The sequence below is a fragment of the Notechis scutatus genome, chromosome 6 (assembly GCF_049901735.1).
Source record: "Notechis scutatus isolate UNSWTSFEM ecotype Mainland chromosome 6, rNotScu1.2, whole genome shotgun sequence".
NCBI lineage: Eukaryota > Metazoa > Chordata > Lepidosauria > Squamata > Elapidae > Notechis > Notechis scutatus.
In genome coordinates, this window is record NC_142014.1 from 82,951,596 (window position 1) to 83,021,126 (window position 69,531).

The 69,531-nt window shown below is 47.2% G+C and overlaps 4 protein-coding genes across 4 annotated transcripts in view; 1 reads left to right on the forward strand and 3 right to left on the reverse strand.

Moving 5' to 3' along the window:
* Window positions 1-18,249: 18,249 nt before the first annotated feature.
* On the reverse strand, window positions 18,250-28,449 carry NME6 (NME/NM23 nucleoside diphosphate kinase 6). Its single transcript, XM_087968999.1, has 5 exons — window positions 28,205-28,449; window positions 25,454-25,556; window positions 24,699-24,738; window positions 21,768-21,928; window positions 18,250-21,563 (listed from the first exon to the last, which is right to left on the reverse strand). Exons 1-5 carry the CDS (start codon window positions 28,295-28,297, stop codon window positions 21,412-21,414), a joined length of 549 nt encoding a protein of 182 aa, XP_087825125.1. The 5' UTR covers window positions 28,298-28,449; the 3' UTR covers window positions 18,250-21,411.
* Window positions 28,230-41,140, forward strand: RABL2B (RAB, member of RAS oncogene family like 2B). Its single transcript, XM_087968998.1, has 8 exons — window positions 28,230-29,472; window positions 31,289-31,318; window positions 32,854-32,933; window positions 34,722-34,801; window positions 35,736-35,847; window positions 39,391-39,488; window positions 39,612-39,695; window positions 40,726-41,140. The coding sequence occupies exons 2-8, from the start codon at window positions 31,293-31,295 to the stop codon at window positions 40,819-40,821; spliced, it is 576 nt and encodes a 191-aa protein (XP_087825124.1). The 5' UTR covers window positions 28,230-29,472; window positions 31,289-31,292; the 3' UTR covers window positions 40,822-41,140.
* Window positions 41,141-45,572: 4,432 nt separating this feature from the next.
* LOC113427777 (transmembrane protease serine 9-like) lies at window positions 45,573-63,135 on the reverse strand. The gene is made up of 9 exons (XM_087969168.1): window positions 63,059-63,135; window positions 58,819-59,090; window positions 58,155-58,312; window positions 55,386-55,863; window positions 50,686-50,854; window positions 47,984-48,195; window positions 46,730-46,878; window positions 45,992-46,192; window positions 45,573-45,671 (listed from the first exon to the last, which is right to left on the reverse strand). Exons 1-9 carry the CDS (start codon window positions 63,133-63,135, stop codon window positions 45,573-45,575), a joined length of 1,815 nt encoding a protein of 604 aa, XP_087825294.1.
* A 2,198-nt stretch (window positions 63,136-65,333) lies between these two features.
* LOC113427776 (acrosin-like) overlaps window positions 65,334-69,531 on the reverse strand; it is a 10,904-nt gene continuing 6,706 nt past the window's right edge. Inside the window, exons 4-6 of the mRNA XM_087969169.1 lie at window positions 66,965-67,110; window positions 65,954-66,034; window positions 65,334-65,525 (exon numbers count right to left, since the gene is read on the reverse strand). Of these exons, the coding sequence (XP_087825295.1) occupies window positions 65,334-65,525; window positions 65,954-66,034; window positions 66,965-67,110 (419 nt within the window). The remainder of the gene's footprint in view (window positions 65,526-65,953; window positions 66,035-66,964; window positions 67,111-69,531) is intronic.

Consider the following 69,531-nt stretch of genomic DNA (forward strand, 5'->3'; position numbering starts at 1 on the left):
TGGATTAGAAGACCTCCACGGTCCCTTCCAGCTCTATTCTGATTGAAGCGGGGGTGGGCTGCTACTGGTTCGCACCGGTTCAGCTGAACTGGATGTTAATTTTACATCCGGTTTGCTAAACCGGTAGTTTCAATGACTGGCTGGCCCAGCCCAGCCCACCCCTCCCAGGAATCTCCATGCAGCCCATTTTGGATCCCGGGTAAGTGCGGGGCCTCCTGGAGGCTCCGGAAGGCTGGAAATGGGCCCATTTCTGACCTCCACAGAGCCTCCAGAGCCCAGGAGGCTGTTTTCATCCTCCTGGAGGCTCAAGGAAAGCCTTGAAAAGATGACACCCCTCCCCCGCCAGGGCCACATCCACCCAGCCACTGGGCAGAGAACTGGTCGCTAAATTTTTTGAAGGCCACACCTGGATTGAAGTATTGAGCTCCATGTACAAGATACCCACTCCGTGTCAATGTCAAAGGAAGTCCAGGAAACCAAAGATTTGCAAAGAGTGAAATTTCAACCTAAAACATATGGTTGTTTCTATTCTACTTTTTGGGAGTTTGAGTAGCATTTCTCCTTCCCTTCTCCCCCTCCTCCCCCCCAAAAAAACCTCATGCAGGCATCTTCTTTGCACAATTATCTGTCTGTGGAGTTCTTGGCACTCACGGAACTTGGTGATTGGATGCAGCATTGATGATGTTGGAGCAACAGGGTGGCCTAGTGGTGAAGATGCTCGCCTCCCCCTCGAAAGGTTGAGAGTCCTATCCTAGCAGTGACAGAAGTTTCTTTCTCAAGAGAAAATATCTGCTGCCAACTCCATGTAGGTGACAGGAAGGGCATCCGGCCAGTAAATGCTCAGTTCCATTCAGACTGCTGCTTGCTGCCCTGGAAATGGGGGCAGGGTGGGCTCAAGGGAGAATTTTTCTTTGCAGCTTTGCAACTCTGGTCTCTCCGATCTCCCCCAGGTCGTCTCTTCTAACTTTGGTATGCAGCAGCCTAATGTTTGCCCTCTGGTTGCCTAGCTACCAAAGGAGTTGAGCTCTATGGTTTGTTTCAATTTGCTGTTGGTGTGCTTTTGCCTCAGATCTTGCCTGAAACTTGTTGCATTGAGGACTCTCCTAGTAAAAAATATCCTTTCTCCTGACACAGATTCTACCCTGAATTGAGAGATGACAGGGTTGTAAAAAGAAAAGAAAAAATACATTGATGATGTTTCCCAGCTGGGCGATGAAACGTCTGCAAGCCAACAACCAAGCTCAGGGAGTATCAAGAAGTCCACAGTTCAACCCTGAGCTACTGAAATGAGCTATCTCCTGGATTGACAAGTCAGCCCTCAGCCGATGGGTTTGGAGCTCACAGGGAACCGTTCACCAGCCACGCTGAGTGGCCTTCACCTCTCGGTTTCTCCACAATGGGACATAAAATCCCAAAAGCCAACAAGTAGACTTAATGGGCCTCTGCCTTCTCACATGCTCCTTGCACTGGGAAGAGGGACCCTTGGGGATTTCCTTTGGACCTTGGCCTCTGATCCAAGAGCCCTGGCAGCTGATCTGTCTCCAGTGAGTAGAGGGAAAGTAGCACCCCTGCTCTGCGTCTCAAATGCCCTGGAAGAGACACTCATGGCTTTCCCTCCTTTGGAAGAGCTTTAGAGCTCCCGCTGCCTTAAGAAAGTTCAAAACATCCTCCAAGATCCATCCCATCCTGGGAACCCATTTTTTTTTAAAACTATTATCATCTGACAGACGGTACAGGAGAATAGAAACAAGGACAAATAGGCTGAAAAAAACAGCTTCTATCCCAGGGCAGGAGCTCTGTCGAATTCTACTGCATGGTGCAAAATTAAGGCAATATCAGGGGTTTTCCATTCAACTGCATGGAACGTGAAGGATGCGTGTTTGTGTTTATTTTCATAGCCATAAATTGTACACTGAAGGTGGTATTTAATTTTGTTGCACAAGGTGCAATGACAATAAAGTTTAAATAAATTTCTTTCTTCCAGCTTTTGCTGGTTAATGTTTGTGGTCTGGTTGGGTTCAGCGATTCTCCAGCTACCCACCCTGCATGGATTCTTTTCTCTCGCGGGGGGCGGGGTGTGTGTCATTATTTCCACTAATCCATATTTCTCCTCTCATTAATCTCATGTTTCCCCTCTGAGAGAAAAGGTGGGAGCAGGGCTGGGCTGCTGGGGGTTCGCAGGGGTTTGGAAGAGCCCCTAGCTAAGATTCTGCGCAATTCAGAGAACCCCCAAATCCCATTCCTGGCTGGCCATGTCCACCCCTTCCCTCCCAGGAGTCCCCACCTGGCCTGTTTTGGATGCAGGTAAGTGCAAGGTGTGCGCAGAGGCTCGGGGAGGGCAAAAAAACCGGGCCTTCGGGAAGTTCAGGAAGACTGAAACGGGCCCGTTTCTGGCTTCCAGAGAGGCTCCGGAGCCCGCGAGCCCGTTTTCACCCTCTCGGAGGCTCAAGGAAAGCCTCCGGAGCCCCGGGAGGGCGAAAACTCCCACACACACACACACTGCAGTGCAGGAGGCTGACTAGGCCATTCCCAGCATGGCTACGCTCACTCAGCAACCAGGCAGAGAACCCGTTGCTATAATTTTTGAAGCCCACGCCTGGGTGGGAGAGAAGGACCCCAGGAGAGGAGCCGATAAGGTTGCATTGGGTGTTTTGTGACCAGAAAGTCAACTGCAAACACAACCCCCTCTTCCCCCTGAGACTTATTCAGGAGGAGCCCTGGGCCTCCTGGGAGAGAAACGCCAAACTCAAGACAAAGGCAGAGCAATAGACTTTATTATCAAGGGAGGGCCACGTTCTTCAGAAAGAGAGGAAGAGAAGCAAGGAACCAACTGCTTGGCATTCAATTGGCCTTTGTGGAAAAGAGGTTTTGCACACAGAGAAGGTGGAACCAAAAGATCTCAGCTCAGGTTTCCAATCCACGGGGAGCCCCTCTAACTCCATCTTCAGACTCGGCTTAAGCGGGAGTCCATTTGCAGAGAAAAGGAAGATTCTGATTACAGGGTGTGTCAACCCAATTCAAGTACGCTGAAAAGAAGGAACATGGGAGGGTTATCGCCGTTAGACTGGGCTCCTTGCCTCACTTTCCAAGAACAACTGCCTACCCCATGTGCTCTTCTCCCATGGGTAGTGTCAGGTGCAAATAATCAGGCACATTCACTGAGTTTGCAGCACAGAACAGTTGATTATCAACACCCATACACAAGAATCTAATCATGATTCTTGCATCCAGTTCTGGTCACCCCAATATAAAAAGACGTTGAGGCTCTAGAAAGAGAACAGAGAAGAGCAACCAAGAGGATTAATGGACTGGAGGCTAAAACATATGAAGAACGGTTACAGGAATTGGGTACATCTAGTTTAATGAAAAGAATGATTAGGGGAGACATGATAGCAGTCTTCCAGCATCTCAGGGGCTGCCCCAAAGAAGAGGGAGTCAAGCTATTCACCAAAGCACCAAAAGACAAGACAAGAAACTAACCAAGCAGAGAAGCAGCCTAGACCTGACGAGAAATTTCCTAATGCTGACAGCAATCAACCAGTAGAATAAATTGCCTTCAGAAGTTGTGGGTGCAGCATCACTGGAGGCTTTCAAAAAGAGATTGGACAACCATTTGTCTGAAATGTTACAGGGTCTCCTGCAGGGGGTTGGATTAGAATCTGGTCCTTTCCAACTCTACCATTCTATATTCTAACTAACGGTCAAAGCCCAAATGACATTAAGTAAGGCTCAACAGAATTCAAGGGGACTGGAGTTGCGTCTCTGGTGGCAACGCAAAGACTTCAAACAGATGACAAGTTTAACTCCGCCTTCCAGCTCAGCCTGCTGCTCTCCTACAGGTGGGGTGTCATACTGCAGCTCCCCTCATCTACGCATTGCCTTCTGGTGGGATCTAGGAAAGGTCCATGTTCGGTGGCTGCCTCCCTGTTCTAGAACAATCTTCCTGCTGAGCTACAACAGACTCGATTCTTTCATAAAGGCAGTTAAGACTTGGCCCTTCCCTCCAGCATTTGGGTCTCTGCTTGAGGGGTTCTGGGAGCTGAGGACCAGATATTATAAGCTGAGCCATCTCTTTCGCAAAGGAGTTAAGATTTGGGTCTCCACTTGGGGGGTTCTGGGAACTGAAAGCCACACTTCTTAAAGTTGCCCATCTTGAAAAACACTGCATTAATCTATTCTATTCAGATTGCTGTTTTGCACACCTGGCTTACTTTTTAAAATGAAATACAGTCCATGTTTTAGGTTGTATGTTTATTTTTGGTGCTGTGTGCCACCCAGAGTCCCCTTGATTGAGCTGGGTGGCCATGGAAATATCCATGTCTGAAATGAAATCAGGCATCCACAAACCTCTCCAGCTTTGACAGTGAATGAGGAATAGCAGAAAGAAGCAGTTAGACAAGCTTGCCGCTGCAACAAATGCTGAGATGATGAACTACCATTTTCTGAGCTCAATCTTATACCCAGTAATCTCTTGTAACCAATTTTTAATTTGGATCCAGTATGTCCTGGCCTCAGGGCATAGCCACCACATGTGGTAAAATGTACCGTCAACTTTTTTACATTTCCAACATTTGGGACTCATGTTGGGATAAATTTTTGCCAATCTTGTTGGAGCTAAATACCATTTATAAAACATTTTGTACATATTTTCTTTGTACGCTGCAGATACTGTTAATTTAAAATTTACGTTCCATATTTTCTCCCATTCCTCTAATTCTATAGTGTATCCAAAATACTCTGCCCATGCAATCCCTGTACCTTTAACTATTTCCTCTTCCATTTTGAAATCTAATAAATATTTATATATTTTAGTTATAAATTTTGGGATGAACTACCACTTTGTGAAACTCTAGAAATGTCTAACTTTTTGCCTGTTAAGGTTCTCCAATAAATACTTTAAATCCGCCACTTCCAAAAAAAAAGAATCCTTCAATTTGAGCATTATTTCCACAATCTGTATGGATATCTCCCTCCCCTTCCCTCCCTCCCCTTCCCTTCCCTTCCCTTTTTTCCCTTCCCTTCCTGTCTTCCCTTCCCATCTTCCCTTCCCCTACCCTTCCCTGCTTTTCTGGAATTACAGATGCAAACTCCAACCACACTAAGAAATGACAGATGTTCATACTGACCAGTTTGAGGAGAGAGAACAACGCAAAACTCATTTTTAAATTTATTGTTGGGTTCTCCAGAGTTCCACCTGGTATACCTGGATAGTGACCCATAGTTCCAGCGCCATCCAGTATTCTGTGCAATACATAATAAAGTACATTGCGGTGGGTGAGTGGGAGTTGGGTTATTATTGATCCCATTTTTTTCTGAAAATAAAATACTTTCTGGTCCTTCAGCCACTCTTCCCAGCCCTCTAATCCTCCTTATTGCTCTTCTCTGCAACCATCAAATCTCTCTTGAGGTGTGATGCCTCAAATGGGCACTGAATTTTAGGGGAGGGGGCTCTAATGACAACAATATAAAGCAGAACAATTAGTGATAGGAGAGGATATTTGTAGCTCATATTGAGTCCTTGGTGCTCTCTGAGCTTGGTGGTTTTCTTGCAGATGTTTCATGACCCAACTAGGTAACATCATCAGTGCTAGAAAGGAGTGGGGTGTGCAGAGAGGAGGAGGAAGAGGGGGAGGAGGAGGAGGAGGAGGAGGAGGAGGAGGAGGAGGAGGAGGAGGAGGAGGAGGAGGAGGAGGAGGAGGAGGAGGAGGAGGAGGAGGAGGAGGAGGAGGAGGAGGAAAAACTCAAGGCTCCTTGAGCTCTCTGAGCTTGGCAGTTTTCTAGCAGAGATTTCATGACCCAACTAGGTAACATCATCAGTGCTAGAAGGAAGAGACATTAGTGGAGAGGAGGAAGAGGAGGCGGGGGAGGAGAACTGGGGGCTCCGTGGAGCTTGGTTGTTTTCTTGCAGACATTTTATAACCCAACTAGGGAACATCATCAATGCTAGAAGGAAGTGGAGTTTGCAGAGAGAAGGAGAAAAAGGAAGGAGGACTGTGGAATCCTAGCGCTCTCTAAGCTTGGCTGTTTTCTTGCAGATGTTTCATTACCTAACTAGAGAACATCATCAATGCTAGATGCTAAGTTCATTGGGAGAGCTTTGGGTTGCAAACACAACATGGGTTTGTCTCGGAGAAGAGAAAGTTTTGGTGAGAGATGGTATCTTCAAAGAGCAGGAGACCAAAATAAAGGATCTCCAGATCTCTTCCAATTGCACATGATTGGGAATCTCATTGTCAAGATAAGGATGAGTTTCCCTTAATTCTCAAGATGCCATGAGACACAATGAGCTTGGGGATTGGCCGTCTACTGGAGTCCTGTCTGCTTTCAAAGGCTGTGCTGAAATCAGGACATATGACGCCTGCTGCATGACCATAATCGACTAAACTATCTGAGGAAACAGTAGGATGGAGATCATTGGGCAGGATTTATACCTGACAGTTATGACATTGTGATCGATCTCTTTATCCTCCCCTCAAGAATCTCCCCAGGTATCAATGTCAGACTGTCTACAGCTGCATTTTTGCCTCCCCCCTTGAAGACAGGGACGTATTTTCTCCTCCTCCAAGCCAACTGGCACTTCCACCCGTCTCCAGGATTTCTCAAGGACGATTCACAAAAGTTCATCCCAACCATCAACTAAAACCTGAGGACTTGAAGGTGTTTCCTGACCATGTTTCTATCCATTTCAGCTTCCAGCCCTGCCCCTCCCTCCTACTCTTCGTACTTCCCTGGTAGAAAACGTGGTTTTCATATCGAAAAACACTGAGCCGATTTAGATCAACTTGGAATAAATCCTATTAGCTATTAAAAGGGATCCTGCAGGGAGAAATCCCTCCCTGACTATAGATCTGCTTCTTTGTGATCTGAAGGGGAATTGGGCTGCTGGCTTTGGGGTCCTTTGTCCTTGCGTCCCCTTGGGTCAGGAGCAGCAATGGGCTGGTGTTGTATCTGAACTGACATCAGGGAATGGAGATGGAAGATGGTTGATGGGCTGTTCAAGGACGACATCAATCACTACTCTAGAAATATCCGTATGGAAACATCTGCTACTTGCTCAGAGACAGGAGGACCGAGTACTCACCAGACTGGACCTTTCATCCCGATGGAGCCCAATCCAGACGTAGTTATTCTCAATGTTTTCTTGATTGACATAGGCACCAATTAATTCTGACTCCTTGTTCGATTGGAGAGATGCTAAATGACCTCTCCAGTTGCCCTGACACTCTCTCTGCAAAGAGTAAAGAACCAAAAATATCTTAGTGCCAACAAACCATGTTGTCCATTGCAGGTCTGTTACAATCCAAATGTCAAGTCATAAAATATTTCTATTGTCTTTTTTTGAGTTGCCAACAGAATGGGAGGGGGGAGCAGTGCGGCAGCTTGCAAAATCGAAAGTGCATTCCATACATAGTTTTTCAAAGATAGTAACTAGGTGACTGAAGTTCCTGCCGTGCAAAATTCTAACTGGAGAGCCTGATTGATGACTCTGGGCTATGGAGGTGTCCCATTGGAGGATATGAATTACGATACACCCAGGGGGTGGAGGAAAACCAGGGTCAAGGGTGACAGTGAATGATGCGACTCGGAGTCAGCTACACCCAGGCAGTGCCGGACATGATAACTCCCAATAAATCCTTTTGAAGTTTTGGAAGTTTGGCTTGAGACTCATGATTTAAATGGGGTAACTGCCAGAATCCTGACACCATACCTACCAACCCGGGAATTCTGCAGTTTAGTCAGACAAGGTCCTCTCAGCTGTGTCCTGCAGTAGAAGTTCTTCTAAGAGGAGCTGCAAATGTGAGCATGACTTTCTTCCCCAACAAGGAAAAATGAAGAAAAAATATATATTGGGGAAGATGACTCTCGTGCTTATGAGTGAGGCGTGAAAATGGTGTCAGAAGTGGGATATCCGTAAAAAAGTGGGACATGCAAACAAGGTGGGGGGGAGAGAGAAGAGGGAAGGAGGTGTGTGTTTGTGTGTGGAAACACAACACTCTGAGAGACAAGGGGTCACTTTGAAGCAACATGGCTTCAATTTTTGAAGGCCCTCATTTAAGAACCACAATTGGGGCTGGCAATTCAGTCATTTAGCCAAACAATTGCTAAGTAAATGGCAACTGTCATAAATGTGAGGATTGGCCCTAAAGATACCTTTCCATCACTGTCATAACTGTGAATGGTTGCTAAGGGGGGGACACCTGTTAACCCTGTGATTGTTGGCCTTGTTCCCACAACATGGACAAGGCAATAGCCGAGTTGCAATTTTCAAAGTACTAAATTGAAGGGAATTCAACATAATTATTAAAATATTTTATTTTACTCTTCCCTGTAGACTTTTATCTTTTTTTTTAAAAAAAGAAAATCATACAGCAGATGCTCTTCATTTAAAAAAAAATGACACAAACTTTTGGGCCTTGTGAAGTTTGGGAAAACTCTGGGCCAGATTAAGGGAATTCTTCCTGCTCAGGTGAGGTAGCTCAGGTTAGTTACCTCAGCTTCTTGAAAGGTGAGCCCATTTTCATAGAACTTGTAGCAATACCACTGGCTTCCTTGTTTACTGGCCAAGGTGCCAGAAGGACAGACACGCCGACCATGTGGACCTGCTTGGAAAAGATAATAAATAAAAATGGACTTTTTCCTCACAAGAAGGTTGAGAAATCCTTGAGCCAAAGAGACGTTTATAATTCGAGAGAAGAAAAAGGTTTTATTCCATGAAGGTAAACTGGAAGGAGGGACTTAAACTGAATGAGTCCATTGGAATTAGGATGGATTTTTATCGGTCTGATATTTGTAATTGAAAAAGCCATAATATACAGTAGGTTTGAACATATGTTACTTTCCTTGTATTATGGCTCTTGGGTTCAATGGGCAATTAATTTTCCCAAGGGGCCACATAAGAAACTGGGACTGTTGTGGAGGACCAAACCAACAGGGCTATAAAGGTCTCCAGGCACAAAGGCACCCACAATTTCCGACTGACCTCACGTGGGCCAGACAGAGAGAACCAAAAGGCCAGATGTGACCCAGGGGGTGTAAAATGGCCCAGGTCCTGTTTAGTGGAGGTATGTCAACCTCATCCAGTGTCCATATAATGAGACCTGGAGGCCTTCTGGAACTCCAAGCCTTTCTGGATTCATCTAAATGGATCAGAGCTAGAAGCATTAAGCATCAATCCCCCATTAAGAATAAAACATTAAAATAAGCCAAGGACTAGATAAATGGTGACCCATGGGATGTATCAACTTTGCTGGCAACAGCTCACCTGCCCAGGCAAGGCTGCCCAAGAGGCCAAAGATGAAGCAAGTGATGAGAAGCATCTCCAAACCTGAGGAGGGAAACAGAAGTTGAGAAGAACCTTGAATGTCCTCCAACCACACCAGGTCACCCCCTTTTTTGGGTGTCCCTCCCCCAGAAGGAAGAACCCAGCACTCGTCTCAACCGTGAATCCCACTTGTTCGTCTCTGGATTGCAGCCCCCTCCCCAAATACTACCCTGAGCAATGGGTAGAGACCCCGGTCTGCCAGGAATCACAGCCTTTAATTCTCCAAATGTGGATTCTGAGCTTCTGGCTCTGGTGGTTGGTTCCTCCCTCTGTGACCATTAAGATCTGAGCCACAGCAGATGTGATCCAGGATGTAAGGAGGGTGTAAAGTCGGAGCAGGCCACCTCAGAGAAGAATTTGGAGAAGGGACCCTTAGCTAATCCTCAAGCCCAATGAACGCAACGCCTAAATGGAAGGGATTGAAGTTTTAAGCCCACCCACCCCACAATCTTGATTTTCCTCTTCCGTATCTCTTCATCTCTTCTATGGACAAGAAAAGCAATTCCCTCCCCGCTTCCTTTTAATCCTGTGAACTGGCTGCCAAAAATGGACAAAGAAATATCAGAAACACAGACAATGCCAACCATCCATCTCTTATGAGAGGCACGGGACTTTCCTGGGCTTTATAACACAAGGTGCTCTGATGCCTCATCAGTCAAATAAAAAGTCTCTTGTATCTTTTTGTCCTGGAATTCTTGCAAAGGAGGTTGAAAGATTTCAAGCTGTGGGCACTTTTTTAAAGGTGGTGAAGGTTTTGCATCTAGATACCTCCCTGATTTTGTGGAAACCCCTCTTGATCAGAGCAAGAGACCTACAGACATGGCTGTGGGGTCCGAAGTATCCCTGAAGCCATTGCTATTAGTATTAAAACTTTTAAACAGGAACATTGAAAACTAATATAAACGAATACAAAGAAAGAAAAGAAAGAGGATGGGGAAAGACTAAACAAAAATAGAAAAGAAAAAAAGGTAGGAAGACGTAGCTTCTGATATTTTTCACAGCAGTTATAAGTACAAATATGCTGTAATCTCTCTATCTCTATCTCTTTCTCTCTTTCTCTCTTTTCTTTCTTTCTCTCTTTGTCTCTCTCTCTTTCTCTCTCTTTCTCTCTCTTTCTGTCTCTTTCTGATATTTTTCACAGCAGTTATAAGTACAAATATGCTGTAATCTCTCTTTCTCTCTCCCTCTTTCTCTCTCTCTCTTTCTTTTTCTTTCTCTGTCTCTCTCTCTTTCTCTCTCTTTCTCTCTCTTTCTCTCTATCTGTCTCTTTCTGATATTTTTCACAGCAGTTATAAGTACAAATATGCTGTAATCTCTCTTTCTCTCTGTGTGTCTTTATCTATCTGTCTCTGTCTCTTTCTCTCTATCTGTCTCACTCTCTTTCTCTCTGTCTCTCTTTCTCTCTCTCTTTCTCTCTGTCTCTCTCTCTCTCATTACATCACTCACTCTTCTTTCTATAATCTATGGCTCTCACCTTCAAAGAGGGATCCAATCTGAAGGCGAAATCCTCTAAATCACCAAGGTCTCTTTTCCAGCTTATATACCCGAGCTCACAGGATCACACCCTGCCCACCAACATAAGGGGATGCAAACCAGGATGGAAATTTCTGGAAAGTAGGTGTCATCCACTTCCTGCGAAGGACAGACAAACCTATCACTCAGCTTTTTTCTTGGGAAATCTCAACCTCATATTATTTTATTATTAGGACTCCATCAAATATGTTTGATCCTGGATAGATCAAAGATAATGATTGCAATGGTTTGTGGTAGATTAGAAGCCGTTGTGGACTGTCTGTGTGTGTAAATTACAAGAACAGGTTGTAAACAGAGAGCTTTAAAGTTTAATTTTGCTGTTGACTTTACTTGTTAATGTGTGTGTGTGTTTTTTAAGAAAGTAAATAGAGGTTAGGTCAAATTAGCTGGCCAAAGAGGGCTGTAGAAGTTTATAAACTGTAGGCCTGTTTTGCAAGGGAGCGGAATTATTATTGTGGAGGTGTATTTATCAGTATTTAACTAAGCGAGACAATGAATGTGTATGTTTGGGTTTTTAATTATTATTTATTTTTCATGCATATTTATTTTATCTTGTCCAGGAAATTGCAAAGTCTTAGGTTTTCTGGACTGAATTTATCCTAGAATTTCCTCCTTTGATATGACCCCTCATAATATGACCATGATATGACCTCCTCTCATAATTATTATGATTATGACTTATGACTTCCTCTTTATATGTACACTGTGAGCTTATGCACCAGAGACAAGTTCATTGTGTGTCCAATTACATTTGGCCAATAAAGAATTCTACTCTATAATATTAATAATATCTTGATTTGGGGACAAATGACCAAGAACAGCATATCGTAAAATAATAAAACCATATAATCATCTTGGTATTAATAGTCTCTAAGATAGTAAATCCAACCAGGATGTGGTTTTTATATATATTTTTTATGACTGTGTTTTATGTCTGTGCCTCTTTCTCTGTGTATACATGTGTGTATGCATGCACTGACATTCTGTTTTATCCCATTAAGACATCTGGTTGGCCATGGTGAGCATAAGTGGACTGCAGAAATATTTGGCCTCACCTGGCATCGGGGTCTTCTTGGGTACCACTTTATAAAGTCTTGGAAAGGCCACACTTGGAATATTGCATCTAGTTTTGGTTGCCACAATATAAAAAAGATGTCGAGACTCCGGAAAGAGGGCAGAGAAGAGGAACAAAGATGGTTAGGGGACTAAAACATACAAAGAACAGTTGCAGTATTTGGGTATGGCTAGTCTAGTGAAAAAAAAGGACATGAGAGAAGTCTTCCAATATTTGAGGGGCTCAGATACAGATAATCAGAGTTGGAAGGGACCTTGTAGGCCATCTAGTCCAACCCCCCGCCCAAGTGGGAGACCCTACACCATTTCTGACAAATGACAGTCCAAACTCTTCTTGAAAGTCTCAACTGATGGTGCTGTCAGAGAGAAGAGGGGATCCAAAGCCCCTGAAGGTAGAAGAAGCAATGGATGGACACTAATCAAGGAGAGAAGCAACCTAGAACTAAAGAGAAATCTCCTCCCAGTGAGGAGAGTTGATCAATGGAATAGCTCCCCTCCAGAAGTTGTGGGTGCTCCGTCACTGGAGGTTTTAAGAAGAGATGGGACAGCCATTGGTCTGGAATGGTAGAGGGTCTCCTTCTTGAGCAGGGGATTGGACTAGAAGACCTCCAAGGTCCCTTCCAATTCTGTTATTCTGTTATCTACCAAGAAATATTTAGTTCCAGCACAGGGCCTGAACTTGACTGGGGAAAAGGTTCCAATTCACCTTCCCTGCCAGTTTAATCCTCTTCCACCCTCCATGCAGATCAACTCTAAGGAGACATGACTTTTAGAGAGATTTAGGGTTGATGGGAGGACACCTTTTTGCATAGGATTATCAGGGGTCATGTTCTTAACAGTTAAAAATATACACGCGGGTTCCTGGATCCAAAGCGAAGGGCTTGAAATGTCAGCTGCTGGGAAACAACAGTAGATCTTGTCTTCCAGTCCAAACTTGAGATTCCCAAGGGACCCACTTCAGAAGGAGGAGGAGGAGGAGGAAGAGGAAGAGAGAAGAGGAGGAAGAGAAGCAGGAGGAGGAAGAGGAGGAGGAGGAGGAGAAGTAGTAGTAGTAGAAGAAGAATGGATGAGAAATGTTTTCAAAGAAAACAAATCAAGAAAGTCCAGTTGCCTTTTGGAAAAGCACCTTTGGGTCAACCATGACTTGGATCCTTGGGTATCTCCATAGATGATACTGTGGGAAGAATTTTAATAATTATGGAAAGAATTTTAACTCAAAATTAGATTTATTCCTATACTGTCTTCAACCCTCTTTTGGATCATTAGATGGTAAAATGAGGACCCAGATTGTTGGGGGCAACAGGGTGAGTCTGTAAACTCCTTAGAGGGGGCTGTAAAACATGTAAAAGACAAAGGTAAATGTTCCCCTCGCACATACATGCTAGTCATTTCCGGCTCTAGGGGGCGCTGCTCATCTCCGTTTCAAAGCTGAAGAAGGGCCAGCGCTATCCGAAGGCGCCTGTGCTGTCCCAGCCAGTCTATGGGAATTGGATAGTTACTTAGGAATTGTGAGCTGTCCCCTTAAGGGAATGAATCATGGTAAATGTAGTTAAAGGTATCCTGGGAAATGTAGTTCATGTCACGTGTCCACATCTGTAATCCTGATTGGCCACTAAATTGACCCTCGATGGGTTGGGGGAGTTTTCCTCACTTTTGCCTGAACTCTCTAACTCATGGCAGCTTCTTTCTATCGCTACGAGATGGGTTAGGAGATAACCATCTTTTACTACAAGGCAGATATGCAAAGGATTGGTCATTAAAGAAGAACTTCATCACAAATGTGAGTTATGAGGATACCCGATGAACCAATAAATGTACAATACTTTGTTATGGATGTCTTGTTGACTTATCTTTTTTTTTAAAACAAATTTTATTGATTTTAAAGACAAACAAACCATCATTAACCATTAAATACATAAAACCTCTTTCCATTATTAATTTTACAAGTCAAGTAAAATATTATTTTATACAACATAATTCTGTTTCCATTTCAATATGGACATATAGATATCTCTTAACAAATTTCTCATTATTTCTCTTTTTGTATTCAATTTCATTATTATTATTATTTTCTATATTTATCCAGTTTATAATCATCATCTACATTTCTCTCGACTTGATTATCATTATTCTCATCAACATTCCTCCGAGGTTTTATTAATTCTCAAACAAAACATGAACACACAAAACACAAAAATATAAAACTTCTTTTAAGAAAGTAGTTTGGCCCCAGATTACCTCTCTTTGTATGGACTTCAATTAAATTCGTGCTCTTGTTGTTATCTATCTGCATCTGTACAGTTTACAAATCCACCTCTGTACAGAATACAGAAAAATGTATCTGTGGTCATGTGGCCGGCAGGACTAAACGCCTTTGAAGGCGCATGGAACGCTGTTCCCTTCCTACCAAAGGGGGAAGATATTACCTCCATAGGATTTGGCTTTGTGGAAGACAAAACTAAGTCCTTCAAAAATATGGTGGACACATCTTAAAGTTGAGTATAAACTGGAATTTTTCCTGCTGGGAATCATTACAGAGAGATACAATAAGGAACTGATGTACCTGTGATTGCGGCAACAAGGTTAGCTTATGCTCAAAAGTGGAAAGATAAATTCCCAATGAAAGCGAAATAATTAAAAAGATATGGATATGTGCTGAAATGGACAAAATAACTTTGGAAATAAAAAACAAGGATGAGACTGAATATTACAAAGTATGGGATACATTCATGGTGGGGAAAAAGAAAGGAACTCAGAATTTAAATAAGACAAGGTTGTTAGAAGACTAGAAATATGGACATTTGTTGAATGTACAAATGTATATGTTATGTAAATATGTATTATATGTTATATATACAATAGATATGTATGACAAACTGGATTGTCAGGACAATCACACACGTTCATTGTTTTTATGCTTTATTCAATAAAAAATGTTTTAAAAAAGAGGGTGGACACACATGGTGGACATTAACTGTGGGTTGAAGGGGAGGGTACAACTGCCTTCCCTCTTTTACCTGCTCCAATCTCTACAACAGGGGTGGCCCCTTAGCATCCTGTGAACTTCAACTCCCAGAATTCCCGAGCCATGCTGGAATGGAATGGCTTAGGAATGCTGGGAATTGAAGTCCACAGGTCATAAAAGGGCTGTAGTTGTCCATCCCTGCTCTTTGCTGTTGGCTTTCATTAAGTTCTTACATTGCTCAACAAGATCTTAGTTGTCACAGCTCAACTGAATTGGCGTCATCTTCAGGGAATGCTTTTTACTAATTAGCCGGTTAGTGTCGAGAACACTTAATTGGCAAAGTTGGATCAGGAAGTTTTCCAACTCTGTGCCTTCATATGAGAGTTTATTTGAACCTTGAAAGGGCCTCCTGGGGAGTTTCTTAATGGGGGTGGAATTACCACCGGGGAGATGGTGTTGTCAACCAGTTTTGTTTTTCTGGAAGGATTAAACGAGGTGAAAAGGGAGTTATTAACTTTCTTGTCACAATCACAGCCCTCAAGTCTCCTGGGCTTCTTCCTCAGGGAGATGCCATCAACTTCATTGTTCTCTTCTTTGGGCATGAAAAGGAGGGATAAACTTAGGCATTCTCCTGACCAACTTCTTCACCTGGCCCCCAGGTGGGTTTGCTTTCTGAGGTCAACGCGAAAGTACAAAGTTGTAGGGATTTTTAACACCGCAGTTTAAGTTTGCTTTTTTGATGTTTTGACCATATAGATTATGGTTGTTCTTTGGAACTGAAAGTCTTCCTTCCTTCCTTCCTTCCTTCCTTCCTTCCTTCCTTCCTTCCTTCCTTCCTTCCTTCCTTCCTTCCTGGCATAACACAACTGCCTTTTCATCTGCGCATTTGATCATAAACCGAGGTACTTTTTGTTAAGATTGATGGGCAAAACTTTGGGGAAACTGCAAGGCAACAAGACTTCTATTATATGCTCATTGCTGGAAAAATGTGACATGATGGAAGTGTGGTTGTTAAAGCTGGTGGAGCTGGCTGGGATGGCGAAACGTTCAGCTCCAATTAGAAAAAAGAGACAGGCCAAATTTAATACCAGTTAGAAGCTCCATTTGAAGCTCTTTCAGGAAACAGAAACCATGACATACGGATTTCATGTCCAGTAACATTTACAGGTTGTAGAGACAAATGGGAGTTTCCATTGCACCTGAAGAGAAAACTTTGAGTTTTATCTGTAACTGCTATAAAGGGAATTCAAAGTCATTATTCTTTGTGTATCTATGTTTATTGCACCTATCATTTCTTTGCTTATTCTATCTTGTAGTCTCCTTGACTATTTTTAGTTTTTTTTTTAATGTGCCCTTTTAATAAGCTAATAAAGATAAGACTCTGCATGGGATATGCCCATCCACAGATAGCTGAGGATTGGTGCCCTCTGGGCTTGGTGGTTTTCTTGCAAATGTTTCACTACTCAAAGTAGGTAACATCATCAGTGTAAATGATGAGATTGCAAGAGAGGTAGGAAGAGAGAGAGAGAGAGAGAGAGAGATTGAGGGCCAGACTGAGAGGGAGGGAGAGAGGAAGAGAGAAAAGAAAGATGAGAGATTGGGAGGGAAGGAGAGAGGGAGGAAAAGAGAGGAGGGGTGGAGGGAGGGGGAGAGATTGAGGAGGAGGAAGAGAGAGGAGAGAGGGGGAGGGAGACAAAGACTTCAGAGAAAAAACAAGAAAGTCCAGTTGCCTCCTGAAAAAGCATCTTTCGGACAACCAGAATCTACATGATGGTGAACCTATGGCACGCGTGCCGGGAGTGGCACACAGAGCCATCTCTCCAGGCACGCCAGCCATTGCCCGTTGCTCTTCCGGGTTCAGCTGGTCTTCACACGCGCAGGAGCACCGGAAACTGGAAGACCAGCTCCCTGTGTGCAAGTGGTCTTTGTCCGCACATGTGCACCAGAAACCGGAAGCTCAGCTGTCCAGCGCACTCTTCTGGTTCCCAGCGCTCCTGTGCATGCGCCCTGGGGAAGCTGCTCTTCCAGTTATGGGAAGTTTCTTCCCCTGACCCCAGACCCAGTGGATTTCAGGTGTATTGCTGTGCCAGAGTTTGTCCTTACGCTTTGTGGCAGAAACTGTGGTGGTCTGGTTTGCCCAGGATGTTCAACCCTGAGATTTTAGCTCTGGAGGCAGGCTTTATTTCAGCTCTAGAACGGGTCTACCCCCAAACGTGGGTCGAGTGTTCCTTGCTTTCATGCGCTTGGCTTCCCACGTCCTTTCTCTCCAATTTGCTTCAACCTCCTCCCACCTCCACCTCAGCTGCAAATTAACTGCAATTTATCATAGAAATCACATGGTATAATGATGGGAAGTTGCCATCTTACAATTAAACATGGTAAAATGGTAGTTATAGGAGTTCCCAACTCTGCTACTTACCTTCAATAACACTTCCCCAATGAAGTGCTGAGAAAAATTGGTATCTCAATTAGGAACTTTGTGTGAAATTGCATCAAAATCTAACGCAGGGATGTCATTTCCCCTTCTTTCAACTTGGAAAGGGCTTTTATCCTCAAGAACCTTTCTTCGCACTTGGTTTTCAAAAAAATAATAATAATCAAGATGGAGGATTCGAACACACGGCTGGGAGTTAAGGCACCAAGCTAGAAAGCAAGATTTCAAATCCCGCCACGGCCATGAAATAGCCAAGTGGCTATTTGGACCAATCACTAGGAGACGGCGAGTTCTACTCCCGCCTTAGGCAGGAAAGCCAGCTGAGTGACTTTGGGCCAGCCACTCCCTCTCAGCCAAAACCGACCTCACAGGGTTGTTGTTGTTGTGAGGAAAATTGGAAGTGTCGGAAAATTGTGTCAGAAAAATGTTCGACACCTTGAGTTATTGGTAAAAATAGTAAAGGCAGGAAAATAATAAAATTAAAACAATAAAATAAAAAAATAAAAAAATGAAATAAAAATAACAAAATATAACACAATAAAATGGAGTAGAATTAGAATAAAATAATCACAGCCCAATTCCCATGCACGATTTTTAAAAAAAGAAAGTCAAATAGGGGATTTGATTGCGCAGTTTTCATGGCTACCTGGGCACTTAATTCCTCCTGCAGATCCTGTTGGAGTCTTTTACTTTTCCCTTGACAATTTGTTAATGCTTGGCCACTCGCTCCGATTCGGTACCACTTTTTCTCTTATCTAGTAATTTATTTATTTTTATTCCATTAAGAAAATTGATAAGGCCACCCAACTGACCCATCCCGAGCGGCTTACAGAAATAAAACCCCAATACAAAACCCAATAAATCCTGAACCCCTGGCAGGAATAATTTACCAGTAAGATAAATACGTTTGGAGATTAGGGATTAACGTAATTAATATTTTTTTTAAAAAAATCCTTGATGATTGTTCCATAATACAAACTCTGGGCAAATATATCCATTTCTTGGGAAAGTCCACAGCTGGGTTGGAGCTGGGGTCACCCTTCCATTGAAGAAGCATGTATTTGACCATCGGGTCTAAAAAGCAGCAGAGTCCATTTGGTTGGCAGAAGAGAGACTCACAAATGGTCTAATTTATGTGTTGGTTTTCAGGGTGAAAACCCTTTACTGCCTCTCCATCTGGTAATAAATATTTGCTGTATTCCTGGAGGGAATGCCAAGGCGGAGCAGGTGGAGCCTTTCCTTGAGGCTTGCTCGCTTTTGGGAAGAATTAGAAAGCAACTTTCTTGGGTTCAACACTTTAGAAAGGAAGATATAAAATAAGGAGGTCAAAGTGCAAACTCTCCTTGGAGGTTCACAAGGAAGGGGCTTTCTTTGGGGTCCTTTGCTGGACACCCCAGAGTCTAAGGCAGGGGTGTCCAACCTTGACAACTTCAAAGGACTCCCCAGAATTCCCCAGCCAGTTATGCTCCAACCTTGACAACTTGTGGACTTCAACTCCCAGAATTCCCCAGTTATGATCCAACCTTGACAACTTTTAAGATTTGTGGACTTCAACTCCCAGAATTCCTTAGCCAGCTGGTAGAAGAGCTCTGGGAGTTGAAGTCCACAAGAGTTAAAGTTGCACAGGGTTGGACATCCTGGTCTGGGGCATCAGAATGAGATCCAAATATAACGAATGTTTGGTAGCATCTATTTTCCATGGACCAGTTGCACAAAGTATGATGAGAAACAGGATGCTCAGAGACGGGGACATACGGGTGGTGAGGAGCCCCATCAACGTCCAGCTGGCCACAGAATTGGGAACGATGCTGAAGGATTCACACAACAAAGTTGGCCATTAGGAGGAAGAACCTGTTTTCCGACAGTCTATGAGTCCTACACTGTCCAACCAGGTTGAGTTTGGCCAACACCCAAGCCAAGATAAAATTATGTCAGTGTTGTGTGTCCTACAAATATGGGGGCTCGATTTTTTAACCTTGCTGGGGCACCACCGAATGAGACTGGGAGGAGAGAATAGAGATGGGACAGGTTTGACCCCTTTCATTCTTAAATCTGGCTCCTGTTTTGTCTTGTGTTCAGAGATGGTGACTCCATGGCCAGTGGTAGGGTTCGAAATTGCGCACTACCGGTTCTGCGGGCACTTCACGTGCATATGCAGCACTCAAAGATCGCCTGAGTTGTTTTTTTAGCTCAGCTGAGGCACGGCAATCTCTCTGCCATGTCGATCAGCTAAGCTAAGAATCAATGGAATCAAGGATGGGAAAAAGCAGGGGGCGGGGTGTCAAGCCCAAAATTGACACATGCATAGCCACTTTATTTAGCCTTCTTATCTATTCCTTTTCATTCTCTCTCTTTGCTGGTCGTGGGGGGAAGGGTTTCGGGCTTGCCACATTCCTAAGGTGGGAGGAGTGGAGATAGTTGTTTAGGCTAGGTGGTTCTCCTTCCTGTGGGAATGAAACCATGCTGAGACCTGGAGGTGGAGACTGATGAAAACCAGGCAAACGTTGATTTACTTCTATTGGGGAATGTGATTGTTTGGGGGGCTGTTTCTAACTTAACAATATTATGTGGGGTAATTCCGGGTTGGGTCAGATCTGGAATTACAACAGACTTTGCCAATTGGATGCTTTCCTAAATAAAAGAAATTGTTTTGGAAGACAGACTTTGCTCTTTTCTTTTTAAACGGGTTTCATCACTTGGAAACCTGACAGGGGGCCAGCCAGAGGTGGTATTTGCCGGCTCTCCGAACTACCCAAAATTTCTGCTGCCGGTACGCCAGAACCGGCCTGACCCAGCTGAATACTACCTTTGCTTATGGCTCTTGAAATGAGACTTGGCTACAACTCCCAAACACCCGTCACAGCCACGGCAATAGCGGTGAAGAGTGCGAAGTGCAGTCCAGCCAACCCGAAGTACCTGGTCCTCCATCTGCCAAGGAGCATTGCAAGCAGGGAGGTCTTAAAAAACCCAAATATTGAAGAGGTGACAAAAGAAGGCACCCAGGAGATTTCGTCTTTTCAATTCTCTTTGCAGCCCAAAATCTGGGGAGAGGTTGGAGAACACGTAAGGATCTCCAGGTCTGTTTGAAAAGGCTGAAAAGGGAGACCTCTCAATGGGGTTTAGGCATTTAAGAAATCTTGGCGAGGATGAAAAAGCATTCGAGCTGAACGCTTCCAGTCATGTTTGGAGTGGGCTCCGTTCCACTTCCATGTCGCCAGCCAGAGGCCAGAGGTCTTAAGCACAAGATGGGGAGCATGTCCATCTTACAGCTGCCTGGGGTAGGACTGTGCTCCCCCAAAAAAGGGGGTTCAGTGTGTAAATCCACAAGTAGAAAGGTTCATTGGCACATAGGCAAAATCTGTCTCAGAAACCAGTAACCTAAGAGTCAATTATAATTCTCAGTCATCCACATAAAGTTTTCTGGAAGTTGAGTCCTGGCAACTGGACTTGCAGTTCTTCTTAGAAGTCCAATCCAGTTCAAGTCCAGTTCTTAGAAGTTCTTCCAGTTCTTCTTAGACTTACATGTTCTTCAAATTCTTCTTAGAAGTCCAGTTCCCCTGATAAGACCTTCAATTTCTTCTTGGAAGTCCAGCCCAGTTCAAGCCCAGTTCTTAGATGTTCTTCAAATTCTTCTTAGAAGTCCAGTTCTCCCGATAAGACCATCCAATTTTTCTTAGAAGTCCAGTTCCCATGACTCAACTTCCAGAGAGTAACTCAAGACCATTCCAGTTGGGTGTCAAGTCTATCCTGGTTAGGGTCCCACCTTCTCGACGTCCTCCTTGGTCCCAGGCACTTCAAGAGATCCCATGAAGACTGCTCTCTCCCCAGCCCAGCCTGGAAACCCTGCCCTTGTGGCCTGAAACATCCCAGGGAAGATGAGCATCGGTGAAGACGGCACATGGCACACGCGTGTTGAGCCTGGTCTTTGGCACAGGAAGAGGGGCAGAGCCCCCTCTCCGTTGAGTGTCTCCTAGCGGCAAAGTTCACAGGCTGTGATGAAGCTCGCGAGGGCCACCAACTGGGTCATGGCAGAGGCCCAGGTGACATCCCTGAGAGGAGGAGGAGGAGGAGGTTCGAGCTGGTTTATCCTGCCCCGTCTTTCAGGTGGCAATGGATGACCTCAGAAGGCCCAACTGTTTCTCTACGGAGCTGCGGCTCCTCACGTTGGTGCCACTCCTCTTCGCTGAAATCTGGGAAGAAGAAGGCAATTTCCTTGCTAGCTGAGGCTGCAGAGTCTGGGGGGGGAGAGAAGAACAGAATTAACAGAGTTGAAAGGGGCCTTAGAGGTCTTCTAGTCCCACCCCCTGCTCAGTCAGGAGACCCTCTGCCATTCCGGACAAATGGCTGTCCGGTCGCTTCTTAAGAACCTCCATGACTTCAGGAGGCCTTCCGGAGCCACCTGCGCCAGCCTTCCCTAGGAATTCAGCTCTGGGGCTCACCTGAGCCATGGACGCTGTTCCGGGTGTCCGTGAGGCCCAAACTGCCGCGGATGGACTCTGGGGCCGTGTGGCGGGCACGATACACCTTGGTGGGACCCATCAGCCGTCTCCAGCGTGTGATGGCTTCCTCGTGGGCCAGGATGTAAACCCTCATGGGACCGCTGAAAGGGCAAGGAGGTTCATCCATGAGGCTCCCTGGTCTCTACGCATTTCAATATCCTTGTCCTCCCTTCCCTCTTCTCTTTTCTTTCCTTTCTTCCACCCACCCTCCCTTCCTTCCTCACTTCTCTTCCTTCCTTCCATCTCCCTTCCACCTTCTTTCCTCCCTCCCTCCCTCCCTGCCCCCTTCCCTTCCTCTCCCTTTCTCTTCCTTCCACCTCCCTTTCTCTTCCTTCCATCTCCTTCCACCTTCTTTCCTTCCTCCCTCCCTCCCTGCCCCTTCCCTTCCTCTCCCCTTCTTTCTCTTCCTTCCACCTCCTCTTCCCTTCCTTCCTTCTTCACTTCCCTCTTCTTCCTTCCATCTCCCTTCCACCTACTTTCCTTCCTCCCTTCCCTCCTCTCCCTTCCCTTCTTTCTTTTCTTCCTTCCACCTCTTCCTTTTCCCTCCCTTCCTTCCTTCCTTCTTCACTTCCCTCTTCTTCCATCTCCCTTCCACCTTCTTTCCTTACTCCCTCCCTCTTCTCTCCCTTCCCTCTTCCTTCCTTCCCTCCCTCCCTTTCCTTCCTCTCTCCCCTTCTTTCTTTTCTTCCTTCCTCCTCCCTTCCATCTTCTTTGATAACTCCCCTCCCCCTTCCTTCTTCTTCCTTCCTTCCTTCCTTCCTCCTCCTTTCCTCCAAACCTAGAACCCTTACAATCTAGAACACCCCCTGCATTCCCCCATCTGGAATATCAACAGAGAAAGCTCTTCCATCCAACCCTGGACAGGCCCTCAAGCCTCATGGAAGAACTTCTGGCCATTTAGGACACTGGTCTCTGGCTGCCTCCTGGTGGTCAACGCAACACAACACAACGCAATACACAAGTGTTGGGTTTTTTTTGATTAGGTGACAGCCACAGAGAACGACCCCTGCCTGGTCTTTCAGGCCTTCCAACCATGCTGAGTCCATCCATCTTTTGAGTTGGAAGGGACCCTGGAGGTCTTCTAGTCCAGCCCGTTGCTTAGGCAGGAAATCCTATACCATTTCAGACAAATGGTTAGCCAATCTCTTCTTGGAAACCTCCAGTGTTGGAGCATTTGCATGTATACACACACACACAAACACACACAGATACAAATATCTTAATCAAAGAGGCAACACAACAGCTAGGAAAACTTTTCCTACAACTTAATTTTTTTTTTCTCACAAAACAATCTAAACATTAAAAGAAGGTGCATCAAAAAATCAACAATCCACATTACACACATTAAACACTTTTGTATGGGGTTTTTTGCTGTGTTTTTGGAGTTTGTTTTTGTTTTGTTTTTTAGTTCTGCATTTTTGTACTTTACCTTTGTTTTACATAAAATAAAAATAGGCATGAAAAAAAGAGAAGAGAGAAATTTCTCATCTTTCCCATCCTGAATCTGTTGGGAATTTCTGTTATTTCTCAACTGGACATAACACGTGGATGGGGTGGTTATTTGTTTTCTTTTTTTACTGAATTTTAGCTCCTGCCCTTTCCCACCTGGTGGAGAATTTAGGCCCCTGTTCTACCAACATAGTAAATTTTTACAGGGGAGCAGGTGTCTCCGCCTCTTTCGCATCCAGAGAGCGAGGTATAATATTGACAAGGGTCTCCAGAAATAAGCCAAGATGAGTCCTGTCCTTTTTTCCTACCTTTGCATCATTCCCCTTCCTCATTTCACCCTCCTTTAGAACAAAATCATTGGTGTGAAGGTATCTGGGGTTCCTGTAGGCCCTGAGGGTTAGGGTTGGGATTTCTCCACCGTGGTCGCTTTAAGAAAGGGTGGACTTCAACTCCCAGAATCCCCAAAGCTAGCTGAGGAATTCTGGGAGTTGAAGTCCACCCTTTCTTAAAGCGACCAAGATGGAGAAACCACCGACTAATTAGACCAGAAGTCTCCAAACTTGGCAACTTTTAAGACTTGTGGACTTCAACTCCCAGAATCCCAAAGCTGGCTGGAGAATTCTGGGAGTTGAAGTCCACCCTTTCTTAAGCGACCAAGATGGAGAAACCACCACTAACTAGACCAGAAGTCTCCAAACTTGGCAACTTTTAAGACTTGGACTTCAACTCCCAGAATCCCAAAGCTAGCTGAGGAATTCTGGGAGTTGAAGTCCACCCTTCTAAAGCGACCAAGATGGAGAAACCACCAACTAACTAGACCAGAAGTCTCCAAACTTGGCAACTTTTAAGACTTGTGGACTTCAACTCCCAGAATCCCAAAGCTAGCTGAGGAATTCTGGGAGTTGAAGTCCACCCTTTCTAAAGCGACCAAGATGGAGAAACCACCAACTAACTAGACCAGAAGTCTCCAAACTTGGCAACTTTTAAGACTTTGGACTTCAACTCCCAGAATCCCAAAGCTAGCTGAGGAATTCTGGGAGTTGAAGTCCACCCTTTCTTAAAGCGACCAAGATGGAGAAACCACCAACTAACTAGACCAGAAGTCTCCAAACTTGGCAACTTTTAAGACTTGTGGACTTCAACTCCCAGAATCCCAAAGCTAGCTGAGGAATTCTGGGAGTTGAAGTCCACCCTTTCTTAAAGCGACCAAGATGGAGAAACCACCGACTAACTAGACCAGAAGTCTCCAAACTTGGCAACTTTTAAGACTTGTGGACTTCAACTCCCAGAATCCCAAAGCTGGCTGGAGAATTCTGGGAGTTGAAGTCCACAAGTCTTAAAGTGGCCAAGTTTGGAAGCTCTGCTGCAGGCCTTTGAAGGGAACAGGAAGGAGGTCTTCTCAACCACCAGCTCTGGACCTACCTGGACATGAACTCCACCAGCCTCTGGTAGAAAAATCGCCCTGGAGGAAGAAGAAGAAGAAGAAGAAGAAGAAGAACTTCTGAGGAACAAGGAAGCTTCTGCTCTGCTCGCTCTCCTCCCTGCTGGATCTCAACGCAAGCAAAGCCCCATAACGACCGAGACGTAGGGCTGGTGAGCTCCAAAGGGGTTTGGATCCATCATCAGCTCACTCCAGCTTGCAGGTCGAGATGCAGAAGCCAAGATGGCCAAGGCTTAGAAGCACACTGAGGTCTTCTACTTTGAGCCCTGACCCCAGGATGTCATCCGACCCACAGACAGGAACCAGAGGAAGAATCTGACCCATCCTTTCCTTCAGCCCAAGTCCATGCATGTCTGTCTGCCCACACCTGGATCAGGTTCACCCAAGAGGACTCTCAGCTCCATGAGGGACATGGTCAACATTAGGAGGCTCAGATTTTAATCTCTAGAAAGCTGGAGATTAGGGTCTTCAGGGCCCCAGAATGGGGGCTCTACTGAACCCCTATGGACTTCTTTTATCCGGGGATGAAGATCTTTGGAAGCCTCAGGCCACCAGAGGAACTCTGAACTGGGTCAAACCTGAGGGCCATCTAGAGTCCAGCTTCTGGGATAGCCAAGTGGGATGCACTGGGGAAGAAGATCCCAAGGCTAGGCTGGAGGACCAGAGACCCTTCCCCAGCCTTTCCCCAGTCAGCGGGATTTCAGCCGCAGCTGCACCGGGAAGCCTCCACACCAACCTGAGTGCTCCTGGTAGAACCTCCGACTGTCCTCCTTACTCCAGAGGAGGTCCTTCATCCGGACGATCAAGAATTGGTGGTTCAGGATGGTTTCATGCACCGCCTAGAAGAAGACCGAAAAGAAGGTAAGGGGGAAAGTCTACGGAGATTCTCCGTCCTCCAGCTGTCCTGGTTGTCCCAAAGGTGCTTTTCCTTCAGGAGGCAACGGGACTCACTGGTGTTTCTTTGAAGACGTTTCCCTTCTCATCCCAGAAGCTTCTTCAGTTCTGACTGGATGGTGGGGAAGGGAAGGGTTTACTCTCCTTGCAGACAGCTGGTCATTTGCATCCTTTGAGAGAGACGTTGAGAAAGTCGGAGAGAGGGCAGAGATAAACTGCCAAGGGGCCTTAACGGCCCCCAGAAAGGATGAAAATGACCAGTCAGAGCTGAAGAAGCTTCTTGGAGGAGAAGCGAAACCTCTTCAAAAGAAAAACCCAGAAAGTCCAGGTGCCTCTTGGAAAAGAAAAAGCACCTTTGGGGCAAAATAAGGGGAAGGCCACGGAAGTCCAAAAGCCCCCGACATCATCTGGCCATCGGTCCAAGGGGCTTTTGTGGCTCTTCACACTACAAAGCTTCAGATGGGGCAGCTTTCCGTCCGTGGCTGGCACCCACCCTAAAGGCACTGAGTGGACCACCAGGGCTGGATCAAGGCCAACGGACGTCCTAAGCCGAGCCCAACCATGGAGTCATTTGGTCCTTCCGTTGCTTAACTCAGGAGTTGTTGTTCGTTCACGGGGAACAGGTGGGGGCGGCTGAGGCCTCGGAGAGCGAGGACTCCGATGAGGGGCCTAGGTGGGATGCAGGGATGGGGCCAGGACCATCGGGGGGGGTGCTGCTTTCGGAGGTCGTGGTGGCTGGCAGCAGTGAGGAAGAGGCCCCCCGAGGAGCCTGTGCCCAATGTGCATGCATGCAGGGCTGCTGGAAGGAAAGAGCAGCTGCAGCAGCACGGGCGACTCGGGAGTAAGGCTGCAAGGTAATGGCCCCTCTCTCAAGAGATAAAAGCCAGCTGAGAAACCGGAGTTCTTTGTAGGAAGCAAAGAAGTTTTTGCACTGGAGCCCGGTGGACATTAGGAATATCCGAGTTGGTGTTTGGAGACTCTTTGATTTATAGTTTAGGAACTTTATCTGTTGTTCTTGGCAGTCTTGCAAAAACTTGGCCAGGCTCTTTCTTGTCGTAGCTAATTAGTTGGAAGCAGGCTTTGATCTGTGAAGAAACAGAATTCCTAAATGAAACATTAAAAGGTTCTGCTGGTACCTAAGTCTCGTGTTTGCTCTCTTAGAACCAGGTTTGGGTCAGAACAGGAGTTCACAAACTTGGCCACTTTAAGACTTGTGGACTTCAGGTCATGTTACATTTTTAAACAAACATGACAATGGTTTCACATTGATGTTATTAACTTTCTTACATAATTTGATATTAATACATATGATCAATCTTAATTATTTAATATTCTCATATACTATTTTCTGTCAATCTCTATATTCTTATCACTTCTTTTATTATAAATTCTATGTCAGCATATTGGCAGTATTTAACAAATTATATAATTCAAATAACCATTCATAAATTCATATTAATTTGTATTTTCTATAATTTATCCCCATTTTTAGTTCTTGGTTGCGCCCCCATTACATTTAAAACAAAGTTTCTTCCTACTCCCAATTATAATAAAACAAACAATATTCACCCTACTAACATTTAACGTATTACACAATTCTAGTAATACTATACACCCCTTGGAACCACACTGTTCACACAATGAGGTGTATATAGAAGCAAAAAAAAAAAATTAAAAATGTATTTAAAAAGACTTGTGGACTTCAACTCCCAGAATTCTTCAGATATGCTGGCTGGAGAATTCTGGGAGTTGAAGTCCACAAGTCTTCAAGTTGCCAAGTTTGGAGGCCTCTCTGGCCTAGTTAGTCTATGGTTTCTCCACCTTGGTCCCTTTTAAGAAAGGTGGACTTCAACTCCCAGAATTCCTCAGCCAGCTTTGGAATTCTGGGAGTTGAAGTCCACCGTCTTAAAGTTGCCATGTTGGAGAAACTCTGCCTAGTTAGTCTATGGTTTCTCCACCTTGGCCTTTTAAGAAGGTGGCAACTCCCAGAATTCCTCAGCCAGCTTTGGAATTCTGGGAGTTGAATCCACCTGTCAAGCACCATGATGGAGAAACTCCTCAGATATGCCGTCTCCAACTGGAGCAATTTGGGAGTTGACTTCAACTCCCAGAATTCCTCAGCCAGCTTTGGAATTCTGGGAGTTGAAGTCCACCTCTCTGCGACCATGATGGAGAAACTCTGTCTATGGCGTCTCCACCTTGAGTCCCTTTTAAGACTTGTGGACTTCAACTCCCAGAGTTCCTCAGCCAGCTTTGGAATTCTGGGAGTTGAAGTCCACCTGTCTTAAAGCGACCATGATGGAGAAACTCTGCTCTAAAACAGGCATCTCCAACCTGAGCAACTTTTAAGACTTGTGGACTTCAATTCCCAGAATTCCTCAGCCAGCAAAGCTGGCTGAGGAATTCTGGGAGTGAAGTCCACAAGTCTTAAAAGTTGCTCAGGTTGGAGACTGCTTGCTCTAGAAGGCTTTGGGGGGGTATTTCTCCCTCCCCGTTTGCACCCACCCTGGAGGCTTCCGGTTGATCCCTGCCCCCACACACGTCCACGAGTGTGCAAACTCTCCACCCTCGGCATGCACTTGTTCGCACTTACTTCCAGCACCAGAGGGTGGGCCACCGCGTCGGGCTTGACGATGGCCAGGGTCAGCTGCAGGGACCGCCGCAGCCCCGGCCAGGAGGGTCTCATTTGCCCCCAGGGGAGGAGACGGGGGGGCCGTTGCGGGGGGGGGTTTCGCTCTGCCCGCCGCGCCGCTTGCAAGGGAACACAGGCACGTGTGCACCCGCACGGGCTCTTCCGGGGCTGGGACGCCTTTGCACGCGCCTCCTCCCCCTCGACCTGCGAGGAGGAGCCGGAAGTGAGGGGGCGGTAGCCTTTGCACACTTTTGCACGTCTTTCCTTGCTTGCAACTCAACGCTCCGTCCTGCCCGCACGCAGGCACGCCGGTGTGCAAGCGAGGCAGCGGCTGGGACACACCCTTGCGCCCTTTGGCACCCCCAATCCCGCTTGCAAGTGTCCTTTGCACGATTTTGCACGCTCGGCGCGTCTCTCTCCCCCCGCCGCCGCACCGGTTTGCAAAGGAAAGCAAGAAGCGAGAGGCAACTGCACACTGGGCACCTCCCTCCGGCTTTGCACACACTTTTTGCACGGCGTTTTTCCACGCTCCCCGCCCCCAGGCCGATTTGCAAAGGGAAGCAGGGAGCGAGAAGCGCCTCTGCCTGTCCCGTTTGCACGCTTGGCGTCTCCCTCCGGCTTGCGAGGGGAAGCGGGAGGCCGTGGCACACGCTGTTTGCACGCCCCTTTTGTTCTTTCCACGCTTGCCTCCTCCTCCCTCCCCCTCCAGCCCGGTTTGCCAAGGGAAGCAGGAAGAGAGCGGCGAGTGTGCACACGCTTTTGCACCCTTCCTGCCTCCCAAGCCCTGGTTCGCAGGGGCCGTTTTGCACGCCCGGCGTCTCCCTCCCCCCTTTTTAGAGGGCTTTGCCAGGGGAAGCGAGGGGCGGCAAGCGGGCGCCCGCCTTCCTCCCAGCCCCGCGGCCGCGCGCAGCATCCGGCCGGTCGCCTGGCAGCCGAGCCGGCGTCTCCTGGGCGGGGTGGTGGGAGGGAGGGACGCCCGCGGGCGCAGCCTTGCAGAGCTTTGGGGGAGGGCTTCCTTTTCCCAGCCCTCCCTCCCTCCTTGCCCGGGACCCTCGCCGCCTGCCTGCCTGCCTGCCTCCCTCTGGCAAGCCGGGCTGCGGGGCCGCATGGCCAAGCCGGGGGGTCCCGAGGGGGAGCCCCCCCAACGCGGCTCTGGACCAGGACAAGTACGACGCGGAGGAGAACGTGAAGATCATCTGCCTGGGCGACAGCGCCGTGGGCAAGTCCAAGTGAGTGGGGGCCCGGGACCCCCTTTCCCCCCAGAGATGGGGGGTCTCCCCGCTCAACGCCCCCACCGCCCCAGCCCCGCCTCGAGGAGCGTTGGGAGTTGCGCAACCGTTGCGGAGGGATCCGCTGCTGTGCGCGCCCCCTCCGGAGCCCAGGCCCCGGGCAAACTCTGCGACCACCCACCCCCAACTCTGCAGCCCACATCGCCCCCTCCCCAGAAACCCCCAGTGCCCGATGGGGGCATCGGAGCAGAGGGGCTCAACTGACTCTCCCCCCAGAGGTAATGGGAGTGGGGGACGCGGTGCGGAAGTCCCGGGAGGAGGGGGCTCTTGCCCCCCACTTCCAGGGTGGCCAGCAGCTGCGCCAGATGGCCCAGGTGCTGTGATGCGCCTGTTTAGATGATCTCTAGGGTCATCCTGGGAATGGACGTCCTTCCCTCTCTCTCAGCTGAGACCCTTCAAGGGTTGTTGATGCAGGTCGGGTGGAGTCGCACCAGACAGTTCGCACAACCTCCACAACCCCGTCTGTGGGGAAACGAGGGAGGCGCCTTCACACCATCAGCTGAGATTGCTTTCAACCTTCCTCCTGGGGCCTCTCTGGGCGGGGCGATTTTCTTGCAGACGTTTTGTCACCCAACTAGGTTACATTATCAGTGCTAGAAGGAAAGGGAGGGTGGAGGAGGAGGACTGTGGGGTCCTTGGTGCTCTCTGAGCCTGGGTGTTTTCTTGCAGACATTTCATGACCCAACTAGGGAACATCATCAATGCTAGAAGGGAGGGGAGTTTATGGAGGAGGAGGAGGAGGAGGAGAGGAGAATGGGAAGGAGGAAGAGGAGGGATGGAGGGAAGGAAGGAAGGAAGGAAGGACCATTGTAATGGTGCAGTGGTTAGAATGCAGTATAGCAGGTTAACTCACTGCTCACTGCCAGAAGTTCGATCCTGACCAGCTCCAGATTGACTCAGCCTTCCGCCCTTCCCAGGTGGGTAAAACGAGGACCCAGAGTGTCAGGGGTCAGAGGTTGACTCTGTAAAGCGCTTAGAGGGGGCTGGGAAGCCGTATATAAGGCTAAGGGCTGTTGCTGCTGCTATTTGGACAGTGGTTGATCCAAAATCTGTCGGGCGCAGGAAACGAGAGAGTTTGAAAACAAGGAGCATTGATTCAATGGTACCGACGGGTAGTCCTCGACTTACGATCAGAATGGAGCCTATAATTTTTGTTGCTAAGAAGTGAGAAATGTTGTTAAATGAGTTTTGCCCCATTTTTACGACTTTTCTTGCCACACTGGTTAAGTGAGTTGATAAGTGAGTCACTCGGTTGTTAAGTGACTCTGGCTTCCTCCAGGGCTTTCGCTGGTCAGAAGGTCCCAAAAGGGGGGATCACGTGACCCCCCAACCCTACCCTCCACCCCGGGACACTGCGACCGTCATAAATACGAGTCAGTGGCCAAGCGTCCAGATTTTGATCGTGCGACCATGGGGATGCGGAAAAAGGGTGGAAAAAAATGGTCATCCATCACTTTTTTCAGTGCCGTTGTAACTTCGAACGGTTACTAAACAGAACTGTCATAAGTCGAGGACTACCTGTATTCACTAAGAATCTGATCTAATAGCGGTCAAGGCCAGCTGGGGCCAGATGAGAGTCAGTGGATTTCATGGGGCCGGGCAGGGTGGGTGGGGGCTGGTCTTGGGTCTCTTTTGGGGGCACAAGGACTCCAGGCCGATGGCGCATTTGACACCCCCCTCCAAAGGACTCTGCCCAGCCGTCCCCTGCAGGAGCTGGACTCAGTTTCCTCAGTGTGGCACTTTCTCTCTTTTCCAGGCTGATGGAACGCTTCCTCATGGAGGGATTGTATCCTTTGGAACGGGGAGGATGGGGGGAAAAGTGTGGGGTGGCCTCTCCTCGGCTATCGGGGGACCAAAACCAACCGGAGTTTCTTCCAGAAGAAACCAGGCCTCCCCAAATCGCAGAACCCGGCAGATTCGGATGGTGCAAAGGAGGAGATAATGGGAAATTAGTCAGGGGTAGTTTTCCCAGGTGGCAACAGGGCCTTTCCGCCACAGGTGGTGGCTCTTATCTCTTATTATCTACAGTATCTATCTCTCTCTAGCTACTATCTGTCTGTCTATCCATCTCTATCTCATCATCTATCTCTATCTACTCTATCTATCTCTCCATCTACTCTATCTCTTATTATCTACAGTATCTATCTCTATCTAGCTACAATATCTGTCTGTCTATCTCTATTATCTCTATCTCTATCATCTACTATCTACTTACCTGTTTTTATATCTATCTATCTATCTATCTATCTATCTATCTATCTATCTATCTATCTATCTATCTACAGTATCTATCTCTACCTACAGTATCTGTCTATCTATATCTCTATCATCTATCATCTATCTTATCTATCTCTATCTAATTCTATATATCTCTATCGATCTCTATATCTCTATCTCTCTCTATCTCTATATCTATCTATATATACTGTATCTACTCTATCTATCTATATCTATATATCATCTCTATATTTATATCTATATCTATCTCTATCAACTCTATCTATCTACAGTATCTATCTGTCTAATCTATCTGTCTGTATCTATAGGTATCCATTCCTATAGTCTCTCTTCTATCTGTCCATCATCCATCTATTATGTACTATCTATCTATTTTTGTCTATCCATCATATATTCTATCTGTCTATCATCAATCTATCCCTCCATCCCTATGATCTCTCATCTACACTATTTATATATCCATGTATCATGTTCTATCTCTCTATATCTCTCTGTCATTGATCCATCCACCCCTATAATCTCTCATGTATCTATATATCCATAGATCATGTTCATTCTATCAGTCTACCTACCCATCTACCCAGAAACTAATTTATTGAAATAATTAAAGCTATAATTAAAATACAGGAAGCCCTTGACTTACGGCCACAATTGAGCCCAAAACGTCCGCTGCTAAGCAGGACAGTTGATAAACAGGCTTTGCCCCGTTTTACGACCTTCCTTGCCCCAGTGGTTAAGTGATTCCCTGCGGTTGTTCAGGGAGCCACGCGGTTGTGAAATGAGTCTGGCTTCTCCATTGACTTTGCCTTCCCAGAAGGTTGACCAGGAATGATAGAAGGTCTCCACAGCCTTGAGCAGGGGGTTAGACTAGAAGACCTCTGGGGTCCCTTCTAGCCGTATGATTCTACGTCCTGTTCTAACACTGTCCTAAACTCATGCAAGGGTTGGGTGGACTGGTGTGCGTGGAAGCAGTCAAGATGCTGCATTGACGGGCCTGCCTCTTCTGAGGAACCTCTCCTCTGCTTCTTCCTCCCTGAAGACCACCATGGTTTCCCACCTCCTTTCCTTGACCCTGGCCCACAGCAAACCCCAGCAGCTCTCGACCTTCGCCCTGACCCTCTACAAGTACACAGCCACCGTGGACGGCAAGACAGTCCTTGTAGGTAAGGGCTTGCTGGAGGCAGTGGTGGAGGCCACAGTGTAGATGTTCCGTCCTAGGCTTCCCCAAAGAGCACGAAGCCAACTCTTGAGTCCCGGCAAAACCTCTTTTATTAAATGAATGTGAATTTATTGCATTCACATTCAGCCAACGGCCTGGCAAACAGTCTTGCAAAGGTATAAATATTAGCTCAGACCTTATCTATCCTGGAAAGCTGCCCGGTAAATAGTTCCACACACAGTGCTGACAAGGAAGGGCTGGGCAAAGAGTCTCTAGGTTACACAGGCAAACTTCATGAGGCTGGAACGAACGAACGAGCAAGTTGTTTCCTGCAAAAGCCCCCTCCCCTTTTGCTCCTCTTTTAATCCTGGTGGGAGGGGCCATTCATCATCCACCTGGGACCCTCACTCACACGTCGACCCTGCTTTCTCAACTGTTCTTGTCTTCTGGTAGTCCTGTGCATGCACAGGCTGGGAACCGGTTCCAGAAGCTCCCCCGCCTCACTGCTGTCTGAGCCCGAAGGCAGCTGATGACTGCCAGCCTGCCCTGGCCCCATGGCCCTGCCTCTGATGCAGAGCCCTCCTCCAGGCCTTTCTCAGCCTCCAAGACTGGCCCAGGTTCCTCCCCAACCTCCTCATTACTGTCCAACTCTGCTGCCAGCTCCGTCAGCCGCCGGCAGGCCCTCTCCCTGATCTCATTGCATGGGACCCCGTTCTGATAAACACATCTGTCCATGGCTTGAAGCTTGTTAAGCCTGGATTCCCCAACGGGTGTTAAGGAAAACAAACTAAACAGAACGTGCAGCGAAGTCAGATAGGAAGACAGGTAAATGTGTGAGATAAGTTTTCTAGTTAACACGCAGTAAAAATACAGATACGCTTGTGCTATCAAAAATATAGTTTATTCCATTTAAGAATTATAGCATAGTCAAATAAACGGTCCATTAGTCATATATCAATTTCAGTCAAGTCTTGTCGGGGATACTCTATTTGCAAAGTCCGTGTTGAATAGCCAATGTCAGTACACTTACAATAAATCAGTCCAATCTTTATCTTCTCTCCGTTGAGAAAATCTCCCCGTTTCAGCAAGAACGCAGTCATCAATCCATCCAGTAATTAGGGATCAGTAAGCCAGAGAGAGCGAGCTGCAATTGCCTCGCTTCTTATATAGTGCTTTTACAACCACACCCTTAATTACATTCTTGCTGTTAAAATTACACACACTTTAACTAACGAACCATGATACCTTATTTATTATTTTTACCCAAAACAGTTAGGGTAAACAATGTTATCCCTAACAAAGCTGCCCATTGAAGGGCTGAGAAGCTTGCTGGGTGGAAGGTCCCCTTGGACATTGGGTTTCAGCAGAAGATCCACGATCGATCTCTCTCTCTGTCTCTCTGGCCCCTACAAGGGCTCTCGGAGTCCACACACCTCCAGGAGACCCCGAGTTGGAGGAGGCTGACTTAATGGATCTTCTGACTTTAGAGAAACGGCCCGTTTGAACATGGCTGGACTTCAACTCCTTGCTGGCTGGGGAATTCCGAGAGTTGAAGTCCACCCCTCTTCAACTGCCAAAGTTGAGAGATAGAGACATTATTATGTTGGTTTAAGTCAGGCGTGTCCAACCTTGGCAACTTTAAGACTTGTGGACTTCAACTCCCAGAATTCCTCAGCCAGCAAAGCTGGCTGAGAATTCTGGGAGTTGAAGTCCACAAGTCTTAAAGTTGCCAAGGTTGGACACCCCTGGTTTAAGTGGATCCTTTGTGAGCTGTGGAATTCCTGCTTTCCAGACTTCTGGGACACTGCCGGCCAGGAGCGTTTCCAGAGCATGCACGCGTCCTACTACCACAAGGCCCATGCTTGCATCATGGTAAGGAAACGGACGCCTGGGGTTTGCGGTGGGAATGCTTGAGTGAGGGATCTCTTCGGGCTGATAGAGATCCTTCGTCTGACTCCAGGGCTCAGTTGTCCTGATGTGGGTGGGACAAAGTCTTCCCCATTTTTCTTGGCCCTCCGCAAGGGAGGGGCCACAAATCCAGAAGAGTATCTTCTCCAGCTCATTCCGTCTTCCCACCAATGCCACTGCAGCCATGGAGTCACCACACTCAGCCCTGATCAGGGATGGGATTCCAAAAATGTTACTACCGGTTCTGGTGGGCGTGGCTTGGTGGGCATGGCAGGGGGAGGATATACTGCAAAATCCCCCTTCCCTCCCCACCCCACTGACCTGCTTTCCAGCTCCGTTCTCCTGTGCAGGGCAACCAAAGGAGACCCAGGTGATCAGCTGTGGGTGTGGCATTTTATGGGTGTGGCTTGGTAGGCGTGGCTTGGTGGGCATGGCAGGGGAAGGATATACTGCAAAATCCCCCTTCCCTCCCCACCCCACTGACCTGCTTTCCAGCTCCGTTCTCCTGGGCAGGGCAACCAAAGGAGACCCAGCCAATCAGCTGGGACTCAATGGGAGGCGGAGAAGAGATGGGGTTGGCGGGGCCAGTCGGAGGTGGGATTGGCCGGTTCTCCAAACCTCTAAAAATTTCTGCTACCAGTTCAGGAAAACCGTTCAGAACCGGCTGAATACCCACCTCTGGTCCTGATCAGTGGTGGGATTCAAAATATTTTACTAACGGTTCTGTGGGTGTGGCATGGCTTGGTGGGCGTGAGCAAGCCTACCAACGTCTAGTAGATGTTTCTCCTGGGGCCGTTTGCACCCTTGCAGCTTCCTCGCACCGGGATCTGAGATTTTGGTTGTCGTTTGATTGAGCGCATGGTAAGCCGTCCTCCTCTTCTCTCCCCCTCCCTTCCAGGTGTTTGACGTCCAGCGGAAGGTCACCTACAAGAACCTGACCAACTGGTATAAGGAGCTGCGTGAATTCCGGCCTCAGATCCCTTGTATCGTAGTGGCCAATAAGATCGATGGTGGGTCTCCTCCCCTTTTTCCCCGCTGGGGGGAGGAGATTCAGCCCCTTCTTGGGCAAGGGGGAAAACCTTCTGCCCTTCAGGCTTTAAGACCACGCCACCTCCGTTGCCCCAAGGCTGCTTAGCCAGTGGCGGAGAACATCACCGCGGAGCTTCCTCTTAAAGCTGCACCAACTGGTCTGGAACGAAAAAGAGGTTTTTTTCCCATTGGAAAATGCAATATAACAGAGAGTGGGAAGGGGCCTCGAAGGTCTTCTAGTCCAACCCCCTGCTCAAGCAGGAAACTCTATGCTGTTTTTAAAAAAAAGGGGGGTCTAGTCTTTTTTAAAGGGGGTTTTGTGAAATCTTTGTTTTTGTTCCCCCGGGAGGGTCAACCTGAAGGATTTTAGTTTCCCCTACTCAAAGCTGCATCTCCCATCCAGCCATGGGTCTCTGTTGTTAAGCCTGGATTCCCCAACGGGTGTTAAGGAAAACAAACTAAACAGAATGTGCAGCGAAGTCAGATAGGAAGATAGGTAAATGTGTGAGATAAGTTTTCTAGTTAACACGCAGTAAAGATACAGATACGCTTGTGCTATCAAAAATATTGTTTATTCCATTTAAGAATTATAGCAAAGTCAAATAAACGGTCCATTAGTCATATATCAATTTAAGTCAAGTCTTGTCGGGGATACTCTATTTGCAAAGTCCGTGTTGAATAGCCAATGTCAGTACACTTACAATAAATCAGTCCAATCTTTATCTTCTCTCCGTTGAGAAAAATCAACACTCCTTGTTCTCTCCCGTTCCAGCAAGAACGCAGTCATCAATCCATCCAGTAATTAGGGATCAGTAAGCCAGAGAGAGAGAGCTGCAATTGCCTCGCTTCTTATATAGTGCTTTTACAACCACACCCTTAATTACATTCTTGCTGTTAAAGTTACACACACTTTAACTAACAAACCATGATACCTTATTTATTATTTTTACCCAAACCAATTAGGGTAAACAATGTTATCCTAACATCTGTCCCAACCATGGCCATTTCTAGCCCTCTGTCTGTGTGTGTGTGTGTGTGTGTATGTACATATTTTAACAGTTTTTATACATTTTCACATTACATACATAGGTGCTTAGTGAAAGTGTATTGTAAAGCTAAGGTAGCTGAGGAACTCTGGGAGTTGAAGTCCACAGGTCCTAAAGTTGCCAAGATTGGAGGCGCCTGGTCTGGACCATTTTATTTATACATAATCATACTTTTCCCTCTCCTAATTTCTATCTCTGCTATCCAACCATTTGTAAAACAAGCCCTGTGTTCGAAAATGCTCCGTGTCTCCTTTTTTCCTTTTCTTTTTAGTGTCAATCTGTCCATTTCTGCACAAGTATACACATTTTTTTAAATTTTATCTTCTAAAAATAATGGGGGCTTTGGGCTACCAGATGGGGAGCTTTTATTATCAAGCAGCTGTATTAACACAGGCGAGAGAATGGATAAATCTTAAGACACAGAAGGTTACTGTTTTCAGAAGGTCACTATCTCCATTTAGGATGGCATCCTTTTTTACTGTATGGTAAAAGTAAAACTCACAGGTATTTTCAAAGACATTATGTAAGAAATGCTCTATTTTTAGTATGTATTTATTTAGAAGATCTATATGGCTGCCCCACCCATTCTGGGCAGCTTACAAACAATAAAGAACCCAACATATATAACATCGGATATATAATGCAGGACAGGTGATCCATGGACACACCTCGGTATGCACAACACCAGGTGGGCTGCTGCATTCTGCACCAGTTGGAGGTTTCTTTTCAAAGTGTGTGCGGATGTATTGAGACTCTAGTCCCAGGAATGAAAGGCGAGGTCTCCCAACAACCCTGAGATAGACCCTGAGCCCATGTTTGGGTAGTATGTGTGCTTAACTTCAATCATGGTTAGATTTTCAGGAGGTTAACGTGTGGTAAGTGGTAGCTTAGTCTTGCCTCCAGAAGTTGTGAATGCTCCAACAATGGAAGTTTTCAAGAAGAGATGGGACAACCCTTTGTCTGAAATGGTAGAGGGTTTTCTGCCTAAGCAGTGGGTTGGACTAGAAGACCTCCAAAGTCCCTTCCGACTCTTATTCTGTTGTGTTCTGCCTGTATTTGATTCCTGTCGCTCTTCCTCTACGGAGAAGTTGGGCTGCAGAAGCGGGCAGCCATTTTGGGGCCAGGGAAATGCATCGTTTTAAAATGGTGCACATCCACAACATGAATTCAGACATTTCTGGGACGGGGCAGAAACGTTTTAAGGCTTTGGGGGCAAAGCCTTTAAGAGAAGGGATGTGGATGTGTTAAGTCAACACATCCACACGGTCCTTGTCTCTTCCCTGAAGAAAGAGAAGAGAAAAAGCGGATGGACTTAAGCAGAGCTCTCCAAACTTGGCCACTTTAAGACTTGCGGACTTCAACTCCCAGAATTCTCCAGCCAGCTCTGCTGTGGTATTCTCTAGCATGCTATGCTATGCTGGCTGGAGAATCCTGGGAGTTGAAGTCCACAAGTCTTAAAGTGGCCAAGTTTGGGGACCTGTCTTCACCTGGCCCACCTCCAGTGGGGCCTGTCTAGGAGGCCTCTCGGTCTCTCAGAAATTCAGAGGAAGCTGCTGCTGGTTTCCACAGACAAGCGAGCTGAAGACCTTGGACAACCGTTTGTCTGGAATTGTATAGGGTTTCCTGCCTGAGCAGGGGGTTGGGCTAGAGGACCTCCAAGGTCCCTCCCACCTCTGTTACTCTGTAAGAACCTGCCACGTTTGGGCAATTCGTGCCTCGGTGCTTCTCGTTGCAAACTCAGCAGTTGGGTTATTTCAGTCAACAAATGGACTGAGATTCCTGACAGCGAAGACAATTCACCAGGGGAACAACTTGTCTCCAGAAGTTGTGAAGGCTGCAACACTGGAGGCTTTTGAAGAGATGTTGGATAGCCATTTGTCTGAAGTGGTGTAGGGGGTTGGACTAGAACCGTGATGGCGAACCTATGGCACACCTGCCATAGCCATTTGTGCCGGCACGTGAGCCCCAGCCAAATTTACCTGCACTGCGCACTCAAGCGCCTCTCAGCTGATTTTCGGCCTGTTTGAGGCCTTTTTCGCCCTCCCAGAGGCTCGAGAGAAGCCTCTGCAGCCTTTGGAGGCTGAAAAACAGGCCCGTTTCAGCACTTCCGGTAAATACTGGAAGTGCCGAAACGGGCCTGTTTTTCGGCCTCCAAAGGCTGCAGAGGCTTCTCTCGAGCATCTGGGAAGGCGAAAAAGGCCTCAAACAGGCCGAAAATCAGCTGGGAGGCGCTCACGTGCGCAGTGCAAGTAAGGGGGCGGGGGATTGCATGTGCATGCGCAGGAGGGCACATTGCATTGTGGGTGCTGGCACACACGTGTGCTTTCGGCACACCACAACAAAAAGGTTTGCCATCACTGGACTAGAAGACCTCCAAGGTCCCTTCTATTCTAGTTAAGCCTGTGGGTCCTTCCTTGTCTTGGGCTGCGTCATCTGGGGCCCTCCTGAGGTCATCCGGTTCTCTCTCTCCTCTTCTAGCCGACCTGAAGGCCACGCAGAAAAGTTTCAACTTCCCCAAGAAGCTCAACCTGCCTCTCTACTTCGTCTCCGCAGCAGACGGCACCAACGTTGTGAAGGTGGTTGAGGGAGGCTTGGATTCCTGGCCGAGGGGTGGGGGGCATGGGGGGCACTGGCCGGGCAGGGAAGGATCCCCCAGCAGTGGTCTCCCCCTGGTTGACCCTCTGCGTTCCCTTCCGCAGCTCTTCAGCGATGCCATCAAAATGGCCGTGGCCTACAAGCAGAACTCGGGCGACTTTATGGACGAAGTCCTGAAGGAGCTGGACGTAAGAGAGGCTCCCTGGGCGGCTGTTTGGGGTTGGAGGCCCAAAGGGCCCCCCGGGAATTGGCTCTTGGGCGGGGTGGGGGGGGAGAAGGCCTTTCAGGGGGCCTCTGGGGGCCCGTGGTGTGGCTTCTAATTGCTAACCACGATGGCAGGTAGCCGCAGTTAAGAGGGCGGTTTGTGTGCCCGGCAGCCCTGAGGGTTATTTTCCCTGACTTTGGTTTTCTCAGGTGGGGGGACCCCTCCCTTCCTTCCCTCCCTCTTTCCTGGCTGCTTCATTCCTTTCCTCTCTCCCTCCTCACCTCCTTTCCTTCTAGCCTCCCTCTTTCCTTCCTCTCTCCCTTTCTACACTTCACTTCCTCCCCTTTTTTCTTCTCCCATTTTCTATTCTTCTTTTCTTCCCTTTTTCTTCTCTCCCTCTTTCCTTCCTCCCTTTCCTTCCTGCCTGCCTCTTTCCTCCTTCCCTTCTTCTTTCCTTACTTCCTTTCTGCCTCTCTTTCCTCCCGCCTGCCTGCCTGCCTCTCCTTCCTTCCTCTCTCATTCTTCCTTCCTTCTTTCCTCTTCCTTCCTTCCTCTCTCACTCTCCATCCTTTCTTCCTCTCTTTCTGCTTTCTTATTTCCTCTTCCTTCCTCTCACTCTCCTTCTTTCTTTCTTCTCTCTCACCTTCCTTCCTTCCTCTTCCTTCCTTCCTCTCTCTCTCCCTTCCTCTTCCTTCTTTCTCTCTCTCTCTCTCTCACTTCCTCTTCCTTCTTTCTCTCTCTCATCTTCCTTCCTTCCTCTTCCTTCCTTCCTCTCTCTCTCCCTTCCTCTTCCTTCTTTCTCTCTCTCACCTCCCTTCCTCTTCCTTCCTTCTTTCCCTCTCTCTCCTTCTTTCCTTCTTTCCTCTCTCTCTCTCACCTTCTTTCCTTCCCTCCATCCACCTGGAAGCCTTCTCTTGCCATCCTCCACCTGCTGAAGCCTCGCTGTGGCTGCTGCCCTAGAAGAGCCCAGGTGTGGGGCATCCCTTTTGACCCCCTTCCCTGTTTCCCTGCAGAATTTTGACCTAGAGGTGAAGGAGGACGACTCCCCCACAGAGGAGACCAGCCAAGGGGAGCCTTCCCCGGTCCACCTGAGCCCTAGGAACGAGTAACCCATGGGCCTCCACCTGCACCTGCACAGAGACCATGGGCAGCCCCCCCCCCACCGACTCAGCGGAGGCAACTGGGGACCCCCGAGGAGGCCAGCAGATGGAGGTCACCTCTGCCGCCCTTGGGAGGAGGAGGCAGAGGGAGGACCAGGCTTCCTAGCCCAGAGAAGAGGGGCTCCGCTGGGCCTGGTAGAGAACCTGAGGCTCATCCATGCCCCCCTTTCACTTCTAGAGGGACCCTGAGTCTATGCTGTTGTTGTTGTTATTGTTGTTGTTGCAAAGATTCCACCTGGAGAAATAAATTTTGGAAATCTAGAAACTAGCCTGGTAGCTTCTCTGAGAAAGCAAAGTCGCTCCCAATTGTGTGTGGGGGGGGGCGACCTCTGGTTGTGTTGCACCCCGAGAAAAAAGGGGAAGGGGTGAAGGTGGCCTGCGCTGGGTCGGGTCTTCTGCAGCAGATCTCTTGGAGGAGCACAAGCACAGGGAGCCCCGCAGTTGAGCAAAGTTGTGTGAGGCAATCACAGCCCGGCGTGATGTCTTCACAAGAGACCGTGATGTCCCCCTGAAAGCCCACCCCACGCCCCTGGCACCCTCCCTGCCCCTTTTCCAGACCAGGGGTGCCAAGAAGGGCTCATCTACACAAACAGAAGAGGAATGTGTACCCGAAACTCTGAATGCAGGTAGCCCTCGATTTACAACTCCCACGGAGCCCAAACATTATGTCATGAAGTGTGAAATGTGTTAAATGAATTTTTGCCCGTTTTATGACCTTTTTTGCCATCGTTGTTAAGTGTATCACTGCAGTTGTTCAGTTAGTGACGTGGTTGTTAAGTGAATCGGGCTTCCCCGTTGACTTTCCTTGTCAGAAGGTCGCAAAAGGAGTTGAAGTCCACAAATCTTAAAAGTGGCCAAGGTTGGAGAGCCTTGTTTTACAGGCCCTCTAGGACTTTGCCTTGTGTGACCTCTCTAGGACTTTGCTTTATGGTAAATACAACTTGGCCAACAAGACTGGGGGGAGAAGGAGCCTTCAGGAGTGATCCAAACGAACCCCGTCAGTTAAACGGATCGGTTGCCTAAAGGGGATCTCCATGACCTAATCATGTGAGCAAACGGATCCAGTGGGACACATCATCCCAACGTCGGTCCAATGCAGGTTGTCCTTGATTTATAACAGTTCATTTAAAGACCGTTCAAAGTTGCAACGACGCAGGAAAAGAAGTTTTTCACGCTGACAGCCGCCGTGGTCACGTGATCAAAATCCAGATGCTTGGCAACTGGTTCGTATTTATGACGGTTGCAGCGTCCCTGGGATTGTGTGAATACATATCAACCAGTTCATCAATACGAACCAGAATTCTGGGAATTGAAGTCCACTAGTCTTAAAGTGGCCAAGGTTGGAGACCCCTACTGTAAAAGCAAGCCTTCTCTAGGAATTCGGACACTGTCTTCCTCAAGTGGCCAGTCCCCATTTCTCTGGGTTTCACAGAGTGAGTGGCCATTAGGTGGAGAAAGACTTCGTGGTCAGCCGTAATGGGCTAAAATGGCCGCCGTTTCACAGTTTCGGTTTGTGATAGCTGATCAATTCCCTGACCCAGCAGGAAGGGAGGATGGACTCCCTTAGCAAAGGGCTCTTCGCCTTTTCAGGAATCGGGGACACTGTGTGGCAGTAAAAGACCCCCAGCAGTAACTAGCACAGATAGGTGGTCTTTACTGAAAAGGCAGCCAAGATTAAGCTACCCCCACCCCAAGCAACAGCTGCAGCGATGGGTTTCAAAACTTTTTCTTACCGATTCGATGTGAGTGCGCACTTCATGTGTGCATGCATAGCGTTTGCAACTCACCTGCAAGCCGTGTGTGTAAAACAGCAAGTGGGAGGGACCAGTAGCTGATTGTCGGAGTGAAACTGGTTCGCTCACAGATTATTGTTGGAGGTCCCGGTTCGGCCAAACCGGTGGAATACCACCACCGAACAGCAGGCCTTGGAAGTGAAGAAAATGGATGCATGCTGGTGCACCGTTCTTTAGACCCAGCAGTTTTGCCCTTTGGTCAAGATGACCAAGTCTTCGGGTGAAGATCTGGAGAAGATCCACCTCTGATCTTCACACCAAAGGCAAGCTTGGTCTGCTGGACCCGAGTGAAAGAATGGACGCTTGGCAAGGGTAAAACTGCTGGATCTGAAGGTGGCACCGCTATACCTGTGAATGGAGCGCCAGTAAACATGTTGTGCTGCAAGGAAAGGTGCCAGCTGTGGGGTGGATTGCACCACCCAATTATATTTGGCACAAGAACCTGCCAACTCTTCAGTGGTCTTCAGGTGGTGGTTCTTGGCCAGACGGAGCAGCGGAAAGGCCAGCAGTGAACTGAACCAACTCCGCGTGGTCCACTTGACCGATCCTTCCATGCTTCAGAGAGCTGAGCTGGGAAGTTGTGCAAGATGCGCGGGGCGTCCAGGGCCATCAGACACGTTACTTTTAAATCCCTACAGAGTCACGGCAAGGACACCTTCATGACACTGCACTGCTGTTGGGCGTCCTAAGCTTGTCTGAGTTTTAGATGTGCAACACTGACCCAACAGCGGCTGATCAAGTGTGCAGAATGGAACAATTTTTACAGCCGAATTGGCAAACGGCCTCTCCGCTTAGGAAAGGTGGGTTTGGAGACATACAGGAAACCTGGGGGCGGGGGGCCAAACGGGGAAAATGAAGACCCTGGGACCAGAATGGGTACATTTTGTAAACACATTTTGATATTTACATTTTGTAAACAATAAAACACATTGCCCAATATCTGTTACAAAGAAAATCTGGGGCGGAGGAGTGAGGTGGGGAAACAGGATTTAAACTTACAGGTATATAGATTCCGATTCTTAGCCTTTGTAGAAGCTGATCTTTCATATGAAGAGTTGTTTATGAGCACAACAAAATATCTACACGACCCAATGCAACCTTGCCTTCTCCAGGCGGTGCTGAGGTCCCCGGGAAAGAGATTAAATGCAGGGGCCTCCTTATCATCCATTGTCATGCAGCCTGCAGGACTTGCCCTGCCTGTGGTCACCGCACTCATGCTTCAGGAGCACCAGGCATGGGTGGAGCTCGGCTCACACACCCCCGAGCTGTGTAAAATCACCCCAGGGACCTAGCATGCCTGAGGTTAGCTGAACCCTGAACAAAACTTTCATTTCTGGTTTCAATAAGTGTGCTGCCACAGCTCCCCAGAGGATGTTGCTGGCATTGCCAAAGTTCTCAACTTCGGTGGCACGCCTGTGTGCCCAAGGCATGCTGGGTCTCCTTCCAGTTCACCAGGACTCGCCAGGCAGGTCATCCTCTGGTAGGCTCCCTTCCTCCTCCTCCTCTTCCTCCTCCTCCTCCTCTTCGAGAGAAGCCAGATCGCTGTCCTTGATGAGTTTCAGGTTCGACAAATCGGGCCAGACCCACACGGCATTTTTGAACTTCTTAATGACGTGCAACAAGTTCTGAATCGTCCTCAAGAACGTTCGCACCGTGCTGTCAGTATGGGATATCTCAATGATGGGTAGGACCTTATGCTCTGCGATAGGCTGCGGGTTTGTGGGGTTCGGTTGAGCTTCGGGATGGGGTTGCCCGGAGTTTTCGGGTTGAGGCGTGGGTTCTGGTGAGAGGTGAGACGTGGGAGGTGAGGTTGCAGGGTGGAGAGGTTGGGTCTCCGAGTGAGTTGGGGCCTCTGATGTACTTTGAATTACGATTACAACATGGGTTGGAGTGTCAGATTCCGGTTCTGACGTGGTTTGAGGAGAATGTTGGGTCTCGGAGTAAGTCAGGGCTTCCGATGTAGTTTGGGATACGGTTACAGCATGAGTTGTGGTTTCGGATTCAGATTCAGATTCAGATTCAGATTCAGACATGGTTTGAGGAGAAGATTCGGTCTCAGATTGAGATAGGGCTTCTGATGTAGTTTGAGATGTAGTCACAGGCTGAGTCGTGGCTTCAACTTCTGGTTCAGGTTCTGTTTGAGGAGACGGTGGAGCTTTGGACGTAGATTGAGATATAGTTATAGACTGTGAAGCTTCCAGTTCTGGATTTGTTCCAGGAGAAGGTTGGGATTCAGTCTGAGATGTGGAGCCAACCTCTGTTGGAATTTCAGGCTCGGAAAGAGATTCGGTGTTGTGTTGTGTTGAGGTGTGGAGAGTGGATTGAATTACAGGTGTGAGTGGAGAGACGCTGTCCGTCTTCAATGGAGATGGAGGCTGAGGTGGAGATTTGGATACCGGCTCAGATACGATTTCAAGCAGATGAGTGGTCTCGGGTTGATCTGTGGATTCATATAGGACTTTGGTATGAAGGAGAGATGAAGAGGACAGGACCTGGGATGTTGTGGGAGCTGAGGTTTCAGACGTGGTTGAAGTTGAAGATAAAGGTTGAGGTGAAGTTGGAGAAGAAGTTTGAGGTGAAGTTGGAGATGAAGTTGGAGGTGAAGTTGGAGGTGAAGTTGGAGGTGAAGGTTGAGGTGAAGTTGGAGAAGAAGTTTGAGGTGAAGTTTGAGATGAAGGTTGAAGTGAAGTTGGAGAAGAAGTTTGAGGTGAAGTTGGAGATGAAGGTTGAGGTGAAGTTGGAGATGAAGGTTGAGGTGAAGTTGGAGATGAAGGTTGAGGTGACGTTTGCAGTGCGGATTCAATTATAGATGCAAGCAGAGAAGGGACTTTAGACGGAGATGGAGGCTGAGGTGGAGATTTGGATATTGGCTCAGATATTATTTCAATTTCAAACAGAGGAGTGGCCTCAGGTTGAACTGTGGATGCAGGTAGCACTTTGGCATGAGAGGAAGACAAAGATGACAGGACCTGAGACGTTGTGTGAGTTGGAGGAGAAGATGAAGGTCTGGCAGGAGGTGAAGATGGCGCTTGGGTGGTTTCAAAGAGGACTTCAATTTGGAACGTGCCTGGAGATCCGGAGTGAGGTTGGCTTGTGGGCTTCGATGGGACTTCGGAGGTGGACCGGGACAAAGGTTGTGTTTTGGGCCAAAGCAGAGAGGGCACCGTGTTTGGAGGCCAGAAGAAAACTAAAGGCCGTTTTTGAGCAGTGGTTGGCAACGGAGCTGAGGGTCCTGTTGGGGTTTTGGTGGCTTCGGGAGTTGAAGGGGAGGTTTGGGTGGAAGAGCTGGGGTGAGAAGTGGATTCATTCTGGAGTGGAACCCTGACTGTGGGCATGGGCATGGGCGTGGGAGGGGGCTGGGGCATTGGGCCCGCCAGCTGCTTTATCCATGGGTAGAAGTGTTGTGTGTCAGTGTAGACACCCGGCTTGTGCACTTTCCCACAGCCCTGCCCCCAGCTTGTGATGCCAATGATCCAGAAGGGTTGAGAGCCATCTTCCTGGCACATGAGGGGGCCGCCGCTGTCTCCCTGGAACAAAAACACAGGTAAGGGGAGAGGAGTGAGGGTCGGTCTCACACTTGAAACCAAACAAGGAAACCACCAAAGGAGGAAGAGTATGGTGGGAGGGGAGTTAGATGATCATCAACTCCAGAGGCAATCCAGACAAGGGTGTACAAGGGGCAGACTGTCAACCTGTAAAATATTCCTAATATTCCTGTTTTCAAGTTGCCATAAAAGGGGGGGGGGGAGAATCCGAAGGAGCAGAGTGGCAGTAAAACCAGAAGCGCATCCCACTTTTATCTTCCAAAGATTGTAGCTAGGCTACTGGATCTTCTGACTGTGAAATTCCTTCCCTGGAGAACGTGATGGATGACACCTGGCCCGTGAAGGTGCTTCATTGGAGAATCTGATTGATGACACTCCCAAGCTGGCTGGGGAATTCTGGGAGCTGAAGTCCTCCAGGCTTAAAGTTGCCAAGGTTGGAGACCCCTGTGCTAGTCCAGCCCCCTGGTCAAGCAGGAGAACCTGTACCATTTCAGACAAGTGTTCCACAGGGGGCCTTACCTGGCAGATATCAGCTCCTCCTTCCTCGTAACCTGCACAGAGGGTGTGTTCCTCGATGGCCCCGTTGTACCAGCCGCTGCTGTTGCACTGAGCCACTGAGAAGCGGTTGACCCTCACTTCGTGCATGACGTCGGTCACCTCCCTGACTGCTGAAATGGAAAGCAGCTGCTCAGGAGACGCAGCCCCATTTCCCCCTTCCTCCCAGGGGGCTTTCAGGCAGGGCCTTCCTGGGTGGGAGCAGCAGGGGCTTGGCGCTGGTGGGCCCCAAGGGATTTAAGGGCCAGCATCCCTCAGGTTATCCTAGGTGGCCTTGAAGGGTGGGTGGGGAGTCTCCTTGAGGCCGGGAGATGGGAGAAGAGAAGGAAAGGAAAGGTGAAGAAAAGAGGAAAACAAAAGAAGAAGACAATGAAAAGGCAAGAAAACATCAAGGATTTGAATGGCGAGAGGGGAGGGGAGGGGAGAAGGGGAGGGGAGAAGAGGAGGGGAGGGAAGAGAAGAGAAGAGAAGGAGGGAGAGATGAGAGAAAAGAAAAATGGAAGGGAGAAGAGAAGAGAGAAGAGAAGAGGAAGAGAAGAGGAAGAGAAGAGAGAAGGAGAGATGGAAGGAAGAAGAATGGAAGGAGAGAAGAGAAGGGAGAGATAGAAGGAAGAAGAATGGAAGGAGAGAAGAGAAGAAGGGAGAGATGGAAGAAAGAATGGAAGGAGAAAAGAGAAGAAGGGAGAGATGGAAGGAGAGAAGAAAAGAGAAGGGCTTAGTTGCATTGATTCAAAGAGGAGAGGAAAAGAAGAAAGGAGAGAAGAGGGAGGAAGGAAGGAGAAGAGAGAAGAGAGAAGAAGAAAGGAGAGAAGAGGCAGCACTGGCAAAACCCAAAATGATTCCAAGCAGATGATGATGATGACGGTGGTGATGATGCATCAGAAGTTGGCAAACTGCAAAGAGCTGGGAAGTCTCCTTGGCAGCCACGTTGTGAGTGCAGACAACACTCACTCTGAGCTTCTAAAGGAGCTCCGGATTCCACAAATGCCTCCACCATGAATTAGTATCACAGAATGGCATTTCAATGCCACCCAGCCATACCCTCAGCACCCGGCAGGAAAATGCCACCTGTGCAGGAGCACAGAAGCTGCCAAGGTGAAGGATGCGGCTGTTGTTGAGTCCCACAGGGGGAGAGCAAAGGAAGGCCTTTCCTAGGGTTGGGCTTCTAAGGCGGGGCGAGGTGCCCGAGCCCATGTGGCACAGAGGAGGGCTTCTCACCAGCTTTCCCGAGGATGCCCCAGCCACTGATGTAGCAGTGGCTCAGGAGAGAGACGGTGACGGTCATGTCAGGCAAGCAAGCCGGCTGGATGTAGTCGCTGCACTTCACCGGCTGGTCCAGCTCCATCAGAGCGATGTCACTGGTCTCAGTGCTCCTCTGGTAGTCCTCGTGGATGATGATCCGCTTGATGTAGCGCACGTGGACCTCGGAACTGAGTGAAGAAAGCTTCCATGCGCCAATCACCGCACGCCAGTGCGGAAGGTCCCTGGGGAGAGATGCTGGGTCAGCTCTTTCTGACACTTTGACAGGTAGGTCCCAAAAGAGCTTTTTTTTCTTTTCAAAAGGCAACTGGACTTTGTTTTCCTTCAAGACTGTTTCCTTCGAGTCAATCACTCAAGTTGTCAGGATTCCACCAATTGTCCTAATTTAATCATGAGCCTCGAGCCAAGCTTCAAAAGAATGCAAAAGTTTTTATTAGGAGCAACCTGTCAGCATTGACCCATATGAAGCCAACTCTGCCACATGTAATTTATGGTCACCTGTGACCCTGTATTTCTTCCCTCTTCCCTGGGTGTGTCATAAATTGGATTGTCCAATGAAGCACCTTCATGGGCTGGTGTCATCAATCACATTCTCCAATGAAGGATTTTCACGGGCAGAAGATCTGGTAGCCTATGCTACAATCTTTGTAAGTTAAGTGTCGAATCTACTTCTGGTTTGAATGGCTGTACTTCTCCTTCAGGTTCCCCCCCCCCACCTGCTTATGGCAACTCAAAAACAATCATACCAATGCTTTACGAGTTGACACACAAGTAAGTATTCACACCCATCATTTTGCCTTTCCGAAGAGTCCCGAAGACCCAACTCTGGCAACTGGCCTAGGGCCCAAACAGGAACTTGTCATTCTGGAGGGGGTTAATGGACCAAGGTAGGATCCCATCTTCCCATCTTTGAGCCCCTCTTCTTTGGGGCAGCCCCTCAACTATTAGAAGACTACTAATGTCACCCTGGTCCTTCTTTTCACTAGACTAGACATACCCAATTCCAGCAACCGTTCTTCATATGTTTTAGCCTCCAGTCCCCTAACCTTTCCCTCCCCTTGGACTCCACTATGAAACCCATCCCTCTGAGAGGTCCTTCCCCTTCTGGAGCTTGGTGCCATCACCACCTGGGAAGGTCTCACCTTTTGTTTTGGAAGCAGTGGGCCGCAGTTAGAATCCACCGGCCAGAAACGAGGGAGCCTCCGCAGCTGTGCTTGTGTCCTGTTATCGTGGGGAGCTGCAGGCTGACGACCCAAGGCCACGCCCCAGGCTGGGAATCGGCTCCGCCCACCACTTGCTCACTTCGCCCATGTCTCAGCACCAAGGGGTGCCTTCCGCAAACACTGGATGGAGAAACGAGCATGGATCCCTGACTAGCAGCAGGATGGTGACCATCAGCCCAGGTGCCCCCCACCTCTCTGCAGCTAGTAGCAAGGGCACTTAGACTGACACGCCACTTCACGGTGCTTTACAGCACTCAGTTTACACCGTTAGCCTCTTGCCCCCAGCAATCTGGGTCCTCGTTTTGCTGACCTCAGAAGGACGGGAGGCTGAGTCAACCTGAACTGGTCAGGATTGAACTCTTAGCAGTGGGCAGAGTCAGCTTGCAATACTACATTCTAACAAGAAGGAAGGAAGGAAGGAAGGAAGGAAGGAAGGAAGGAAGGAAGGAAGGAAGGAAGGAAGGAAGGAAGGAAGGAAGGAAGGAAGGAAGGAAGGAAGGAAGGAAGGAAGGAAGGAAGGAGCAAAGAAATAGCAATAACCCTTAGATGTATATTGCACTTCACGGTGCTTTACAACCCCCTCTAAGCGGTTTACAGAGTCACCATCTTGTCCCCAACAACCTGGGTCCTCATTTTACTGACTTTGAAAGGATGGAAGGCTGAGTTAACCTTGAGCTGGTCAGGATTGAACTGCTGGCAGTGGGCAGAATTAGCCTGCAATGTTGCATTCCAACTACTGTGCCACCATGGCCCTTCCTTCCTTCCTTCCTTCCTTCCTTCCTTCCTTCCTTCCTTCCTTCCTTCCTTCCTTCCTTCCTTCCTTCCTTCCTTCCTTCCTTCCTTGCCTGCCTGCCTGCCTGCCTTCCTGCCTTCCTTCCTTCCCACTTAGCAATAGCACTTCACAGTGCTTTACAGCCCCTCTAAGTGGTTTACAGGGTCACCATCTTGCTCCCACCAATATGGATCCTCATTTTACTCACTTACTTTGGAAGGATGGAAGGTTGAATCAACCTTGAGCCGGTCAAGATCAAACTCCTGGCAGTTGGCAGAATTAGCCTGAATTACTGCATTCTAACCACTAGGCCACCACAGCTCTATAACCCTAACCACGCTAGCCAAGATGGTGCTTGGCCCTTCCCCCCACATGCCCTCCTTTCTTCTCCTTGGAAGCCCCTTTCCAAGGGTTGCCTCTTGGAACCCTTCCTGGTTCGGGCCCATCCCTCCTTTCCCCTTCTTCTCACTTACTTACTCGCAAGTATCAACTATGGTGTGAGTGGGCCAGACGGTTGCCAGAATCTGGAGTGGAAGGAGGATGCATCTCATCCTCTTGATGGCCCCAGAGGCTCCTCTGATTGCCGCATTCTCCCACCGGCCGTGACGTCATAAGCGCACCCAGCTCGATTGCAGCCAATCAGCACCCGGGCAGTATGACCTCACACAGAATGCACCAGCTCCAAGCCAGCATTGGTCTCCTTCCAAAAGCCTTGGAACCTCTGGCCCAGATGACGGTAGAGACAAAGGTGCATGATGGAAAGAGCGGCTAGGCACGACCTGGTCTGCATTTCGGGAGGTTCTCTTGAGAGGCACCCATCATTCGTGGTCCTCCCTGTAGGGGCAGCAGGACAGAAATGGCAGGCAGGAGGGAAGAAGGAAGGCAAATATACATTTCCCAGGATAATATTACAGGATCCGATCTGGATCTGTCAGCGGGACCGGAAGTTTACTCTTCTGAGCTCTTGGACTCACGCTGGAACCCATCCTAAGGGAACGTCTCTCTTCCAGAATAGGTTCTTTGGACTATTCTATGAGTCGTATTGATGTGGTGCCTTCCTATTGGTTGATTGGTGTGTTGATGGCCACTGATTGACTGCTTTTCGTGCTGCCAAGCCCTCCCCCCGCAAGTACCTGGTCAGCTGATGTTAAATCAGAATTCCTGTGGACTGACGAGGGGCCCATTTCCCAGGCTTCAATTACTTCCCTAGCTGTTTTTGTCCCTGCTTGGCCGACAACCTTAGTCGCTGCAAAATTGAATGTATGTCCTTGTCTATTGAGAAGGGTGCTTATTTATATCTTTAAACATCTACAGAGGTCATGTGCAATCACTGATAAACACGTTTTGCTGAAATAAAGCATCAGCTTTATTAAACTTTGTTGAAATAAAGCATTGCTCGCTCCCGGTTATTCAGTAGCCTTCTGTGAAACCTAAAAAGACCTGGGTTTTCTCTCAAGCTCTAGGAGAAGATTAGATGGCATATTAGGTGCCAGATTCATGTTGTTTTGAAAGGTGTTTTTTTTTAAGCAAATTTTATTAATTTCAAAGACAAACAAATCATCATCAACCATTACATATTTGAACCTTTTTCCATTATAAATTTTACAAGTCAGATAAAACCTTATTTTATACAATACAATTCTATTTTAAGCCATTTCCATATGAGCATAAAAATACCTCTTATCCAATTTCTCTTTACTTCTCTTTACTCTTATTCAATTTCACTATTATTATTTCATCTATTTCTTTCTGACTTGATTACCATTATTCTCATTCTGTATTTCTACAAGGTTTTATTAATACTCTCAAAAACATAAACACACAACAAACAAACATATAAAAAAATCTTTTAGGAAAGTAACTTGGCCCCAGGTACCTCTCTTTATATGGGCTTCAATTATATTCATGCTCATCTTACATATCATTACCTATTTTGTTTACCATTCTATATCTTCTATATAAACTTCTCCACACATTTCACTCTTCATAATTCTATCTTATTTAATCCATCTTAATTTAAATCATTATATTTGTATCTTTTGCCCATTCTTTATTATCCCTCTATCTCATTCCTTATAATGAAAAAAAAAAAAAGAATTTCTCCTGAAATCACTAATCAGAGTATGATGTCTTTCTATCCTCCCCCTAAATTAATTAGATTAACATTTGAAATAACACCTAATACCCAATCTGATTCTGCTTGGTACATTCTATCTACTAATTTTTTTCTTTTAATAACAATAAAAACAGAGTAATAAATCCAAAATGATTAAATACATAGTTAAGTAATAAATCTAAATATTAAATCTTATAACATTCCCATTGCCTTTCCCTTTAATATTTTATTACGTTTTAAAATCAATCATTATTAAACATTTCAACATTTTAATTTCTTATTAACTCTTAAGCCATTCTAATTTTCTATTTCTAATACAGATGTTACAATACCATCTTATGTACCTTGCAAAATCTTTTTTAAGGAAATTGTACTTTACCCTTTGTCCCTAAAAAAAATTCCTCTTTTCCCATCTAATTTCAAAACTTTGTGGCTTTTCTCCGCCTTTCCCCTTTCTTTCTTCCCCACCAAATCTTCCTAGCCCCACTTCTTCTAGCCTCTGCCTTGCTGGCATCCCTTCTCTGTTGTGTTCCCTTTTTCTTTTGTTTACTATCATTATATTTATTTTGCATCTTATTTTTCTCTTTCTTAAATGTTTTTTTAGATCTTAAGTCCTTCATTTTCCTCGCTTTCTTCCTTCCTTCTTTCTTAGTTAAATTTTGGAATTAATTAAAGATGGCGTCTTCGTCTTCTTCTTCTTGTTGTTCTTCTGCCTCCATCTGTTGTATTGTTTGTTGATAGTTAACCAGCGCCATTTCTAAAAATAGGAAGGCTTTTTCCATACCATCTTTACCGGCTGCTTTTGTTTGCTCATATTCTTCCCTCAGTTCCTCAAAAGAAAGAGCCATTATAGATCTTTTCTTTTCTTTTCTTTTCTTTTTTCCCTCTTTCTTCTTACACCACCAAGATATTTCAAAAAAAAGTAAAACAATCCCAAAATCCACAATCCTCGATCAATCCAAGCCAAGACAAAATTCTCCCTTTCTCTTCCAGGGGTAGTATCAGACAAAAGAAAAAAGAAAGTCCAAATCTGTATTTTGAAGCCTTATTGGAGTTCTATTTCTGTCTTCAAATCCTTAAGGCATCTCCTCCAACAAAATCAAACCAGATGAATATATTTTTTGTCCTCTCCCTTCCGACTTATCCCATAAAGCTAGTTTTACCTGAAAAAAACAGGTTTCTCAATATCCACTTATTAATTCCATCGGGAGGGAGAATAAACTTTCCTTTCAGCACCTCAAAATTGCCGCTTATTTTCTCTTGTGGAAAGAATAATCCAAAAAGCCATCATTTCCAGGAATTATATTAAATGTATCTTAGAGTCCTGGATCAACCAAGAAAACTTTCACTCTTAAAAGCTTTCTCCTCTTCCTCCTGCGCATACTTGCCCAGCTGCCGGCTTCTTTGTGGCGGCCATTGCGGACCGCCGCTGCACTGTCTTGGGAAAAGGGGGTTCTGCCGGCCGGGGAGGGGGTCTGCAACACCCCCAAACCCCTCTCTGGATCCCCCCTATCTTCAGCTACTCCTGCAGGGTAGCCTAGCTCCGGACCCATCCGGATCGGAGCACCAAAAGCGGCTAGCGCGGCAGGGATCGCTCAGAGTCGCAAATTCCTGTCGCTCGCGAAGCCAACAAACCGGAAGACCGTTGTTTTGAAAGGTTTAGGTTTTAACAGGTTGGGTTTTTTAATGTTTTTAAAAATGATTTTATGTCTTTTAGTCTTTGGGAGAAAGGAAGGGAGGGAGGGAGGAAAGGAGGGAGGGAAGGAGGAAGGAAGGAAGGAAAAAGAGAAAGAAAGAAAAGGAAGAAAGAAAGGAAGGAAGGAAGGAAGAAGAAAAGAAAGGAAGGAAGGAAGGAAGGAAGGAAGAAAAAAGGAAGGAAGGAAAAAAAAGAAAGAAAGAAAGAAAGAAAGAAAGAAAGAAAGAAAGAAAGAAAGAAAGAAAGAAAGAAAGAAAGAAAGAAAAAGAAAGAAAGAAAGGAAGGAAGGAAGGAAGGAAGGAAGGAGGAAGGAAGGAAGAAAGAAAGAAAGAAAGAAAGAAAGAAAGAAAGAAAGAAAGAGGAGGGAGGGAGGGAGGGAGGGAGGGAGGGAGGAAGGAAGGAAGGAAGGAAGGAAGGAAGGAAGGAAGGAAGGAAGGAAGGAAGGAAGGAAGGAAGGAACCAGAATTCCCCAGTCAGCATGACAACTTAGAAACCAGAGGGTTTTCAACCTTGGCAACCTGAAGATTTGTGGACTTCAACTCTGAGAATTCTCCAGCCAGCACTGAAACATAAGGATTCTTTCCTCTGAATTTCTAGAAATTCCATGTGTCATAAATATGGCTTCAGTGCTGGCTGGCTGGGGAATTCTGGGAGTTGAAGTCTGCACGAGGTTGAAAAACCTGAGCTCTTTCTTGCCCCAGGGAAACAGGGCCCTGGCCAGCATTTTTCCAAACTTTAAACAGTATTCATAACATTTAACACTTTTTTTTTTAAAGGCTTTTCTGCCCCCCAAAAAATCACTTTATGCAAATATTCTGATTTCCTTTCTCAGTAGATATCTCCAATCTCTGGCCAGGATGGACAACTACTCTTCAATCCCAGCTGCACAATGATATAGGTCCTGCCGGCTGAAGCATCTTAGCGTTCCTACTGTGAAATAAATCAGAGATATTTTCTAGAAGGAAACACTTTATTTTGGGTGTGTTTTTACAGGAGAACATCTGCCAGGATTCATTGGAGCTCAGCCAACCAAGGTGATGGTGGGAAGCCATGGGGGAGGTCTGATGGAGGTCTTCTCCTTCCAGAAATGGGAGTTCAGGCTGGTTAGATGTTTTGTCTCCTGGGCCTGAAACCCGCCATTTACACCCTGAGGTTGCCTGAGGATCTTCTCTGGGCTCATGGAGAAAGTTGGCAGCCGTGTTCTTAAGCCTTCCAAAATTTAGCTGCTGTGTGGTGCTTGGGCCAGGAGCTGGGTGCCAACTCTGCTTCAAATGGTACATTTATAAAAGTGGCTACAGAAATCTGATAAAGGATAAAATACGGGGTGAATCAAAAGTAGGATGCAGGTTGTTGTCAGAAGTTCAGGATCTGGGTGGTAGGGATTACACCAGAAAGACACTGGTTGTGGAGGCTTCTTCTGGGCCATGATGGGGATGGAAGTCCCTGGTTTCCTTAAAACTTGGGCCTGTTCCAGTATTGAGGCCTAGACCAGCGAAAATGTGTGGTGTGAGGAACAGCCGTGAACCTTCTCCTGGGCAGCCTGTAAATTATACTGGGCCCCTTGCCCCAGCCCACGAAGGCAGTAGTGGGAGTAGGCCACCGCGTTGTCAACGGGTAGAAGGTGAAGGGTGCAAATGTCCTCCGGGGACCTGTGTACCAGGGCCAGGTGGTGCGCCGGACCGCCGGTCTCCACTGGCGCGTTGGAAGGCTGTAGGTGTTGGCTTCGGGGAAGTACCCAACTAGCATCCCGTTGACTTTTTTGTAAATGGGGTCGAGGTAATAGGCTCCCGTGAAGCGGCTGGGGGGTGGAGGGGTGGGGGTGCGGGGGGTGGTTGGTCTGAATGGAGGAGAAAGGCCAGAGACGGGGGGGTTCGCCAGGATATCCTTGATCCAGGTGAGAAAGAACTGGGTGGAGGTGAAGACTCCGGGGACTTTGCCGGTCGAGCAGCTGGTGCCCCAGCTGTTAAGACCGATCAGCCAGTAGCGCTCGGTATGGGACTGCCTGCACATCAGGGGCCCACCGCCATCGCCCTGCAGGAAAGAGGAAGAAGACACACTGGTGAGGTAATTCCCCGTTAGGAGAATGAGCGCATACAGGGAGACGTATTTGAGAGTAGTGTTTGAATAATACACATACGCAGCACACAGATGCACTGTACAGTAAATGTAGGTTTTTACTTCCAGAAACGTTAAGCAAAGTTCAAAAACAAGCAGTCCAAAGTCATTCACAGGTAAATCAGTCAGTTTTTAGTCCAGGGATAATTCAATAACAAAGTCCAGTGTCAAAAACAGTTCAGTATCAGATTTATGTCAAATCCAGAATATCAGTCAATTAGGAAAAATGGAAGAACGGCAATACTCTCCAACAGAAGGAAACAGAGATTCACTGAGACACACTCTCTTCTGAGACTAAGATTAAGATAAACCAGGTTTCTGGCTCCATCTTATGGCCGTTTGAGAAACCACACCCAATTACAGTTTTGCATTTTCTTAAAGATACAGTTTTAAAATGTCTATCCTGGTTTATATATTGTCCAACCCAAATAGCTGTTAGGTAACTATTCCTAACACACACATCATGTGATGCAGAGGCGGGATTCAGCCAGTTACGACCGGTTCTGCAGAACCGGTGGTGGAAATTTTGAGTAGTTTGGAGAACCGGCCAATCCCACCCCTGACTGGTCCCACCAATCCCATCTATTCTCCGCCTCCCATTGAGTCCCAGCTGATCGGCTGGGTCTTCTTTGGTTGCCCTTAACAGGAGAACAGAGCTGGAAAGCAGGTCAGTGGGGTGGGGATGGGAGGGGGATTTTGCAGTATATCTTTCCCCTGCCATGCCCACCAAGCCACGCCCAAAGAACCGGTAGTAAAAAAAAATTGAATCCCACTACTGGTGTGATGACACCGGGCATGTCACAGAGATAACACAGGCAGATGGCAGTTCAAACCGTCCCTTTGTTGTTCCAAATTTTCCCACGCTCCAAGAGCAAAGTGATCACACACACACACACACACACACACACACACACCCCTCCAGCAGCCTCTGGCTGCAAGGAGTCCAGCCCAACACTGTGAGCACCACGGCTGCAAAGCAAGAAATCCAGAAAGAGTGCAAGGAATCCAGGAAAGTTCAAAGGTTGACACTCAACACTCCATGAATTCAGCATTTGTTCCCGACAAACGCCCTTCTCCTTAAGTCTCGGTCCCCAGGTGTGCCTTGTGAAGAGGGTCGGAGCGCTCTGCTCCCGAGTAGTTGGGTCAGACTGTGTTGTTCTCACCTTCTCTCCACTCTCCGTGCTCGAAGATCAGGAGGGAGCGGCCATTGCTCATCGCCTGAGTTCTGTCTCTTATATTTACTGTTTAGCCTCTCTTAGTCATTCCTATCCCACTTCCTTCCTGCCTGCAAGACATCCCAATCCTGAAAGGCCCTGGCCCGACTCAACCTGCTCCTCCTCATTTTCCTCTGAAGCCAACGAAGCCGCCCCCTTGACCTTCCTCCACTGATTCAGGCTCTGACGGGGGCGTGAGACCTCACCGGGTGGTGTAGCATCCCTTCACCCACATGCACGCAAGTGCACAAGGCTGGAATCTCAGCCATCACTTTTACGCTGCTTTACAAATCCTTATAAACAGTGGACAAATGGCTGCCAAAGTTGATGGAGTTAGCAGAGAGGGCTAACTGGGCACGTTGTGGTCACCCATTTGTGACCTCCCGACAGCTTCTCCCTGGACTTTGTTGTCAGCAATCAAGTTTGCAAATAGTGATCCCATGACCATGGGATCCTGCAGGTGTCATAATTGGGAGTCAATTGCCAAGCACCTGAATTGTGACCACACGATCCCAGGGATGCTATGATGGCCGCAGCCACGGGAAGCAGTCACAAGTCCCCTTTGTTGTCTCCATCGCCCAAATCATGGTTGTCCAAAAGGCAACCGGACTGCCTTGGTTTTTCTTTGAAGACCTTTCACTTCTCATCCAAGAAGCTTCTTCGGTTCTAGATGAAGAATTAAGAACTGAAGTGAGAACTGAAGAAGCTTCTTGGATGAGAAGCGACATGTTTTCAAACAAAAAAAACCCCAAGTCTAGTTGCCTTTTTGGAAAAAGCATCTTTGGGAAAGTGTTCTGTTTTTTTTTTTTTTCATTCATTCATTATTATATATTATAATTATATTATAATTATTCACTCAGCACCAGTGTAACTTCGAAGGGTTGCTGAACAATTAGTCTCTCTGCGACGCCTCTTGAATCCTGGAGAAGGCCAGGCGAGAGAACCTGAAGACCAGATCCGATGGAAAGAGATCTCTGCCCTCGGCCCACTTACCCGGCAGCTGCCCTTGGTGGGATCCTCAGAAACAGCACACAGGTGCTCCTCTTTAATGAGCGCAGAATACTGAGCAGACCTGTTGCACTCATCCCTGGCTACCAGCGACACTTCAGCCTCTTGCAAGATATCCGAATATTTGGCCCCCGAATATTTTCCTATGCAGGAGAAGTATTTTTTTTTAAAAAAAAAAATATTATTTTTGGCTCATCTGGCTTCTGCCAATCACCCAACCTGAGAGAACTAGTGCCCCAAAGCAGTGGCGCACCTTTAAGGGGAGGCATGCAAAGGTTTGGCCAAACTCTGGGTCAACTGTAGGACAAAGTCCTCCTTCCTGCACTCACAAGGACCCAGGATGCTAACAGAGAGGGGGGGTTTCCTTAAGGGGGACAGAGAGCCCCGTTTTTCCTGTCCCTGCCTCCTTTCTGATATTCCTGTGCTCAACCTCAGAACCACATCGCTTTTAATATTTTCCAAAACCATGGTGTGGTGCCTTCAAGAGCTCCTGACCAATGGCTGGGTGACTCTCAGTCTTTCCTCCAAGCCTGACAAGGTTTCGGGGAACCGAACGCGGTGGGTGCCAAGAGCCCCAAAGTTCATAGGGACGGGGTAAGGGATGGGTGGGGTTTATGTATCAATCTATTTAATTTGGGGAGGTTCTCACTCTCCATGACTGTGATGCCCCAGCCACAGATATAGCAGTGGGTGAGCAAGTCTATGACCAGATCTCCCTCCGGCAAGCAGGCGGGCTGGACATAATCGTTGCAAACCACGGGCTTGTCCAGCTCTACCAAGGCAATGTTATTCAAATGTTTCTCCTTGTCGTATTGTTTGTGGTCCACCAGCCTCTTGATGACACGGTTCTGGGCATCAGGTCCAGGTTTGGAGCGCTGGGTGGCCCCAATCTGCACTCTGAAATACTCCACTTTCAGGTACCTGAGTGAAAGGGGAGACAGGAGAACATGTTAGATAAGACGAGGTCAAATGGGAAGAGGTCCAAGGATGTCTCGGAAGGGGAAGGCAACTGCCAGGATCTTGACCTCGCCATACAATTCCCACATGAGCCCTTGCAATCTAGGAGCTTGGGATGCCAACAGGGAAGGAGGAGGAACAGCAAGAGAACTTCAGGCTTGGCTGAAAGAAGGGACCCTTCCTCCTCCTCCTCCTCTAAGAAAAACAGCAATCATCTACCTGCCAAGGTGATCGCGTAGCCTCTCATTCATTACCTGCTGGATGGAAGAAGCCCCTTACTGCTTAATAATAAGATTATTTCTTAGGCCGAGGGGAGTGGGCGACAAGCATAAGTGTTGTGGCCTGTTGGGCGCCAGCCCTTCCAGCAGCTGAATCGGAGGAGGAGGAGAAGGAGGAGGCGTGGGAGTCAGGGCCAACATCCAGCAACCTGAGAGCTCAGAGGCGGAAGAAGGAATGGAGCTGTCAGTGATAGAGGCGGAGACCATCGTCTGTCAGCCCTCAGATGGAGAGTCAACAGCCCCCAGGAGGTGGCTGATGAGGAAGAGGAGGAACAGCTGGGTCCAGTGCCTAACATGCAGATGCACAGAAGGCAGAGGAGAGGAGAGCAGTGGAAATCTATGGGCCGGTCCTCGGGCCGGAAGAGCCACCGCTGCTAGCAAAGCCCCACCCTAGCTCTGGGGATAAAAGGCAGGGGGCGGAGATGAATAGGTGTGGCAGATAATTATTCACCTCCTGGATGGACAGACTTGGTAGTCTGCGGTGAAGGAGAAACCTTTTTTGCTAGGGCTTCTGACATGCCTAACAAAGGGAACATTTATTTAACCACAGAGGGTTTGCCATGTTTGGGAACTGGGTCCGAACAGTAAGAAAGCCCCCAGACTCAAAAGAAGTCAAAGTCTTTTTAAAAAGCCCCAGAAAATCAAGCAATAATAATGGTGAGTCTAGGCTGAAATGCCAAAAGGACACCATGAAAAGACATGTGGTAGAAGACCTCCACGGTCCCCTATTGTTCTATGTTCTGACTGAAAAGGGATCTTCTGTGGCTCACTTTTCTCTAGAAATTTGAATGTTCCTACACCTCTTCCTCTTGAAGAAGAGTCCTTAAGATATTCTGAGTAGAATCTGGTTTAAAGTTGGAAGCATGCAACTTTCTAGCGATGGTTGCATTGTGTTAACCATACTTCTAGTGCTGAATGCTTAGAATGGGGGCATCCAGAGATCAAGTGTTATGGAGAGGGTCATGTCTCACAGAAAGTGGAAGTAGGTTGGATCTCTCCTTGATAAGATAGTTGACGCAATACAATTTATCTTAAAGGTCAACTGGGCCAGTCTGGAAGAAGGCAAGTGTCAACCCATAAAACATTTCTATGCCTGCTTTAGAGTTGCCACAAACAGAAGTGCAGAGGGGGAAAGAAATTTGAAATACCATTGCAGCAGTTTGGAACAGAAAGTGCATTCCATTCTTATCTTGCAAAGATTATAACTAAGCAACCGAAATTCTGCCAAGCAAATCCCTAATTGGAGAATGTGATTGATAACTCTTGGCTATGGACATGTTTTGTTGGAGAATATGAATTATGACACACCCAAAGGGGTGGGGGGAAAACAGGGTCAAGGGTGACAGTGAATTACATGTCTCAGAATTGGCTTCAAACAGGTCATGCCGACATGTTTGTTCCTAATAAATCCTTCGAAGTTTTTGAAGCTTGGCTCGAGGCTCCTGATTTAATGAGGGCAACATCCGGAATCCTGACAGCAAGTCCAAGAAGGTGCAAATTAAGTCCAACAAATAAAAAGAGCCATCCACTCCATCCCTCTTTAATATGAAACCATCTCAACAAGAAACTTCTCAACCTTGGCTACCAGAAGACAGGTGGACTTCAGCTTCCAGAATTCCCCAGCTACTACAACAACTTCTGAAGCAGGAAGTTCTCAACCTTGGCAAATTGAAGAAATGCGGACTCCAGCTTGGCTGACTGCCGAATGCTGGGAGTTGGAGTCCGCACATTTCTTCAAGTTTCTAAGAGTTGAGAAAACTTGTCCCAGAGACACTGGTCCCCATTTCTGATCTTGGGACCACCCCCACCCCGGACCTCCTGCCCTCTGCTTGATTTGGTGATTTGGGTGTTTTGGGTTTCACTCACTTTTGAATGAGGAAGCATTGCGCCGTCGAAATGACCCAGCGAGAATTGATCAAGGAGCCGGCACAGAAATGGCGGTATCCCTCCCGGGTGGGGAACTGGAAGCTGACCGCCCAGGGCCACGTTCCTGGCAGGGAATCAACCCCACCCACGATCCGCAACATGCCATGGCTCATGGCTAGTGGACGGCCACCACACACCCTCCTGCAAAGAAAGATGGGGGTGGGGATGATTGGTTGAACGTATGGCCTCCACAGAGGCCCTGCAGTCACAGATACACAAGACCAATAAAACACATTATACATCCAAGCACAAATAATACACAAGGCTAAGCCCAGGTAGTCCGTGACTTGCAACAGTTCACTTGGTGACCATTTGAAGTTACAATGGCACTGAAAAAAGTGGCTTAAGTTTTCACACTTATGACCACTGCAGCATCCCCCATGGGTCACGCGATCGGAATTTAGATGCTTGGCAACTGACTCGTATTTATGATGGTTGCATATTTATGAGGATTACATGGTCCCCTTTTACGACCTTCTGACAAGCGAAGTCCACGGGGAAGCCAGATTCACTTAACAGCCATCCAACTCAATTAACAACTGTAGCGATTCACTTAACAACCATGGCAAGAAGTGGGGTAAAATGGAACAAATCCACTTAACAAATGTTTCCCTTAGCAGCAGAGATTTTGGGCTCAATTGTGGTCGTAAGTTAAGGACTACCTGCAGAGCATCAGCAAATACACACACACACACACACACACACACACGGATGTATGAAACCAGCTGGGAAGGCAATTGAACTAAGATTGCAAGGTGTCTATGGAGATTCTCCATCACGCAAGTCATGGCTGTCCCAAAAGGTGCTTCCTCCAAAAGACAACTGGACTTTGTTGGGTTTGTTTGTTTGTTTCTTTGAAAACATTCAGCTTCTCACCCAGAAGCTTCTTTCACCAGTTTTTCAAGAGGAAGTGGGAAAAGGGGGGGGAGGGAAAAAAGGGGAGGAAAACAGGCCCAGGTCCCAACTTTCGATGTTCTTCTCAGAAGAAACTTCTGAGGGAGGAAGTTTTCTATTAGAATAGAATAACAGAGTTGGAAGGGACCTCCGAGGTCTTCTAGTCCAACCCCCTGCTCAGGCAGGAAACCCTACACCATATTGTTTCCAATGGTCATCCAATCTCTTCTTGAAAACCTCCAGTGATGGAGCATCCACAACTTCTGGAGGGAAGCTGTTGCACTGATGAATTGTTCTCACCATCTGGAGATTCCTCCTTCCTTCTAGGTTGCTTCTCTCTTTGATCGGTTTCCCCCCATTGCTTGTTGTCCTGCTGCCCTCAGGGGCTTTGGAGAATAGTTGGGCTCCCTCTGCTCTGGAGCAGCCCCTGAGATATTGGAAGGCTGCTATCATCTCATCCCTAGTCCTTCTTTTCATCAGGCTAGACATACCCAATCCAGCAACCGTCCTTCCTATGTTTTAGGTTAAGCCTCCAGTCCACTAATCACCTTTGTTACTCTTCTCAAGAATGGTAGAAAGAAATATAAAAGATTCCCCACCCGCCAGTCTTTTCCGCCTCTTCCTCCTCCTCCTCCAGGGTCCAACCATGGCAGTCTGAAAACTTCTGGGACAACCCCCAGCAGGACCTCAAGGTCACACCTCCCACTGTTGCTTTCTCTACCCATCTCCAACAACCATCCAGCACACTCCGGCTGAAGTATGGAGGCCCCAGGGCACCAGGACAACCCAATGTTCCCAGTAGAGTGGCCCCTTCCAGCTGTGGCCCTCACTCACGTGCAGGTGTCCTCTGCATCATCGTAGATTAAGCAGAGCGCATCAACTGCCCAAAGGAGCAGCAGCAGCTTCTTCATCCTACATCGCTCAACAAATGTCAGGTCCCACCTTCTCTCCCATGGCTCGTGACGTCACAAACTGTCCTTTCAGTCCCCGGCCAATCAGCCAACAGACAATATGACATCACACTGAAGAACCACAATTCTTTGCTGCCGTTGGCTTTAAAAGGGTTAATGGCGGGGTCCCAGTTTGGGCATCAGGGCGTGGCCTTCAAAGCAACTCAACCTTGCTTAGGAACCCAACCCATGACACGTGGGTGCAGAGAGGGATCCAGAACGCTAACTGTCTTGCTGGGTCAGCAACAACAGGAGGCCCGAGCAAGCAACAAGCTGTGAAGGAAATGGAGGCATGGAAGATGCTTTTGTACACGTGGGATAGGCAAGCAATTGTGGTTTTGCAGTCATCTACAAGTGTATTTTGCTAGGACGTCGTTTGCATCATTCTGCCCATCAGAATAACACAATAACAAGTTGGAAGGGACCTTGAGGGTCTTCTAATCCAACCCCCTGCTCAAGCAGGAGACCTTAGAGCATTCCAGACTAATGGCTGCCCAATCTCTTCTTAAAAACTTCCAACGTTAGAGCACCCACAACTTTTGGAGTCAAGCTGTTCCACCGGTTGATCGTTCTCACTGTCAGAAACTTTCTCCTTAGTTCTAGGTTGCTTGTCTCCTTGGTTAGTTTCTATCTGTTGCTTCTTCTAGTGCTGGGTTCTCTTTTGACAAATGAAAAGAAGGTCTGCTTATCTGTGGTTTGTTCTGGGAAAGCTTCGAAGAACTGCTTCTCAACCCTGGCATCCTGAAGTCCACACATCTTCAAGTTGCCAACATTGAGAAACACTGATGTAAGGAAATTGGTTGTGTGCAGCCAGTTTTGCCTTCTCCTCACCTACTTTCAGTAAGAACAATACCAAAGCTTCAGTTTCTGCCAATTGAAGCCAAGTCCTGCCACTCAGTCTACTGAGAGAGGGACTTGCAAAGTCTTCCAACCCAAGCTTGCTGCCTCTAATGTTCTCCAGACGCAGGTGATACAGTATCCATGCCCCATAAGCTGCTATTCTTTGGGGCAGGGGTCTCCAACCTTGGCAACTTTAAGACTTGTGGACTTCAAATCCCAGAATTCCTCATCCAGCATAGCTGGTGGTTTCTTGCAGACGTTTCATGACCCAATTTGGGAACATCATCAATGCTAGAAAGGAAGAGGGCCTGTAGAGAGGAGAAGGAGGAGGAGGAGGAGGAGGAGGAGGAGGAGGAGGAGGAGGAGGAGGGAGGAGGAGGAGGAGGAGGAGGAGGAGGAGGAGGAGGAGGAGGTCATCTGTGAGATCCTTGGTGGTCTCTGAGCTTGGTGGTTTTCTTGCAGATGTTTCATGACCAGGTAACATCATCAATGCTATCCTCATCAATATCGTTGATATGACTTAGTTGGATCATGAAATGTCTGCAAGAAAAACAACCAAGTTTAGAGAGCACCAAGGATCTCGTGGATAATTTGCTGAAGGGATTATGGAGGAGAAATATAATAGCAGTCTACAAATATCTAAAAGGGTCTCCTGTGCAAGAGGACATCTCCTCTGTTGAGAAGGACAATGTATCCTCCATCATCTCCATACCATCAACGTTCACCCACCTTCTCATTGGCTTCGACTTTGTCAGGAGGAGGAAAACGGAAATTCCTTTCTCATTCCTCTAATCCATCTTGGCACCATTTTTTACATATGTCTGAAGAGGTTTAATTTCCCAGTGTATAATTCCAGACCACAAACATCCGATATATATTTTTTATTTCAACGTACACTTTAAAGAACCAAGTATAAATAAAGTCCTATGAGAAATTCCAAGGAAAGTTAGTGACAGGAAGGCGAAGTCCATGTTGCAAGGTTGCCTAACTTCAACCAGGAACCTTGGAAAGAACAAGGAGTTGGGATTGGGGATCCCAATGGAAGAAGTTGGTTTATGGCCAAATAAGGATGGGGACCAGGCCATCACCACTGGAGTCTCTTCCTTCCTGTTCTCTTCTCTCTTGCTTCTCTTAAAGATATCTACCCACTTTCTGGTCCACTGGGGGGCAAGAGCATACGAGACTGACTGCCAGATTGGGCAAAACCTGGATTCCAGTTGTGAGAGACATGATGACCAGGGGGTGATATTTTTTGGTTTGGTTGCAGTTGTAATTGACGTGAGGCCCAAGTCACCCGAAACCTCCCAGGAGCCCTTGTCCTATAATGCCACTTTCTGGGAGTTGTCCTCAAAGGTAGTGTCATCCCCCATAGGGCAGGCCCTGTCCAGGGACGATGAGTAGCATGGGTTCTTCTCCACGAAGGAGTCATGGTTCCCCACTTCGGTGGTCTTGCCCCAGGAAGTAAGTACCATGGTGTGGCAGGCATGAAGTACCACCGTGAGGGCTTCCACCTAGGAGGAGGCCTGGCAGCGGGTGTGAACCGAGGGAAAGGTGGAGGCCTGGGACCAACTGTGAACCTAGAGGACGGTGGAGGCCTGTACCCAGGTGTGAACCTAGGGTAAGGCCTAAATCCAGGTACGTACTGAGGGGGAAGCCTGGGCCTTGAGGTGAACTGAGAAGAAGGTGGAACCATGGGACCAGGTGTGAGTGAAGGGAAAGTTGGAGGCCTAGGCGGGGGGAGGGGCTTAGGATGCTTCCACATCATGTTTTTGGTGGTGGCTTGGATCGGGGATGTTGGCTTGGCATGAGGCCAAACCTCAGCCAGTATTGGCTTGTGAGTAGCCTTGTAAATATTCTCCTTGGTCGTGGCTGTGATCCAGTCAACATAGAGTTGTGTGGAGGTGAAGACACCTGGCTTCCGAGCTTCAGAACATCTCACTGGTCCCCAGCTGGTGACTCCGATGACCCAGTACCTCTCAGACCTTTCTTCCCTACACATGAGAGGCCCTCCGCTGTCACCCTAGAGGAAGAAAGAGAAAACATTCAAAATTAGAAGCATGCTCCAGAAGAAAGGCCTAACATCGACGATGATCCTCACTCTGTCAAGGACCTTGGAGTACTCATATCAAATGACCTAAGCGCCAGAGCTCACTGCAACAGCATTGCCAAAAAGGCTTTAAGAGCTGTAAATCTAATTTCACGAAGCTTCTCCTCTGGAAATATTGAATTGCTAACTAGAGCATACATTGCTAGACCAATACTCGAATACAGCTCATCTGTCTGGAATCCGCACTGTATATTGGGCATTAGTACCATTGAGCGAGTGCACAAGTATTTCATGAGAAGAGTCCTCCACTCCTCTACTCGCAACAGAATACCCTACACCACCAGGCTTGAGATTTTGGGCTTGGACAACCTTGAACTACGCCACCTACGGTTGGACTTAAGCGTAGAACACAAAATTATCTGCTACAATGTCCTACCAGTCAATGACTACTTCAGCTTCAACTGCAACAATACAAGAGCACACAACAGATACAAACTCAATGTAAACCGCTCCAAACTTGATTGCAGAAAGTAAGACTTCAGCAAGAGTGGTCATTGCCTGGAATGCATTACTGACTCTGTTGTTACATCCTCTAACCGCCCATTCCTTTAACCTTAAACTATCCACTATTGACCTCACCCCATTCCTAAGAGGCCTGTAAGGGGCGTGCATAAGTGCACCATCGTGCCTCCCATCCCTGTCCTATTGTCCCCAATTATTAGTTCCTATTTCTTGTATTCTTACTCATGTTTATACTTATACCCATTATCTTGTAAGCGATTGACAAATCAAATAGATAAGTAAAATAAATAAATAAATATTCCAGAGGCCAACCTTTGGAACTCTATTCAAGTCACTGAAGGACACTGGGCCCAACTAAGTGACCAGCCTAGATCCACCTACCTGACATGTACTAAGTTCTCCACTCTCATGTCCAGCACATATGTTCTCAGGTCGGACACGCTTGTTCCACCAGGTCAAGCTGCTGCATGTGCGGAAAGGTATGAGTTTAACAACCCCCTCCTGCATCACATCTGGCCGTCTTTGGGCTGTGAAGAGAAGCCAGAAGAAATCACCAGCCTGCATTTGTCCCAAGCCCAAGGGCTCATGGGATGGAACCCTCTCTTCCGTGGAGAACCAGAACCACAGAATAACAGTGGCAGCTGAATGGATACTTTCTGGACGCCTTACAAATGGAGCTGGAAGGGACCTTGGAGGTCTTCTAGTCCAGCCCCCTGTTAAGCAGGAGACTGTATACCAATTGAAACAAATGGTTGTCCTATCCCTTCTTAAAAACCTCCAGCGTTGGAACACCCATAACTTCTTCAGGCAAGCCGTTCTATTGATTAATTGTTCTTGGTTGTTCTGGGTTGGTTCTCTCCTTCATTAGTTTCCATCTGTTGCTTCTTGTCCTGCCTTCAGGTGCTCTAGAACAGGGGTCTCCAACCTTGGCCACTTTAAGACTTGTGGACTTCAACTCTCAGAGTTCCTCAGCCAACAAAGCTGGTTGAAGAACTCTGGGAGTTGAAGTCCACAAGTCTTAAAGTGGCCCAGGTTGGAGACCCCTGTTCTAGAGAATAGGTTGACCCCCTCTTCTTTGTGGCATTAGGACCACGAATTCAGGAACTCAACTCTAGAACCTAGGAATCCAGAGTTTCCCACCAGGAAGTCAAGAACATGTGCTGGAAGAGGGCAAGTGGACACCACTTCCATATTATGGTCAAGAGAATGATTTGGTTTGTCTGGGCAACTAGGTCAATTCCTGGCCATCTTTGCCTGAGACGCCTCTTCTCCTAAGGCTCTTTTAAGTGACGTCAGCTACAACTCTTTGCACACAGATGCAGAGTTAGGATGCTCCTCTCTCGTGTGCCTCTCTCGAAGCTTGCTTGACTTGAGCTATTTCTTCCATCTTAATACATATTTAATACACAGGCAGGACAAGAAGCAACGGGTGGAATGGCTTCCGGTTTGAGTCTCTTCGGGGACAGACCGAAATCCGTGATCATGCGTGGTTTCTATCTGTGCTCGCTGCCGGAGTACCCCGAGCTGGCTGGTTTTGGGGCTAAGCCACCCCGTAGAGGTGGTGAAGAGGGGGGAGACTGCCAGCAGGGTCGAGGAGAGCCGCATCTCTCTTCCCCAGCTGGACATTACTCCCTTTCCCGAAGGTGGTTGCAGCGGTGGTCAGAAATGGCCACCTCAAAGAAGAACTAAACCGAAAAAGAATGTACAGGAGGAAGATAAGAAGAGAAAGTTTTGGTCGACCAGGTTAAACTGAAAAAGCAACAACGTAAGGTACCCTGGAATTTAAAATAAATACCATTGTTCCCAAAGAAGATTTTGAAGCAGCGAAGGAGAGAAAAAAGGAAAAGGATTAGGGTTTTTTTTCTCTTCCCTTTCATATACTGACAGCTAAGAGACTTAAGCAAGAAATTGAAAAAAAAATCCACTTTGACATTAATAGGCATTTAAGCTGAAAATAAAAGTCAAAGGGATAATAAAGATTTCTGAATATTTAAAAAATTTTAAAAGCAGGAAAGGAGAAAAAAAAGAATAAAAGGGTAGGATCTGGAAAAATGGAGGAGACTGCCTGGAACTAAGGAATGGAACTGTAACTAAAAGGAACTTACAATGAAACTTTAACAAGATTCCCCAAAGATACATTCTAACTGAAATTTGGCAACAAAATAATAGAACCCTAGGAAGAGAAAGTGCAAAAAAGAAGCAAGAAGAAACAGCCTTGGATTATTTGGATTACTTGATGATTTTTGGTTTTTGCATCTAAATGACTAAAATTAACCGGGTGGTTGTTTAAAAGTTTTTAAAATGGTATCACTCTTAGAAGAACTGAAAATGGAACTTTAAAAATGGAAAGAAGATGCACAAGAAGGGAGAAGTTCTTTTGGCTTCATATTTCAATTCTTAGAAATGGAGATCTGGAACTATGAGAACAAGAAACGCTTGCAGAACAAGAAGATCGGGACAAAGAAGAAGCCATCTTTAATGACCAAATAATTTTAAGTGGGGGAAAAAAAGGAAAGGGGAGGAAAAGAGTGAAGGGTTTAAGACTAGAAAAAGCAACCAAAAAGAAGAAGAGTTTGAAAGATAAGTATAATATTAGAAAGCAACAGAAGAGGGGATTACAGATGAGAGAATTAGAAATAGAGACACGAGGTGGTAAAAAGGGGAGGGGGAAGAAGAGGGGGAAGAAGGTAAGGAAAAGAAGTTGTAAAAGACAGAAACAAGATATAGAAAAACAGGGAAAAGATATAAGGATTGAAACCATAAGCCTGTTTAGAGATAATGGGTGAAAATTTAATTGTAAAAGGGATTCTGCAAAGGTACATAAGATAGCATTGTTATATTACAAATAGAAATAATTTTAGAAAATATGACTAAAATGATGGATAAAATATTCACTGTAATGTAGTGGAATTTTTGTTAAGAAATAAATGAATTAAAGTGAATGAGAT

Coding starts and splice junctions, on each gene's coding strand:
- NME6 (XM_087968999.1), bottom strand. CDS start 28,297: ATGAGACCCTCCTGGCCGGGGCTGCGGCGGTCCCTGCAGCTGACCCTG. Junction 25,557..28,204: donor CCCACCCTCTGGTGCTGGAA/GTAAGTGCGAAC, acceptor GTCTTCTTCTAG/GCGGTGCATGAAACCATCCT. Junction 21,564..21,767: donor GAACAGCGTCCATGGCTCAG/GTGAGCCCCAGA, acceptor CTCCCCCCCCAG/ACTCTGCAGCCTCAGCTAGC.
- RABL2B (XM_087968998.1), top strand. CDS start 31,293: ATGGAACGCTTCCTCATGGAGGGATT. Junction 31,319..32,853: donor CGCTTCCTCATGGAGGGATT/GTATCCTTTGGA, acceptor CCTGGCCCACAG/CAAACCCCAGCAGCTCTCGA. Junction 35,848..39,390: donor AGTGGCCAATAAGATCGATG/GTGGGTCTCCTC, acceptor CTCCTCTTCTAG/CCGACCTGAAGGCCACGCAG.
- LOC113427777 (XM_087969168.1), bottom strand. CDS start 63,135: ATGAAGAAGCTGCTGCTGCTCCTTTGGGCAGTTGATGCGCTCTGCTTA. Junction 55,864..58,154: donor CCACCAAGGGCAGCTGCCGG/GTAAGTGGGCCG, acceptor TCTTTCCTGCAG/GGCGATGGCGGTGGGCCCCT. Junction 48,196..50,685: donor TTGGAGCTGGTGCATTCTGT/GTGAGGTCATAC, acceptor TTCTTCACTCAG/TTCCGAGGTCCACGTGCGCT.